This window comes from Saccostrea cucullata, unplaced genomic scaffold (genome assembly GCF_032062105.1).
Source record: "Saccostrea cucullata isolate Sc308-1 unplaced genomic scaffold, CSIRO_AGI_Scuc_v1 ctg4392, whole genome shotgun sequence".
NCBI lineage: Eukaryota > Metazoa > Mollusca > Bivalvia > Ostreida > Ostreidae > Saccostrea > Saccostrea cuccullata.
The window spans coordinates 1-51344 of record NW_026932201.1 but is presented as its reverse complement, the minus strand read 5'-3'; the positions used below and the strand labels follow the sequence as shown (position 1 = coordinate 51344).

At 32.8% G+C, this 51344-nt stretch overlaps 3 protein-coding genes, 1 long non-coding RNA gene and 1 pseudogene across 4 annotated transcripts; 4 read left to right on the top strand and 1 right to left on the bottom strand.

Moving 5' to 3' along the window:
* Positions 1 to 20079: 20079 nt before the first annotated feature.
* On the top strand, positions 20080 to 22228 carry LOC134234644 (uncharacterized). The gene is made up of 2 exons (XR_009985220.1): positions 20080 to 20153; positions 21367 to 22228. It is a non-coding gene; the product is annotated as an uncharacterized LOC134234644 (long non-coding RNA).
* A 6784-nt stretch (positions 22229 to 29012) lies between these two features.
* LOC134234643 (caspase-3-like) lies at positions 29013 to 33635 on the top strand (annotated as a pseudogene).
* A 956-nt stretch (positions 33636 to 34591) lies between these two features.
* Positions 34592 to 37423, top strand: LOC134234641 (uncharacterized). The gene is made up of 2 exons (XM_062716711.1): positions 34592 to 34847; positions 35653 to 37423. The coding sequence occupies exon 2, from the start codon at positions 35835 to 35837 to the stop codon at positions 36726 to 36728; it is 894 nt and encodes a 297-aa protein (XP_062572695.1). The 5' UTR covers positions 34592 to 34847; positions 35653 to 35834; the 3' UTR covers positions 36729 to 37423.
* A 520-nt stretch (positions 37424 to 37943) lies between these two features.
* LOC134234642 (uncharacterized) lies at positions 37944 to 39558 on the top strand. The gene is made up of 3 exons (XM_062716712.1): positions 37944 to 37962; positions 38234 to 39172; positions 39539 to 39558. Exons 1-3 carry the CDS (start codon positions 37944 to 37946, stop codon positions 39556 to 39558), a joined length of 978 nt encoding a protein of 325 aa, XP_062572696.1.
* Positions 39559 to 40673: 1115 nt separating this feature from the next.
* LOC134234640 (uncharacterized) lies at positions 40674 to 51338 on the bottom strand. The gene is made up of 10 exons (XM_062716710.1): positions 51315 to 51338; positions 50070 to 50220; positions 48373 to 48492; positions 45389 to 45516; positions 44746 to 44896; positions 42789 to 42968; positions 41945 to 42060; positions 41587 to 41623; positions 41299 to 41392; positions 40674 to 41153 (listed from the first exon to the last, which is right to left on the bottom strand). The coding sequence occupies exons 6-10, from the start codon at positions 42940 to 42942 to the stop codon at positions 40724 to 40726; spliced, it is 831 nt and encodes a 276-aa protein (XP_062572694.1). The 5' UTR covers positions 42943 to 42968; positions 44746 to 44896; positions 45389 to 45516; positions 48373 to 48492; positions 50070 to 50220; positions 51315 to 51338; the 3' UTR covers positions 40674 to 40723.
* Positions 51339 to 51344: the final 6 nt, after the last annotated feature.

Below are 51344 nucleotides of genomic sequence, written 5' to 3'. Positions count from 1 at the left end.
TTATAAATCTGAAACTTCTATATTCTTGCTGAACATCTTAAATGAAGGTTTATCAATTAGAATTAAAATCAGATATCGTTTTGTGTACCATATCTTACAAGGGAATGTTTCTCGGCAGGATATTACGTACATGGAGAACTTAAAACGCTTTGAAGATAAATATCAACATGGTTTAGTTTTTATTGACAAACAACTTGCAGCATTGACACATATAAAAAATTTAAAGGTGTAAATCTTCTTGCAGGCCTTTTTAAACAACATTTGAAAAAATGCACGTCCCTCCATGTCCGAACTCCTTTTTAGACGATGATAGAGGTATAAGTGGAACAATAATTCTGGGTAGATATTGAGTCGCTTGTTGTAAATTTATAAAGAGCGAAATTAAAAGTCTAAATTTATTTTTGATTGCTAGGGTTTATCAACCTTGCTACTCCTATACTACATTATACCTGTATTAATCAGCAAAACCACTCAAAGCCCACTGTCACCATGCATACCCATTGCGAGCTCAATTTTCAGAAATTTAAGGTATAAAAATCATAAACGTATTTTCATTTACAACTAAGACCATGTAAATTCCACTTTAATTTTGGTGCTGTTTTGTGAAATTTAATCATTGGTAGAGGGGATAATGTTACTCATAACCATTAGAACCCCTTCTGTTAAATATCATTGGCAAGGAGAAAAAAAAAAATGAAATGTACTTATTTCGACAATTAAGCCAGGCTTTCAATACTTTCAATACTTTGGTTGTAATAAAAACCGTAACTCAACGAACAAATGCTTTGGTCGACATTTATGTTATTGGATTCAATATGAATTCAATCCTTTTTTTATTCCTATTTTGCTATATTGATTGTTATTTACACTGTCTATCCCTTCACAGAATTTGCCCCTGTACATATTGGACTAGACAGCTATGTTAAGTACGGCTCCGTGTAAAAATCATGCAGACACTTACAGAAAAGGTGATTCATCGACCATCTTCAAATTCAATAAAATTGGGTTTAATATATTCATTTGGGTCTAAAATGAATATAAACAGTTGACTTTGTTATAATTCTTCTTTTTTTCATATAGCCAGGGATAAAGTACTTGAGGTGTAATTTTGTATAGATAGTGTGCAAATAATGCCTATTTCAGAGAAGAATATCTTTAAAACCCAAGAAGATGTACAAAAACTTAATACATAATTCAAGTGAACATGGAAGGCTCAATAAAAATTTACTTTAATATTTTTGTGCAAACGAAGTATTGAAAAGATGCAAGGTGTTTAAAATCGAGAATTTGTCAAGATTCTTCAAATGAGTTATCTCCCTTTGCAATTTTACATAGGTGGCGCTAGTAAAAAAAATGGCAGCCTCCATTGTTAGGTGTACGCTGCAAAGTTATTTTGATGCATCCTGTGATGTTTATTGCAAAAATATGTGTGAAGTGACATAAATTGGTTGAAAGGATTCTACAAGAACAGATTAGGCATAGTTTTCGGGCAAAAGTATTGCCAATAAGCCATGTGTCGTGTTGATTAGTATATTGACCTTGTTGACGTTCTCCCGAAATGGTACTCGCCTACTGACACCGATGTGATCTATCTCAGAAGTTTAAATTCAACGGTAATCCACCAGAGTCCTAGAGTAAACTCTCAGAGAGGGGTGGCAGTCCGATTTTGTCAGCTTACTCGACTTGGAGAGGGAAGATAATTTACATTTGGACAGTTACATTTGACCAGGTAAGATCAGGTCCAGAACAATGCAGAACAATTTCTTAATTAAGATAATTAATTTTGTAGCTTGAAATAGCTATGTAGCTTTAATATGTTGACGGTGCGACCGCTAGGATGAAAGCATATACTTATCCATTTTCATTTAGATTAGACATGTAAATCTGCACGTGACATTCGGTGCGTATTAGATTCTGACCTCATATGACGTCGTTTGTATGTTGCTTTAGCAAACCGAAGCCTGAACAAGGCTGATTTCAATCAGTTTATGACTATCTTTCTGCAATAAACAAATAAATTCATTAAATCAAGACAACTTTATTATTCGTTTAACTTTCGTTGTTATTCCCGCGAGAATGTTGCTTTAGAGTTTGTGTAAAGTGATGCATTGTGGGTCTAAATTACTGCGGTAAAAAATTCTTTGGAATGAATGTGCAGTAGTCTGAATTTTCTCTTTGCCCAGGCATTGTCATCAGAGCTCGCAGTTACGTGCATCGCTTTGCGACCCTTGCTGCACTTGCCTATTAATCTATTCAAAATAGCTTGGTAAAGCTTTTTATATGCAGTCAAAAGTATTTCACAAGTCCTATATGACAATGTATTATGAGTCTTTAATAAAAAGGAAAAATCATAGATACTTGTAGTATTGCAGCTGTTGAATACTTTTAATTAAGCAAAAGACGAATTTCCATTTTCTTAAGAGCTCAGGTACACTGCCGTTAATGGAAGGTAATTTTCAGCACAATGTTTTTGTCTCTACTCTAGCATTCTACAATTAATTGAATGAGTCCCCAAGCATGACAGTCTACTATTTGTTAACACAAATCAGAAACGACACACGGTTTTCGTCGATTTACTGCATACTTTATTTACTTCATCATAAAAAACAATAGAGTTTCTTTTTTACTTTATACAGCCAAAATTGAAAGATTAGTTTCCAAAGACACTGCTCGATGCTCACATTTAAAATTGTAGTTTTAGATGATAAATACAGTGAACTTTCAGATATCTGGATGCCAGATATCCGAATGCTTCAGTATTCAGACGATTTTTCATCGGAACGAAAATTTTTACGTTGTTTTGTCTTGTGTAACTGGTAATCCAGGTATCGGACGCTTCACATATCCGGACAAATTGATTAGGAACCAAAGCGTCCGGATAAATGAGGTACCACTGTAGTTGCTTCCAATACGTACCGAACAAACCTTGTGACGTCTGCATGTCTTTATACTTTTGATATTTGATTGAGGGGTTAAATGATAATTGTGCACCTTGTGCTGCTGTTTAAAACTATGTAAAGAAAACTGATAGCCAATTTACATGCAAATTTAAGCTGATGTGTCATCAGATAATCTTGTCGTCTAGACCTGTATAAGTTACTGTGCACTCCCCTATGTGCGATGAGGCATGAATAAGTATGATGGTATGATTAAGGCAGTGTTTGAAATAACTGTTGCTCAACCGCCTGAGATGCACAAATTTTGTCACAGGCAAACAGATTTGTAACAGATTACAGATTTGACACCCGACTGAAGATGAAAAACTTTTCAAAAACTTGACCTTGGTCATGACTTTTGAATGAAAAATAAAGGGCTTTCCTCATTGGGATTCAAAACCAAGGCACACATGGATCTTAAAAAATAGATAGAAAACTGGTTTAAGTAACAATCTTTTAAAATCTTCTCAAAAACAGCAGAGTGGTGATATGGAAGCATTCTCTGGTGATGTAGTGTATAAATAAATTGGTTAAGTTAAACCCCCCTTTGGGTAGGATGGGGCCACAATGGGGATCAAAGTTTCACATTGCAATATATAGGGGAGAATCGTCCCTAGAACAGCAAAGCCATGGTTAATATTGTACTGATATGGAAGTCATTGGAAGAAGCCTCAAGTAATGTAGATTCTGTTTAAATTTTACTATAGTTAAAACTGGAGACATATTGCAAATGATGAAAAATACACTAGTAGAAAAGATATTTCACAAACAGCAAAACTCGTTTACTACGAACACGGATATAGCGAATTCACGGATATAGCGAAGTTATTTTAGATCCCCAGCTATATGAATTTAACAAATTCCTTATATGGATATAACGAGTAATTGATGTAGCAAAGTAATTTCATAGGTCCCGGTGACTTTGTTATAACTTTGTTTTACTGTATTTTATTTCATAAATTAGTATTATTGTTTTTTAGATGAATTAACCCCATTTTATTTTCACAGAATGTATGCGATGGACTGCATCATGGTTTTGAAGGAAAAGGTTATACTATTTATTACAGACAGCAAGAAAACATCATTGAACACCACCAACTAATAAGACTCCAAAGGTGGGAGAATATATGTCATGCAACCATTTATAGATTTTTAATGAAATTACTGCATTATATAAACTTGATATTCCATGTAAAGTAATTTATAAAATCAAAATAACCATTTAGTACCTTAATAATAATGTAGCATAACCTAAAGAATTCTAAATTGATGAATGATAAGTACATACATGTATATTGTAATTATTATTTTAGGAATAATGGAAAATAAGATATTTAAAGCTGTCAAAAAGCAGAGATTAGAGTTCAGTGGATTCCATGATGGTACTTTGGATAATGTTAATCAGGCAGCAATTCTCTTCCCAAGGATCTTGAGTGCTTTTCGAAGAGGCTAATAAACAAAGGACAGTCACTTACTACAGAAGAGAAGCAGGGGAGATTAGTGATATTCTGAGTGGCATGACTGCACCTTACAAAGATGTAAAACTTTAAAAATTGTGTTTACATATACAATGATTATATGATGTGTATCTAGTAATCAATATTAATATGATTAATATTTTCAAATGTTTTTTTACATTTTACTGTTCATTAATGAAAAAAAATCTTGTGTTGTTTTTGAATTTGGAAATGTAAAGGAATTTATTTTAAACTGTAAACTGATATTCTTACATGTAAACATGTACTGGCGTGTGTACATGGTGTATATATTGGACTCTGACAAAAGATGATGCTACTTCTTTTTTGGTGAAATTATTAATCACAATGATTTTTATGCACATGATTTTTTTTAAATATTCCATAGGCCTATAGGGTATGGTATCTATGAAACCTATTCAGCCTTTTTGTTTGGCTATTTTTTTAAATCATAGATATATTTTATTTTCTTGATAACTGAATTCCTCAAAAAATGATATTTTGGTTTTTTTTGTCAACATGAATTATCTCCCCCTTTCAGCTTGAAATTAGAAATAATACTGTAGATATAGATATAATTTGATTAATGAAAATAAATAATTGTGTTGTATTTGGTTTTGGAACTATAAAGAAATTGTTTTGAAATGCTATTTATAATTTAACATGCATATAAAATATATACATGACATTTATTTGACCGTGAAGAAAAAGTGAATTTCCCATTTTTTGTATAAAACTCTTCAATGGCTTTTGGAAATTAATAATCAATTGCACAAAAATGTCTTTAATATTTTATTTGCCATAAGGTATGGTGTCTAGTAAATAAACACTGCCTTTCTGTTTGGCTGTAGTGTATTTTTTCTTTAAATTTTTTATCATATAGCTGAATTTAGCTGTAAATCCTTTAAAAAATTGAAAATTTCAGTTTTTCTCTAAATGGATTATCTCCCCTTTTCAGCTTAAAATTAAAAACTATTACTGGACGTGGTAATATTTGGATTAATTAAGAAAAGTAAATAATTTAATTGTATTTGAAAATGGAAATATAAAAAAATGGTTTTGAAATGCCATTTATTTTTTACATGCAAACATATATGGCATATATTGGACTGTGACAAAAAAAGTGAAATTACCATATTTGTACAAAATTCATCAGTTGTTTTGGGAAATTAATAATCACTTGCACAAAAATGTTTTAATAATTTTATTGAATTTAGACTATAGTCTCTATGAAACTAGTATGGCTTTTTAGTTTGGCTGTGGGGTTTTTAGAAATTTTTGATAGATATAAATCCTAAAAAATGGATATTTTACATTTTTGCCAATATGGATTATCTCCCCTTTTTAGCTTAAAATTAGAACACATTACTGGTCATAGAAATATTTTGACTAGATATGGATAGTAACTACTTATGCTGTATTTTAATAAGAAATAAACATAAATGAGTTTTATTGTTTAGTTTTCTTTTCATTTAATCTTCATTATTGGTATTTTTGCCTGTTTTTAGAGGAAATTTCAGCCATTTTTTGACTAAAACAGTTTATCGGTTGCCATGGATACCAATGGCAGAATTAAAAAAAAAATTATAATTTTTTTTTGGAGTATCTTAGCATACTCTACCAACATGCAAAGTTTGAAGAAATTCTGAAACCCCCCATGAATCACCCTCTGCATGATTTTTACACGGAGCCGTACTTAAAACGCGAAATGTAATAACAACGCGAAATGTAATAAACATGGATTATTACCTTTGCGTTATTACATTTTGCGTCGAGATAAACACAAAATGTAATAACGCAAAATGTAATAACATGATTTTTAGATTATTACATTATGCGTTATTACATTTTGGGTCGAGATCAACGCAAAAATTTAATAACGTGCTTTTTTTGGTTACATTTTGCGTTATTTTATTTTTGCTCAGAAGACAACGCAAAATGTAATGAAAAAATATGTAATAAAACATAATATAATTAATTTTTTGATTGCGTTTAACAATTTAAATATATATATGGGTAACCAACATGGGAAACACGCTGTAAAATATTTAGAACTAAAACAATGAGACCAACGTTAGGGCTTTTACGGACATAAATACATCTAAATGTATCGTTTTTCTGACTCTGATTTTAGTTATATTGAATACACTGTACTTGATTATACAGTATCAATTTAACTTTGATTGGCATATTTTTTGATAGTCTTATTAAATTTCTTACCAATAACACATATTTAATTACCAAAAATTGACCATAGGTTCATTAAAAGCTCTTGATATGCACGTTCGGCATGTAAACATTGGTTAACAAATTAGAAGTGTATGTGTGTATCAAGCGAGGCGGGGCAGGAATAGGTTGGGATGTTTACTTCGTATGTTTATTTTTGCATTGTTGTGGACATGCAGAAACAATCCATTTTATTATAGGATGGAAAGAAAGAGAGAGATAGAATTTTGCTTTTGCTTGTTTACAATGCTGGAGATTTGCATGGAACAGTATGGTATCATTATTGTCAATAAACCCAAATAAACGCAATTGTCAATAAACAAAACCAAAAGCACACTGATCATACCCACCCTCCACAACCCTACCCACAGATGCACGTTTCTTATTTGCAACACCTATAATTTGAATACATTTATTAAACTGATTTTAAATATATGTAGCTAATTAAATCAATATATGATAAAATTTATTAATGTAAGAAATTGCATATATCTATTTTTTCCTTTTGTTTTATTTTCTTTTCATTGGCCACTACACTATTGTAAAATGTACTCAATATGGCTGACGAAAAAAGTGTGTTATTGCATTTTGCGTTCCTGTCTTTTGCTTAATCTCGACGCAAAATGTAACAACGCAAAATGTAATAATCCAAAAATCGTGTTATAACATTTTACGTTATTACATTTTGCGTTGATCTCGACCCAAAATGTAATAATGCTCAAAAGTGTATTGTTACATTTAGCGTTATTGCATTCTGCGTCGAGATCAACGCAAAATGTAATAACGCAAAATGTAATAATCCAGGTTTATTACATTTCGCGTTGTTATTACATTTCGCGTTGTAACAAAGCTACATGTAGTGATCTCATGTACTGTTACAAAATTCATTTTTGAGAATTCAGGGAAAGTTGTACTGGACAACAGGCTTTATGAAAATGCATTGCTCTTGAATTATGCTAAAACAGGCTTCTTTGACAATAGCTAAAGCAGAAATTGAAATATGAGCATAGTCCTTGATCCAAAATTGAAACATGTTTGATAAGAAACAGATCTTTTATCATGTAATTGCATATTTTGGATCAGAGGGATGTACTCTAGATGAAAAGTTGTAAGAAATACTTCAACTTGCTCATTTGTAAAGAAATATACAGGATCTGGTAAAAAATATCGCATTTCATAACGTCATGATCCTTGACAAAAATGAAAATTACGTCATGTACAAAACATATACCTTCACTAAGCGTCCAAGAGATAAATGGTGCATTGTCAACAATTTTTTTTTTTAACATTTCTAAAAGAGGCAATTTTTTTTAACATTTCTAAAAGAGGCAATTGCTCTTTTCTCGGGTAATTAATATAATATGTTAGACGGCGTTACCATAAGTGAGGGCGGAGCCGTGAAGAGATAATTGCTAAATTTTATTGTATTATGATAAATCAGTTAAATTCTGAAATTGTACATCAGTGTCAGAAAATTAAAACAAAGAACTGAGTTCTTTTGAAAAAAAATCCTTTCGTTTACTTAATTACTTTTCTTTCAAATAATGCAATTTAAGGGTTTAATAAATCTGAGAACTATTAGATGTTTCATCATGATACGAAGGGTTGAGCGGAAGCCCATTGAGGAAATGTCAAAAATATTTATAAATTCGATTTAATAAATTACAAATTTTGTAATAACGAATTAAATTCGTTATAACAATTTTTTTGATAATATTTTTAATGAATTAAATCTGTTTCAACAAATCACGAATTCAAAAATTTGTTAATACGTATTAAACTCGTTTTAACAAATTCTAAAACTTGCTATAACAAATTGAATTCGTTTAAACGAATTCTTTTACTTGTTATAACGAAGTAAATTCGTTAAAACAAATTCGACAAATCGAATTCAAATAAAGGCCCTGATTGTTGAACTTTTATAAACGAATTTAATTTGTTATAACTAATTTCCGAATTCCTTTAAACGTATTTAATTCGTGACAACAAATTTAAGAAATTGTTATATTGATGTTAATCTGTTATAACAAATTTTGGAATTTTTTTTATAACGAATTCAACAAATTTGTTATAACAGATTAAAATTGTTATAACAAATTCAAAGAAATAATTATCTGAAGAAAAAACTTTGAAATTAAAAGTTTTTTTTCTGGTATCTTTGTCGTTCAAGCGTATTCAAGACTTAGTTAATTTATAATTTCAAAACCACAACTTGTGATTAATGGGGTACACTTCTGAGAAGTCATGAATAGAATATCAATTTTATCGATGTCAAGCAAGAATTATAAATATTTGCGTCATATTTTTTTTTATAATTAAGCACATCATACAGGATAGAAAACTATATTGATATGCTTGATGTGTATAAAATTTGAGTACTGTAGTGTACGTATAGGTATATATACATTGACAACATGCACTGTAACATTGAAGTCATATAACTTTATGCATATTTAAATGTATTTACTGATACATGTAGACTTAACAGCTATACTTCTTCAGACTGTACATCCTACATTGTTTAACTTAGTTTTTCCTGATATTATCAGTAAAATTTTTGAGGTCAGAAGATCATAATCAAGAAAAAATGTAAATATTCTTTTACAGTATCTTTTACAGCATTTTCTTTAAGTAAATAATATAAGGCTACTATAAGTTTTTTTGTCCCCCGCTTGAAAAGTGGGGGATATTAATTTGGGTTTGTCCGTCCGTCCGTCTGTCCGTCCGTCCGTCTTTCTGTCTGTCTGTAACGCTTTCGTTTCCACACGATATCTCGAGAACCCTTTGAGCTTTTGCAATGAAATTTAGCATAGCAACTCCCTATGGACTAAAGAAGACCCCTATTGATTTTGAGGTCAAGAGGTCAAAGGTCAAGGTCGTAAATAAGCAAATTCTGTCTGTTAAAACACCTTCGTTTCCACACGATATCTCTAGAACCATTTGAGCTATTGCAATGAAATTTTATATAGCAACTCCCTGTGGCCTAAGGAAGACCCCTATTGATTTTGAGGTCAAAAGGTCAACGTTCAAGGTCGAAAATTTATACATTCTGTCTGTGTGTAACACTATCATTTCCGGGCGATATTTCAGGAAGATTTTGAGCTTATGCAATGTAATTTTATACCAAAACTCCCTAGGACCTCTCTCGCCCCTCTCAAAGTGGCCCGCCCCGTTTGTTTTATTAGAATTTACATGTCGCTATTTTTATCGCAGGGGTATGAGGCGAGTTACTGCGTATAAAACAGGTTCTCGGCGGACTTTATGTTCTTGTTACATCTATTAGAACTGTTTAATAAAGGCTAAATAAATCAAACACCATGGATTGTGTAAAATTTTGAGAATACCGAACATGAATATATACATGTATGTGACTTCAGTTCTGCATATACTTCAAACTGAGTAAAGAGATTCCGTGGTCTAGTGGTTATGTCTCTCGCTTCACATGTGAGAGGTCCCGGGATCGAATCCCGGTCGCTCCTTCTTCCTTTTTTTTTTTACTAAATGATAGTATTCAGCATGTGAAATGAAAAATTTATGAGGTTATAAAATCATCATTACAGTGTGATAAATATTCCATATAAAAAGAATCTTCTATACACATAATAAAGAATAAGCAATCAAATCTTTATATGCATATTGACATACATGTATTTTATTTGCTTCAGTTTACATGTATACATTTAATAATTCTACAAATTCAGTCAGGGGGATCCGACTTTTTCCCTAAGCGGGGGACACGAATTCTCTGAATTAGCTTGTTTAAATCACTACCTAGTTTGTTTGGTATGCCAGGCCATGAATGACAGTTGGAAATGTGGGATAATTAAGAAAAATCGAGCAATACCTAGCAAAGTAGCCAGTCACCTAATTTGACTAATACCTTTATATTGTCCCCCGCTTGAAAAGTGGGGGATATTAATTTGGGTTTGTCCGTCCGTCCGTGTTTACGAGAGTGCATTTATTGGGTATTTTTCATGCCAAGATTGTACTTATTGGGTACTTTTTGCTTATTGGGTATACCCAATAAGAAGTGTCGCTGAATATGCTTAAAACACCCTAATTGGGTATTTGCAGGTTAGTACCCAAGAAAACTTGGACACGACGATTTGTCCAAAAAAGTGTCCAAAAAAGTTGCTTTCACGGACGCACCGTGTTTTGTTGTTTCAGTTTTACATTCGGAACTCTAAATTCCCGAGAGTTCCGAAAATCAACTTCCGTTGATCCTGATCATAACAACGTTTGTTTTCATGGAAAAAAAAATATGGCGACTAAGAAACACTTAATGTCAACAAGATTTTTTGATTGACAAGAGAAAAGGTAAGTTTATTCGATTAATATTTATCCATTGCTGGGTTCTTGTTTAAGGAAAATAGATTTTAATGTAATTTTGAAAACAATTGTGCACAAAATAAAAATAGATATATCGGAACAATTAATCCTAAGTTGCACTTGTTTCTATTTTGAATTTTCTCTGTCTTTTTAACTCTCTTGAGGGCGAGAAGTATTTAGTAAATGATCGTATATTGTTAGATAATCTTTAATAAATCGAAAGTGTTTATTATTTAATTTTATATCATAACCAACTAAGTATGTTCTGACAATGTATATTGGAAAGGGAAATGAAAATTTTAACAATCGTTTGTTCATAAATCAGCTGTAAATTATCGGTTCATGTAGACAGTATTACAATCGCAAAGTGAGCTGAGATGATGATAAATGGGATAATTGACACAACTAAATAATTGTATGTAAGTTTATCTCACCTGATATGTAACTTAAGAGATTCATTATATTACTGAAAAACTTTCAGTCAAAACTGTGAAAGTTCTGTCTTTGATTTTGACTGAGTGTCTGCTTTATTTTGATTTTTTTTTTAAATTATTGTTTTTGTCATTTGTTTTAATTAATTTAAAACAATACTGAAATTGATATAGGGCTACTATAACTATTTCACATGATGGGTCATGGTGTGTAATTAGCATCGCGCTACACCCGGGGTTTCCATTTTTTGAGGATGGGGGTAGTGGTTTTCTGCACTGAGGAATCCCCTTGGGCTATTAGGAATTTTAAAATACACATGTAATACATGAAAAGCACAACCGGTATTTTCACTTTTTTTTGCTATTAAATTCCCTAATACAGTGAGGTTGCCGTTATCGAATCACTTAGTAAATTTGCTTGGATATTTCCTACCTGAGTTTGAGTTAAATTCATTTTACAACATTGTTTGGTGGTACTATGTTTTACTTATAACATCATATATATTTCCCCAGTAACCACTGATTAAATAAAAAATTATCGCTGTACTTGTGTTAACGATGACAGTATGTTTTCTCCTTTACCGGTGTAAAGACGAATAATGACCCCCATCGAATAATGACCGGGGGTCATTTTTCGACAGCGAAAAATGACCCCCGGTCATTATTCGACGTAGAAAAATGACCCTTTTGCCCGTAGAAAAAGTGTCACTTCCTCAAAAATTTGCAGAACCCACGTGAAGAAAAATGACCCCCGTAGAAAAATGACCCCCTGTAGATTAAAGCTAAAATTTTTAGGGAGCAAAAAAAAAAAATTGGATAAAGAAGCATATTGGCCAAAATGCTCACCTGAGCTTATTGGGAATAAACTGATGATATGTTGATCTCATAACATTATACAATTATAGCTATATTTTAAGGTAAATGCAATGATTCAGAATCTAAAGGAGTAAAAGATTTATCAAGCCTTAAGGGTTAGGTGAACATTGTTTTTTGATGGTGGAAATCATCGAACTGACAGAAAAAATCAGCAGTATTGTATATTATTATATCCTCCGCTTGAAAAGCGGGAGGGTATATAGTGATTTGGATGTCCGTCCGTCCGTCTGTTACGCTTTGAGGTATCCATCTCTTATCCGCAAATCCTCATATATAAAAAGATGTTTTTGTGAAACAGGTATGCCCCTGTATGGCAACATAGCGAAGATTAAACTTTTCTTAAATGCAATTTAAATTCATTGTTATCCAAAGTAGGGTCTTCTCACATGAAATACAACTACAAAATAGGAAAGCCCTAGCACCACTTGTTCAAAAGTAATGGCTAAGGATAAGTTTTTGAAAGGTAGGTCAAACTCAAAGGTCAAAGTTGATGATTTCTTAAGAAAATGTTTAATGTAACAAGGATTACATATGTGAAGTATGAATACCCTAGCCCTTACCGTTCAAAAGTTATGGCCAAGGTAAAAAAAAATCATAAGTACGGAAAACTCCAAGGTCAAGGTCAAAAGGTCAAGGTTTTTGGTATCCAATGAGAGGTAATGCCAAAAAACTACATATTTTAAGTACGAGAGTACTAGTATCTACCGTTTAAAAGTTATGGCCAAAGTAAAAATTTGGCATTTTTGTGTAAAATGGGACAAACTCCAAGGTAAAGGTCAAAAGGTCAAATTTGGTGGTACCCAAAGTAAGGTCTTGTCACAAGGAATATACATATTAAATATGAAAGTCATAGCTCCAAAAAATGAAATTTATGGTAAAGGTTAAGGTATTTGCGGACAAAGAAACCGCCAGATAGATAGACGGACATACAGACGAACACGATAAAACTATATATCCCCAAATCTACGATTACGGGGACATAAAAAGAAATGGTCTTCAATAAACTTTTCATATTAATATGAATTATAAAGAAGACGTTACAACAATGAAAATGTTTGTACTGATTTTCATATTAAATTCTATGAAAAATATACTCAGAACTGAGTAAAAGGGTGGATAAAACAAGAATTGAGTACGTACTGTGTGCTAAATCAAAAGTTTATGTCTACATGTATAGTTTTTGCATTAGAATGACTGTGTATTTTACACTAGCTTTACAGAGCATATTTTTAGTTCTTAATACTTACCCCACCCCCTTTCTTATTTAGGAGGATTGTTGATTGATTGTATGTTGTTTAACGTCCCTCTCGAGAATCTTTCACTCCTATGGAGACGCCACCACTTGCCGGTGGAGGGCTACAAATTTTGTCCTATGCTCGGCACTCAGGGCCTTTGAGCAGTGAGGGATCTTTTTCGTGCCAGCACCTGCTGCGACACGGGGCCTCGGTTTATACGGTCTCATCCGAAGGACCGGTCTCCACGTCCCACAGTGGGATTCGAACCCGCGACGTAAGGATTGACTCCTTACTTCGCGACTCTAGAGCAGACGCTCTAACCACTGCGCCACGCGGGCTATTTAGAAGGAGGTATTTAGGAGGAAGTCGATATTGAACAAAAGCAAAATAAAAACCACCCTACCTTTATCTTTCTATAAGAAGGAATTAAAAATAAGCTAAAAATAATCTACTATTCTACTAATTTTTAACTGTTACTTTGCCACAATACTTTCAAGTATACCTCCACCAACATTTAAAGTATGCTTTAATCATGGCGAAGTAAATTATGATATGATAGTACTTGCTATGTGTGAAGGCTTAACTTCATTTCAATATTTTATCTAGAGCCTCTTTCAGAATTATTGAAAGGTATAGAGCTTTATTTATATTTTTGCTTTTCATTTATTATTATTTTTTTTTTGTTTTGATTTAACGTAATGTTTTTTTTTGGGGGGGGGGGATAAAAATTTCTTCCTCTTTCATTGTCAAACAGGATTTGCCAAACTTAAACAAACTAAAATTGGAAATGACGGAAAATTTAATTTTTCCTATTAAAAAGTATTTAAACCTGATTTTTGCATGCTTTTATTTCTAAAAACAAGTGGAATATCATTCTTTAAGCAAACATTATAAGGAGGAATATTAAAAAGAAATTTAATTTACTTGACAATTAAAGAATCTCTTTTCAAATGCAATTTTAGCATTGAAAGACCACGTGAACCTCTTAATTATTTCATACGACTTTATGTATTTTTCTGGTTACAGAAAATGTAAGAATTAGTTTCGCTGTAAAAAAGAGTGTATATTTTGTATCACTTTAAAGGGGGTCATTTTTCAATGGGGGTCATTATTTTATAGGACTAACATATAAAATAATGACCCCCTGGGACCCTTTTTCTACGAAAAATAATTTTTTTCTACGGGTGGGGGTCATTTTTTGTCGTTGAAAAATGACCCCCCGGTCATTATTCGATGGGGGTCATTATTCGTCTTTACACCGGATCATTTTCTCCATTACCGAATCACGTGACATAAAGCTGATTATTCTGGTTCGGGACCGTGTAAATTTAAAAATACCCTTATTACGTAACGTTTTACTATGCCTTAAAATATTTTAAACCCCACCCACCACCCAAAAAAGTAGAAAAGCTAGGAATTTTTTGAGTTGTTTGCATCCGACAATTACTGTAAAAACAACAGCAATGAAATCATAGGGAAAACAAATGACTAGTTGATATAAGAGGACGTAAAAACTTATATGTGCATGATGAACTGCAAACAGCCGAAGAATTAATTTTTGATTCAAAAATTGTACTCATTGAGCTACCACACCCTCTCCCCATAATTTTGTCGCTATTTAGAAAAAAAATATATCGCTAGATATATGATTGTGCCCCCTCAAAAAAACAAAACAACGTCAGATGACCTTTTTATGCTTGATTAATTAATTGTCAAGGAATTTTGGTGGTTGATAGTGCCTCCTCAACTGAAAATGTATGGCTCTGCACCCCCCCCCCTTCCTACCAACTGAAATTGCTTCCTACGAGCCTGGCTTCAGAGATACCTAAAACTGAAAGGAACAATTATATTTTCAAAATGTCGAGACCCAACACCTAAATTTCCTCCAATGAGCAGAGATAACTTTACAAATAATGATGTTGGGATTCATTTGCTGGATTTCTCCATTCCAATATCCACAGTAGACTAAATACCAGTATTCCGATTTATTAAATACTGGAGGTTGTCCTTTCACTTTATATGGGTGTACTTCAACTGTCCATCGTCTCTATAGAAATGAATAAGACAGCTCATTCTCCTCTAGCTGCTTTCACAGTGCTCTTTCTCCCTTTTACGTGAAGACAGTGGTGGCATATATTCCATATAGGCAAAAGGCTGCACTCTGCATATCATTTTCCCAATATGTATTTTAAATCATATGTTTACTAACTAGTATATGTTGAAAAAAGGGGGGTATCATAATACTCTGTTTATTATTTATTTAGCTTGATGTTGAATTGAAAAAGTATTGTTAGCAATATGCATTTTATATTATACGAGCTTGATCTTGATCATGACAAGAAATAAAAATTTATTATTGGAAATAATTTTTTAGGGAATAGGAAAACTGCAAACGGGGTATTGTTGGAAATAATGATTTAGTAGGGAAGTTTAAATTGCAAAGGGATAAATAAATAAAATTTCTAAATCTTAATTTGTTTGGTAATCATGACGATTTTTATTTGGCTATCGTCGGTGTCTTCACATTAGCTTACATGCACATATACCACCGGGAGACATTCTCGAATCCACATCCTCTGTACTTCTTACTGATTTTGACTGCTGATTTTGTTTATGTGTATTTTAACCACCTTTATTGTTTGTACGCTTTTGGTAGACATCTTCTGCTGTTTTGTTTTTTTTACTGTAACTGGTGTGCAAAAAACCGCATACGAAAAATTATAATTTGGACAGGATCCCTGCATCTCGTACTTCTTGAAACAGTGATTCGTTATTGGAAACCTAAATACCCCCAACTTTAAAGCGAATACTATTAATTTCTGATTTAGAAATTGTATGACGCTTTCAGTGCTTTTAGACACATAATTTGATTAAACATCTGCACCAAATTTGTTAACCTAGAATGTACGATTCACATTGGAGCGGTACCGAAAAGTGAAAGTAGTCTGCTTGCATGTACGCTTCTGGTCAGCGTCACAAAAAAGCTTGTTCATGTTTATTTAAAAATTAGGACATTAAACGAGTTGAATTTAATAATTTCATGATATATGATAAAAGCAAGAATAATTCAGCATGACAGGGTAGGTTAAGCTAAGTATTGGACTTTGATAAGAAAAATACAGAATCTTCATCTGAAAGTGATTCGTTAACGGGTGCGATTCGTTATTGGCAACCTCACTGTATGGAAATATTCCAGACAGCGTGCTCGTATTATCCATAAATCTAAACAACTGCATCCATTTTGCAGTACTTCAAGACTTATTTACTTAAAAACGATCTTTTATTTCCTAATTTGAATCCCCCTTCCTTTGTTTAATATAGCAATATTTGCATGTACATATTTTCTACACAGATATCTCATTATTAAATTATATATTTTTACTCAATCAGCTCAATGATATTGCGTAACTGATCAAAAAATATATTTTTGAAAAATACAAAATTAAGTAAAGAAATATAGTTAATACATTTGAATTAAAGCTTTTCATGCAATTCGGAGCACGGAGAACACCCCGTTTTATCTAATAATACGATTTTATCCTTTCTGTAATGTGTTATTTAAATCTTTTGTATTTTCTTCAAAGTCGGAGAAAATTCCGAGAATCCAAATTAAATTTTGATATCTTTATAACGCAATTGACTTAGATTTTCTAATTTACGGAAAATGTCTATCTTTATCATGTTTATATAAAGTAATGATACAAATAATAAGTTCTTATAATTTTAGTGTCATAATTTTCTTTGTACATACGCCATATATGGCTTTAAATGATTCAAGATGAAAACAAAATGATTTTTGTTTTAATTAGACGAACTAGTGAATGACCAGAAAAGGAATATTTAAATTTTTAAATCATTATTTTATATATGATTAAATTTTATTAGCGAAAATTAAATTAAACTTAAATTTTATAAAGAATCATCTGTAGTTAATACCCTGCGGGCCCGTTTCATCAAAGGTCGTACGCCCAGTCGTAGCGCTACGCCGGCGTAAAGTCGGGACTAGCACGAAGAGTTGCATTTCATTAAAGAGCGTATCGTTACGCCTGACTAAATTTAGGCCAAACTTTTACGTCTACTCATGGGTAGGCGTAAGTTAGGGCGTAAAGTTAAAATAAGGCCTTTTTATTAATTTTAGTGAGTTCTAAAGAAAAAGTAAGGTTCTAAGAAGAATTTAAAATACAAACAATACATTATTTAATTATACATATTATGAAGAGGGGGAGGGGGGGGGGGGTGTTGTAACAACTATTTGGGGACGTAGTTGATTTGAGTAATAACGTACTCAAATAATATTTTGACAAATTTCTGCTGAGAAGAAAAGATTGTCTTATTAGAGATTTCTTACGTTTTGACAATGCATTCATACGCATTTGATTGTGGTATTTACGTATATAACTGTATTTCTACACCCCGCTTGAAAAGCGGGACGGTACATGTATATGTACATGTATATACTATTTAGTAATCGGGATGTCCGTCCGTCCATCTGTTACGCTTTGGGGGTACCCATCTCTATCCGCAACTCCTTTCATATCACTGATTGAAATTTGGTGAAATTTTCACAGAATCTTTATTATATATTGCCATTGTGCCTTATTGTACTTTTTGATCCGACACATATTTTGGGTTTCCCACAGCAAAACATGGACACTGCCATTATATTTATATGGAAGGCGGGGGGATATCTTTTATTGAACTCATTGCGTACGATACCTTTAGTTTCTTTTTCATTTACTAAAAAGAGACCCATTAAAATTGTCTATTTTGAAAAATATTTTCTAACAGCATATTTTCTGAAAAACAAAAATTACAACAAAAAAAATCGGTTTCAAAAGCATAGTTATCATCTTTAATGTAATTTTCTACATTTAAGAAAAAAATTCAAAAAAATAACCCATCTTAAAACCAAATAGTTTTTGTCATGTTTGAAGAGTCCATTTCTTATTTCTCGTCCACATGCGTGGATCCAGAGGGGGTCGGAGAGAGGGTTCAGAATCTCCCGAATTTGCAGATTAATTAACATTGAATGTACAGATTACTTAGTTAAGGACGAAAGTAATTATTTTCCTAGGTATCTGGGACAAGTGATGTTCCCGGCGAATCATAGACCCCAACCCAGGGAGGGGGTTGGGGTCTCATAGACAATAAGAGATTTTTGAAAGTGGTAATAAATTATTGCGTTTATAATATCGATGAAAGACGGTGATAATTACAGAGTTAAGTTCAAGAATGAATTATTCCTAATTTTTTTTTCTCAGACAAACATTGATGCAGAAGACATCTTTAATTTTCATAATTTTGTTTAAAAGAGCAAATCTTACATAGTATAAGCTAATTTGAGCGCATATAACATGTATAAAGCACATATAAGATGAAAATATACATGTTTTTGATTTCCTGCATTACTTACATTTTAATGAAAACAAGAGTAGCTGTAACTAAATTTAAAAGACAGAGACCACACAAGCAGAGAATTTTTGTAAAAATATCTTTGTAATCATTTTTCCAAACCTCTCTCTCTCTCTCTCTCTCTCTCTCTCTCTCTCTCTCTCTCTCTCTCTCTCTCTCTCTCTCTGCGTACTTTTAAAACGGTACATCACATTTAATCCGCAGATAGTAAAGAATTTTTTTCTATAACTGAACAATTACGAATAAACTGAATTTACAAAAAAATAATAAATACAGAGAGGATTATCTTATCAATTTCGGGAAGAGAGGGTAATTAAATTTCCAAAATGAATAGTTTTGCTTAATTCCGAAATACAAGTACATGTACTGTCATTTTCATCCTTTCAATTTATTAGACTTCTATTATTGAAATATTGTAAAAAACTAAAATTGGTTTCTTAAAAGATGCATGTCTCTTACATAACACTATAAACCCATGCATGTTTCAATTAGTGCAAGTATCAATTAATCTATAACTTGTGTTATTCTGTACTTTGACGTGCTACAATTTATACATGTTTGTACTCTTTGAGCAATGCTTATGTTTTTGCGCCTGCGCAGTGCACCGTTGTCAAGGACTTAGTCCTGTGACTAAGCGTATCTTTTACGACTAGACTTACGCCACTTGGTGAAACGCAAATTACGCCCGACTAAATTTTGGCGTAATCCCCGGAAGTACGCCTAAGTTAAGGCTTAACTTTACGACTTTTGATGAAACGGGCCCCTGACTTTTTTCACGATGAACTTTTTTTCAATGTTACTTTTTAATTGTTGCCTCTATATTTGGGCTTGTCACTTTTTACTCGGGGATAGTAACTTTATTGCCACAAAGCTGTGGATTAGTACTTGATTTCCATTATTGCACAGCTATGACTATGATTTAATAGCACAAAAAGCTAATGGGTTTACGTATGTGAATTTATATGATTAATGCTTACTTGTGATTTTAGGATAACTAGAGATAATGATTCCTTTTTTCCATTGATATTACATAAATATTTTACTAAGTATTATGTTACAATAAATTGATTTAGATTTTTTTTTATAAAAGTAATCAATAATTACAATGGAAATTAAAACCATAATCATGTTCATTGAAGGTTTTCAATATGTAACAGGTCAAACAGGAACTTCAATTGTGAACATTACAGAGAACACACCCATCAGAAGATGACCCTCAGAAATAGGACAATTGTAAGTAATCAGTAAAATGAACAGGAATACTTCATGCCAACTGTAAGATTTTTAGAGACATTTTCTTAAATTAGAAGAGATAGAGGGAAAAACTTGTACATACTACATACTAGTAACTACTAGGCAACCAACCTTTAACTGCAGGAAAGCTTTTGGTTTGTGCAATACAGCTACATAAAACCTCTTTAGTATTTATGTTAAGTTTGAGAAAGTACCTTAGTATTTTTCTAGTGTTTGCCAACATTTTCATCCACACTGTTTGCTTGTTTGTACTATCATTTTATGTTATATTCTTTAGATGCCTTTTACCTTGGCCAGTTTAGAATCATTTGTTTTAAGGGCATCTGAGGGTTGGTTCCAGAACTTAATTAATTGTAAAGTAAATACTGGGGTACTATACGGTCATAGGTTATGTTAATACATGTATAACATTTTGTTCTGATAGAGGTGGCATACAGGAAAAGAAAAAATACTAGATATCACTTCAAAGAAATAAAACAGCTTCATCTTGTAGGTGTATTTTATTTAAGGATCACTACTTCATGTCTGATGTGCTGAAAGTTATTCATAATCTGTTTGACTGTAATTTTTCATATTTTCAACTTCTATCCAGCTTAGTCAATTTTAATTAAATTTTGTGCAAAGCATACCCCAGGAAGGGGGGATGGAGTGTCAAGTGTGTCTCTGTCCCTCTCAATATAATTTCAAAGCAGTAAGTAAGGTTTGGGTCAATTTTAAATCCTCTTTAGCAGAACCATTGGGCTAAAAACAATACTAATGTGAAAGCTTTATCATTAAGTGTAGAGATGTTTTTGAAGATTATGTACCCCTAATGTACTGATAGTGTTACATTAGAAGTCTAAAATTTGCAAGGAATAGGTGTAACATCTTTTTAAAATCTACTTCTTAACAATCAGAAACTAACATACTGTCTAATTAATATGCAACATCGTTTTGTGTGTTGAATGATGATTCCATTTTGATAAAATTATGGCGGATGGGGGGTAGGAGGATGAAGATGCAGTTAGACATAGAAGAAAAAAAAGAGTTGATAGAATTTAGTTTTTCTTCCATTTTACTTATCAATATATATTTGTGAATAAGAAATATACTTCTACTTCTTGGCTGGGTTTGATCAACATAAAGGGTGATCTTGCTGTAGTCAAGAAAAAAATGTTTTATACGGCAAAGAAATGCCTTTATCTAATTGCAGAATGAATAAAATGGACAGAGGCAGACCTGAAGGAGATGCATGAAATAAGGAATATTTCAAAGATTGCCTGAGCATAACCACTGCTACTGGATAAACATATGGCAATATAAAAGAGCAGGGTCAATGGAGGTATCATACAGTATAGGCCATGAGAGACCCTGAAGAAGAAAGTATTGAACAGAAACAAACATAAAACCATTTTGACATCTATTGAAATATAGGATCAAAGTCTTACATGTAAAATTTGGGCATGTAATGACTTTTCTCTAGCTCTAAGACTTATAACAGTGATGATTTGATTTAATATCTTTATCCCGATTTGTCGAAAAGATTTGGACATAGTGCATCAATTATTTTAAAGTTTTGATACAACGAATTCATTCATTGTACTTGTAACTGACTTTTCTGGTGCGACACTGTTTTATCGGCTTCAAAACTAAGTTTGTGATTTTCAAACCAGATTATTGAGATCATGTAATATCTTTTAACATCGGTGACTATTTAATCAATTCTTTTACATCTCAGAAGTATTTTTATTATTACAGGGAAAATATGCATTTTACATGTATCAGTAATAAGCATGATTATAGAAATTTTCCGTATAATACAACACAATCTTAGCAACTGAAGGCAAATATTTTATCAAGGGTGTGATATATTTATCAATATGGTTTTCATCATCTTTCTCTACCTGTAATGACTTGCTCCAAGTTCCAATATTTAAGTTTAAATTTTGCAAACATGGTTATAAAATTCTTTAAAAGCCAAATAGTTTAGGCACAAAATGCTTATATATTTCCTATCATTTGTAAAGTGTACACTGAATGAGATGTGGAATGTTAGAATTAAAGTATTAAATATGTTTTGGACTTATGTATGCTTATGCAGATAAATTTGAATTCATCTAGTGAAGGTACATGTCATACTTATTGGGTTTGCAATCTAATGCAAGAGTATAAATATCCAAGACAAATTTGACAATGTTAATGAAAGGTATAAGTAACCCAAGAAGAATTGGACAGGTAAACATCACCTGTTGGGTTTTATTCTAATGTTGGGATGTAATATCCAAGAAGAGTTGAACCAATGTCCAATACCTATTGGGTTTTCTTTCTTATGAAAAAAAATTTGAGTAACCCAAGAAGAATGTCCAATACCTTTTAGTTTATATACTATTGAAGGGATGAAGATATCCAAGAGGAATTGGACAGGTGTCCATTACATGTTGGGTAGTATTCTGATGAGGGGATTCTCAAGAAACCCAAGAATTAGACAAATGTCCATTGCCTGTTGGGTGGGATGTAGATATCCAAGAGGAGTTGGACGGATGTCCATTACCTGTTTGGTTGGTATTCTGATGAAACAATTCAAGAAACCCAAGAAGAATTGGACAAGTGTCCATTACCTGTTGGGTGGGATGTAGATATCCAAGAGGAGTTGGACAGGTGTCCATTACCTGTTGGGTTGTATTTTATGAGGAGATTCAAGAAACTCAAGAATTGGACAAATGTCCATTGCCTGTTGGGTGGGATGTAGATATCCAACAGGAGTTGGACGGATATCCATTACCTGTTGGGTGGTATTCTGATGAAACAATTCAAGAAACCCAAGAAGAATTGGACAAGTTTCCATTACCTGTTGGGTGGGATGTAGATATCCAAGAGGAGTTGGACAGGTGTCCATTACCTGTTGGGTTGTATTTTGATGATTTAATTCAAGAAACCCAAGAATTAGACAAGTGTCCATTGCCTGTTGGGTGGGATGTAAATATCCAAGAGGAGTTGGACAGATGTCCATTACCTGTTGGGTGGTATTCTGATGAAACAATTCAAGAAACCCAAGAAGAATTGGACAAGTATCCATTACCTGTTGGGTGGGATGTAGATATCCAAGAGGAGTTGGACAGGTGTTCATTACCTGTTGGGTTGTATTTTGATGAGGAGATTCAAGAAACCCAAATAGAATTGGACAATGTACACATGTTCAATTGTTCTTGGGTAGTTTAATCCCTTCATCAAAATACAACCCAACAGGTATAGGACACCTGTGCAATGCCTGTTGGATACCTTCATTCTGTCCCAACATGTAATGGGCATTTGCTTATTATTAATTGGTCAAGACTCAAAAAGGTTTCTCCTTAAATACTTAATTTTGTTATTCAAGAAAGGTTGAACAGAGTCTGAAATGTGTTGAGTTGTGTTTTCACAATTCAGTTTTTTTGCACTTAGGTATTCATATATTTTAATATTAGTTATTTTGAAACATACAGGTATATATCCTTATTGCTAAGAACAAATTAGTTAGGTGTTATAATAAAAGAGCTATATCACAGAAATTGACAAAAATATGGTTTCAAAACCAAAGTTTTTCAGTCTTGTCTGAATTTACAAGCAAATATTAAATATATAATAAATTTGAAATGAATAAAAAACAATAAAAAAAACCCCAATAAAATACGGACACGAGGATTAATATCCAATAAGATTTGAACAGTAACTACCCAAATAATGACCTCTCGTGTGTACACTTTTTTTGTATCCAATAAGCAGTATCCAATAGGACTTGGACTTGATGTACCCAATATATAACCAAATGTGTGTCTGTCCGTCCGTCCGTCCGTCCGTCCGTCCGTCTTTCTGTCTGTCTGTAACGCTTTCGTTTCCACACGATATCTCGAGAACCCTTTGAGCTTTTGCAATGAAATTTAGCATAGCAACTCCCTGTGGACTAAAGAAGACCCCTATTGATTTTGAGGTCAAAAGGTCAAAGGTCAAGGTCATAAATAAGCAAATTCTGTCTGTTAAAACACTTTCGTTTCCACACGATATCTCTAGAACCATTTGAGCTATTGCAATGAAATTTTATATAGCAACTCCCTGTGGCCTAAGGAAGACCCCTATTGATTTTGAGGTCAAAAGGTCAAAGTTCAAGGTCGTAAATTTATACATTCTCTCTGTTTGAAATACTATTATTTCCGGGCGATATTTCAAGAAGATTTTGAGCTTATGCAATGTAATTTTATATCAAAACTCCCTAGGACGTCTCTCGCCCCTCTCAAAGTGCCCCGCTTGAAAAGTGGGGGATATTAATTTGGGTTTGTCCGTCCGTCCGTCCGTCCGTCCGTCTTTCTGTCTGTCTGTAACGCTTTCGTTTCCACACGATATCTCGAGAACCCTTTGAGCTTTTGCAATGAAATTTAGCATAGCAACTCCCTGTGGACTAAAGAAGACCCCTATTGATTTTGAGGTCAAAAGGTCAAAGGTCAAGGTCATAAATAAGCAAATTCTGTCTGTTAAAACACTTTCGTTTCCACACGATATCTCTAGAACCATTTGAGCTATTGCAATGAAATTTTATATAGCAACTCCCTGTGGCCTAAGGAAGACCCCTATTGATTTTGAGGTCAAAAGGTCAAAGTTCAAGGTCGTAAATTTATACATTCTCTCTGTTTGAAATACTATTATTTCCGGGCGATATTTCAAGAAGATTTTGAGCTTATGCAATGTAATTTTATATCAAAACTCCCTAGGACGTCTCTCGCCCCTCTCAAAGTGCCCCGCCCCGTTTGTTTTATTAGTATTTATAGTATTACATGTCGCTATTTTTAGCGCAGGGGCATGAGGAGAGTTATTGCGTATAAAACAGGTTCTCGGCGGACTTTATGTTCTTATTACATCTATTAGAACTGTTTAATAAAGGCTAAATAAATCAAACACCATGGATTGTGTAAAATTTTGAGAATACCGAACATGAAAACATGAATATATACATGTATGTGACTTCACTTCTGCATATACGTCGCACTATTTAATGCGATTCCGTGGTCTAGTGGTTATGTCTCTCGCATCAAGTGTGAGAGATCCCGGGATCAAATCTCGGCCGAACTGTACTTTTTTTTTTTGTTTTTTTTTATACTTTTTTTTTTACTAAATGATAGTATTCAGAATGTGAAATGAAAAATTTATTAGGTTATAAAATCATCATTACAGTGTGATAAATATTCCATATAAAAAAAATCTTCTATACACATAATAAAGAATAAGCAATCAAATCTTTATATGCATATTGACATACATGTATTTTATTTTCTTCAGTATACATGTATACATTTAATAATTCTACAAATTCAGTCAGGGGGAGCCGACTTTTTCCCTAAGCGGGGGACACGAATTCTCTGAATTAGCTTGTTTGAAATTAAAATTGTAAATATATATAAATATTACATGTTCATTAGATCTATATGCTAAAAAAACATGAAACCCGCGATGTAATTTTGCAAAGCGCACGCATCCAGGCAAACAAACCCATCAACTGAATCAATCGTTTTCTTCCCTTATTTATGCAACAACAATTCTTTTTTTAAATTTTATTGGAATGAAAACATGAAAAATGAACATTTTATATAACCACTCTCATTTATTGTATGTTACGTTATCATGTTTCTTATTTACAGTAAATATAAGCATATATTGTTTATTGTTTTTTTTTCTTATCATCTCTTGTATTTAATTGATTATCTATAATCAAAGGTGTTAAAAAAGATGAAAAAATACATTAAACACTGTTTTCCATCTAATTTATGGCTGGCTTGGACTTCCATACACTGTATCTGTGTCATGATTGATGACAACTTTGTCTAGCAGAGTAAACGTTAACATGTTTATTCTTAGTCTGGATACGATAAAAAAAAGAAACAATCACAACAAGAAACATGTATTGACGCAAGCGTCAAACATCGGCCGCAAACCAATTTATTGTTCCTTTGATAAAGTAATAAGAAACTGAAATTTGCGTGATCTGTTTATAAAATTTCTTACATTTATCTGTTTAATATCCCCGTGACATGAAACACTTGCATGCGACATTGCCGATTTTCTGTATGCATAATGCATGTTAAGTAAAAGTATAAGTAAACTGTCCATAGACCTCTGCGTCTTTCACTCAGTTTGGTACTTGTAAACGAACTCTTGTAGAAGTTTGATGTTGGAGTAGTTTTTCCATAAAAGTACAAAACTAAAGTTTAAACTTAGCTATTGTTTTACCTTTAATTAATAAAACGCAATAAATATAAAATATGTTGGGATCCTCGCTCTCTCTAAGAGGATATTAATAACCCCCACCCTGCTCCCTCTAGATCCACCACTACATTTCTTCTCTATTTCGGTGTTGAGTTGTGGCGGGAAAATGCTTGGCACATTGTAAAACGCGCTTTATTCTAGTCTCCTGGACCAAAATGTTGTAAGATTCTGTGCTTTTAAAAAATCAATTGAAAATTTTCCATAGGAAATGTATAAATATGCACGTCATTTTAAAGTAAGTAGAACAATCCTGTTTAGGCTGTTTAAAAAGAGAAAGTAAAATTAATATTGATATACAACGCGGTCTTTGTTTTAGACTATGCCTACATATAAATCCGCCGCACTTCAGTCATGTCAGAGTTTGTCAGTCAGGATTGGATGAAATATTTACTCCCCATTATTTATAAAATTTGATTATATGATTATTGTGCTTTATGTTAAACATTTAAAATATCTTTGTTGAATATTCTATAATATAAATGTTAAATATTTTTATTTAAATTGTTCTAACTCCGCAGAAACGCACGGCGACTTCAAACTTTCATATCAACTAACCGACCGCCGCCTGGCAGCCGGTAATAATCCACCCAATGGAAAAGGATTGAACCTAATAAGGTATTTATCTGTAAAAGAGAAAAAGAGAGAATCTATGACGAAATTTTTCGTCATTTTCTAAAATTAGAAGGTGGAAATACCCTAAAACTATAAACAAACCTTGACATGTCACTGCTGAGTTTGCTATTTCAAATATCAAGAGAGAAGAAAACCGGTGCTAAGCATTCTTCCACAGGTAAGTAATTTTGAGAAATAATAAATATATAACCAATTACCGATATTTCTCCAGGGAAAACATAGAAAACAATGATTAATGAGAATGGCGATGAAACACTGTATTTTAATTGATCTTCTTTATGATATAAATTAAATCACTGCAAAAAAAAATAGGATCAAAGAATTGTATACTTGACTAGTACATTTTTGAAACTATCATTGATCTTAATATGATATGAATGAGTAGAAAATTAACATACTTTGTTTACTTTGGTTTTGAAAGAGAAAATGAAAGTGTGTGCATGTTTCTTCGGAATAGCATGTAGCTATGGAACATGGTTTTTAAAAGCACTTCTCAGATTAAAAAACAATGCTTTATATTAAAGAGCATTCAAAACCATTTCCAAAACAGTTTCTTTTTTCGAAATTGGTTGAAAAATAAAAAAAGTTATGATATTTTGTTGCTGTCATCTTTTCACATCTTGAAACAGAAAGTGTTGCCATTAAAAAAAAAAAATAAAGGGACAAAATCTACTAAGCTGCAATTCTTCATTTAATGAAAAGTACTTTACAATAATTATATAAACAAAAGATATGCACTTAAATATTGTTTTCTAGCATATATAATATATCATTAACAAGAAAATCAAATACTTTATGGTTGCCAGAAATTTGAAGTTCGAAGTGTCTGTTAACATTTTGAAGTTTTTCATCTTCTTTTTCATTCTTTGCAAGATAGAAACTTAATATCATGATCAGAAATACTGTAACTGCATGATTATAGTCATGTTCAAGAAGTTAAATGACTGAAATCTAGATCAAATAATGTCTTATTAACCTACTTATACAATACAGATATTGTTTTTTCAGTCAGATGTGATGTACAAAGTTCTGTTTGATTGTATTGAAATTTCTAAATTTTATTTGAAGTATTGTTGAGTGATTTCTTATTTTTATGAAGTAAAACAAATTGATCTGTAGTTTCATTTGGATAAACTAATGGCTTCAAAAAAAAAAGGGGGGGGTAATAATATTATAAATAGAATTATCAAGTAAAAGTACTGTTATCATTTCTTCAGAGTATTTTTTGCATTTAGAAAACCATCTTCAATATTGAATACAATTGATATGAAAAGTGAAAAGCTGACACTGTTATTTGCTGAATAACCCCCCCCCACCCCCCACCCCACCCGGTATGACCCTCATCATTGTTATGTCACCCCTACAATGTAAAAATAAACTAAATTGTTGAAAGCAAGATATTCACAAAGTGTTGTGACCATTTTGCACCTTGCAATTTACAAGGATTCTGACAGCAAAGGGCAAATAACGTTATCGGGCAAAAATAGTCCATGTGACCAAGCATGATTTGGCGTTGAATACAAGGTTTTAAAAAATATTTTAGATCAAATTCTCATAGAAATTACTTTACTGTTTTATAAAAATCAGGTCTTCTTGGTGTATATTCAGAAATTCAATTTTTTCTCTCCAAAGAAATATTTCATTTTTATTTTTTTTTTTCCATGAAAATGATGCAATTAATTTATTTTCATCGATATACACTTGCAGTAATACTTCAAAAAGGTTTTTGAAAAACTTTCAAGACTGTACATGTCGTCATCTCACTGTATCAGGCCGTAACACTCTACTACCTTTTGTTTTTTTTTTACACCATTTTTGACAACAAAATTTTAGCAAGTTTTAGAGTTACTGCCCTTTGCTTTTCCATTGCTATTAATAGCATGGTTATGATAGCAAATTAATACCAACGTGCTTAATATCTTTCCATGGCAGCTCTTGAAAATGGCCGAAAAGTCAGATTTTGTTCCCAAGACACCAAAAAGTAGCTACAAACAATGAGATGAATTAGCTCAGAAAAATCAAACAGCGGTAAGTGTAAATCCATATATCTATATATAGCCATTGTTTAAAAAAGCATACCCAGGAAAAACGTTTATGAACCGAGGCAAGTCTAGATCGTTATGTCCTTGTAGTATTGAAATATGTGCCACGCATTTAGTTAACTGGATTTCTCACTACAATGTGATCCTCTGTCAATTTGAATTATTGTAAAGATAACAAAAAGTGATCATGCTCAAATTTTAGTCAATTTAAAACGGAATTACGTTCCATGTGTTTTTTTTTCCTTTCTATTCCTTGTCTACAAATATCTGTAAACGTAACGAAAAAAAAATTTTCCCACCTAGATAACAATCCAAAAATTATGGCTGATCTTGGAGAGGGCATACAAAAATAATTTCAAAGATGGCCTTGTAAAATGTGTAAAATAAGAATATAAATTATATTGTTTTTGAGATTTCCGTGTTTTTATTTTCAAATTTTTAGTAAATTTGAACAACACCAAGAGGGATTTCTTGTTTCTTTAACGCTGGGAGAAGAGGTGTACACTGGGATTGGAAACAATAAAACGGCAGCAAAAGATAAAGCAGCGGAGGCCGCATTAGAAATCTGGATTACTAAAATTACTCCAGAGAAAAAGCTAAAAAGACACCTGTTACAAAACTAAATGAACTTTGTTAGCAAAATAGGAGGGTATGTTAAATACATGAACTGCTCTTTTGCTGGGAAGGTTACGTCATAAGTGATCGAGAAAAAATTCAAATGCCAAGTTTCAAAATTTTAAATGCATACATTGAGATAAATGTGTATAATAATGTTAAGGAATATCCGTTGCTAGAGACAAAATCATACCCTTCGAGATTTTCCAATCCGCGTATCGCTTCTTACAGGGATTGAGTCTGTATTTATAGAACGGTTTCCTTAATTATATACTACCAATTAATTGCAAGTTAAACAAAACAGCTATAATTAAGTTTTTCTTTTGGATTTTTTCTTCTCACAATAGTAAATGTTACTTTAATTAAATATCAATGATCATCATCAACTCATTGATAAGCTTTAATGAATATCTTTAATGTATCAAGTTTTTTTTTACGATGAAATTAAAACTAGCCTTATTGTAGATAAAACACAGATATGAGGAACTCGACAAAGATGCGGACGAATTCGTCTCCAGAGTGTTGATCATGCTTGAAAACGAAGAAGGAAAAATAGAAAAAGAGGAGGAACACAAAGGGAGAGGTAGATCTAAAAAGGACGCTAAACAAAACTCTGCTTCTACAGCTCTACAGAGAAGTTATATACTACATTCCTTGACAGGAGTTGTGCCAAATGTCAACAATGAATCTTGTAAGTTGAGAAGTAGAAACTCTTTTAGAATATTTTTCAGCTATTTGTTTCATTTAGTATGAAAATCAATGCTTTATATACTTGTGTTGTAATATTTTTTGATAAATCATATTTAGAATATTTTTCATATTTAAAACTATTCTTGTTTATTGATAATAGGTAAAACTCCTTTTAATCGAAAATATTCCTACAATATTTTCATTTTTCATGATGACACATACTATATAAATTATTTTTATTTTAATCTGTTACACAATTATGTATTTATCATTTCAATTATGTAATTATCCATATTTGCTTAAGTAACTAAGTATCTTCTATTTCTGATGCCGAATGCATGATTTTAACTGTAGGCACATACACTTTATTCTTAACTGTTTTTAAAGTTAATATTTATTTCCTTTTAATTTATTTTTAAAGATATTTCACCAGTTAGACGATCGTACGAATGCATACCAGGGCAGACTGGCTATGTCTTAATCGTGTATTTCAGCAGGGAAAGAGATTGTAAGAAAAAGACTATAGATATTTTAAACGTTTAAATTCTACATGAATGAAGCGGTACTTTTTTTGAATAATTTGTATGCCAATAGTCTAGTTGTCTCACATTTCAAACAATATTTCTGGAATGAATATCACATTTAAATTTAATTTGCATTTAGTTTTAAAGCATGAATTATTAATAATGGTCATGCATAAATGAGATCATTGAAACTACGCAGCACATCCTATGCAATCTGAATAATTTAAACATGACTGTAATTTTAAAGAACAATATATATATTTTCAACAGTATATTAAGCATAAAATAAACAAATCTCATATATACATGTACGATCAAATAATGTTTTATCGTTCAAAACAGGGGCTGATATAGACGTAGAAAACATTAAAAGATTTATGGAACATACATTAAGATTTAGATTAGACGTGGTGAAAGATCCAACAAAAGAAGAATTGATCAGTGTACTCGAAACCACTTACAGACATCTAAACGAGCACTCAAAAGCCTATTATTGTTTTACATTTTTTCTCATGGGCCATGGAAGTCAGGTTTGAAAGATCTTTCTAATTACCACTTTAAGAAAAATAATTATGAAAATTGATTAAATAAGAAAGGTAAAAAAAATTATATTGAAACAAATCTCTGTTAATTACATATTTTCAAGAAACGGAAAGGTTTCTCTTTATCTCCGATACTGTAAACGTGGTTACATTGGCGAGTTGAAAAATTGACGATTTTTTGTTTACGAAAATTGACGAGTGTTAATTTTGACGAAATATTTAATCTAGAGTTTCAAATCTTTGAATTCACAGGGATACAAAGGCAGCGTTGGAATCACTTAAAATTAATTTTTGTACAAACTATCTATGTGTGTAAGATTTGATTAAATAAATTGCCCTCTTGTAATTTGATTTCATTATACATGTAAGCGGTCAAATGCCTGAGGTGACAAACTAAGTCAAGCACGGCGTGATAATTACGATAAATTACGCTTGCAGTATTTGATACACTAATTTAGATTCAATGGTTTTTAAAAATGTGATTTTATATCACTATGTTTTCATAACTAATTACAAAAGAAATTAACAGTGACTTTGATCTCGTTGTCAAACGAAAAAGCCGTTAAAAATTTAGCGGTAAAGTTGTACAATGGTCAATGTCTGTGGTGTCTCTATGTATATGATAAGAAGTTTGACGAGTGTAAATTTTGACGAGAAAAGAAGAATCGTCAATAAAGTCAAAATTAGCACATCGTCAAAATTTCTACGTTTACAGTATTTTGGGTAAAAAAAGATTTAGTGAAAGATTAACATATTTTTTTGGTGAATGAGCGAGTACATGTATATATAAGAAACAAAATTCAAAATATTTACTATAGGTTTAACACCTGGTGGCATTAAATTAAAAACAATTTAATATGATATTTGAAATATGGATGATTTTTTCCCTTCAACACAGAAGTGACTTTTCTCTTTTAAACAAATATAGTTATAAAAAATGTGAAACTGATTATATTTAAATAATTAATTGGAGTATAAATTCATAAGTTTCGAAAGAAATCAGGAAGTTACACTTAAGTATACTTTCTGATATTATAGTTTGGAGTACGAACAGCCGATAAGGGGAAAAAGAAAATGACAATCAGCATTGAAGAAATTTTGGAGTACTTTAAAAATGACAAAGTACCGAATTTTACAGGTAAGATAACCAAAACACAATCTCTATCCAGATTTTTCTCATACACGGCAGATAACTCTAGATAAAGAATGTATCACATATTCAATTATGAAAATTTAACAGTAACGTCTTAAATTCTATTTTGGAATAAAGCCTTTTACAATTTTTGCAAAAATTTGATTTGATAATTGGACAAATTGAAATATTTTTTGTTTTGGTTTCAGGAAAACCTAAAATGTTTTACCTGGAGTGTTGTCGAGGTGGGTCACATCAGGAGACGTTGGTACAGCCCGATACTGATGAAGAGGATAGTGATAGAATCAGGGTACCGACTGATGGGGATATTCTTATTGCTCATGCAACAACCGAAGGTGAATACGTACATTATATGACATCATCATATTACATGTACTTATTGTTTTGCACTTCTGAAAATAATGGATGACATTTAAGACGAAAGTTCTTCGTTGAAAACACTTTTAAAATTTTGACAGAATTAACCATATTACAAAGATATAAAATATTTTGTCATGTCTAGTATAAGCACCTTTAATTTTTTTTTATACATACAAGATATGACCATTGATAATAATTTTTAGAAAACGTTTCTAAGAAAGTGATTGCTTCTTTCTCTTCATTTTTTAGTTGTTATATATATTACTTTCAGGTTATAAAGCTTATCGTTATAAAGACTTCGGATCTATTTTCATATTTAATTGTATAAAGACCTTTGAAACAAACTACACAGCAGTGCATCTCGAAGATATGATGGTAGATGTAAAGGCTATTATTGCTCTAGATCCAAGATGGCGCCGAACAAAAGAACACGCTCAGATGCCTTGTTCATGGAGCACTTTAACGAAACGGTTTTACTTCATACCTACTGATCGTTGAAACACAATGATATGTAAAATCATTGTTCTGTTTTAGAATTTCAAAAACTGGTTCTCGTCTGTGAACTTTTTAAGTTATTTTTAATAAAAATCCTATTGCATTTATTTATATTTATATTGAATATAAATCTTTTTAATACATTTGCATCTGAATGTTGAGTTGATCCTTTTTTCTGTATAAGTAAAGAAAAATTAAGTCATTTAGTTATCTTGGTTTTTTTTTTGTTACTATTTACTTTGTATGACTATAATAAATGCAAACCCGATGAGCTGCCTAAAGAATTAAATATATTTAAATATGCCCATCTTCATAGTTGAAGCTAAAATGTTAAAAACTTTTATTAATGTATACTAGTATTATGTTTGCTTGTTTTACTTTAAATTGAAATTTTAAAATATGTCATTGATGAAGAATGAATAGATATCTAGATATATTGGTTTGAAGGAAATCATGCTAAGATACAAACAAATCAAATGGCAAGTATGTGACAAATGTTGTCCTGACTTATATAGTATTTTCTTTTTAAAATTTGATATTACACCTATTGTATATGAATTTGATTACTTGTTTATCTTGAAACGATAACAATAACCGTCACGCAATGAAAATTAATGACAGATGCTTATATTGTACACATGTCATGATGGAATGTACCAGAGAATTGCTTTGGAATGGACTTGCTTCTAAGGTTTACCCAGGACGCCGCCGCTAACGCCCACACTGACGCCAACTTCGTCTATGTAAGCTAGAAAGGTAGACCATCATTGCCTTTAATTGATTAAATGCATGTAATTTTTTATGATCAAATGAAAAGATTAAATTTTGGAAAAATTAAATTTTATTCATGATTTATTTTTTCAGTCAAATATTCCTGAATAAAGCAATGGGTTTGTACCCATAGTATTGACCAATGTTTAATTCGAAAATGAGTATTTTTTTCACTGATATCACACAAGCATTCCCTTCTTATCCTTCTGTGTAAGAAAACAAATTTATGTAAATAAATAGTTTATGCATGATGACCAGGACACATGTATTTGTTTACATTGACTTTAGCATTGTATTGAAGTATTTTTAGTTCAGACATGCGCACTTTAACTTTATGCATATTAGCTAGTCAGCGCATGCGCAGTCATTCTACCTTATGTAAACATCCACAATATTTTTACTGTCTTTAAAGGGATGTTTTATATGCTTGTGCGTTATAAATAACGATCTATGAACGACTATACCAACATTATAGCAGCACCAAGGATATACAGCGTAGGATTCCATAGTTAAAGGTGTATATTTTGAGCAACAGACAAGACTGTTCCAAACATTTGTATATATTTGTCCGAACACAGGTAACTGCTTTGTTCCTAATTTTCATTTCAAATTTCAGCACATACAGTTATACGCTAAGCTTTAGTGCTATGCAATTCCAAGTATATTCGCATTATGTGCAATGTATTTCATAACGCCTGAGTGCTATGTTATATTCTCAGTATACTTGCATTATGTGCAATGTTTACATTAAGCCTCAGTGCTATGTAATGTTATTCTCAGTATACTTGCATTATGTGCAATGTTCATATGAAGCACTAATGCTATGTTTTTTAGTACCTTAGCCTCAATTAGTCAGTGCTATGTTATTCTCGGTATACTTGCAAGTGCAAAGTTTACAAAAAGCCTAAGTGCTACGTAATTGCCATTCATATTATGTTGACATAAAGCCTAAGTGCTATACTGGCCACAATATTCTAGCATTGTGTGCAAGGTTAACATGAAGCCAATGTGCTATGTTATTCTGGTATAATTTGCTGGTTATAGGTGCATTGCTCACATGAACCTAAGCTAACTGCTATGGGTAATTTGCATTTATGTGCAATGTGGAAAATACATAAGGTAAGCCTTAGGGCTATGATATTCTCACTTTATTTGCATAATTTTCTTAGTTTATGCAATGCCTCTGTGCTATGTTATGCCCAGTATATTTGCAAGGTAGTTTAAGCCTGAGTGATATATATCGTACACTAGTACGATTATATATAAAGCTCAATGTCATGTAATTAATGGTTGAACTGACTAAGCGTTAAAAGCTACTTATGAGGTTAAGAATTCAACCAGTCAACATTTAATCTGATTTTTCTTATTGTACTTTATATTCAGCTTCTAACACATGGCGTCAACACCTAAGAGGAGAAGGAGGAGCAAAGGAGCATCGGCCCAGAACAGCGATGGTAATCAGATTCCGCCCACTGCAGGAATGCCGCAGAGGGACCAAGATGACATGATTAAATCATGCATGGCTGCCATTCTGCCAACCATTGAGGACACCTTTTAAATGATGTATGGCGGATTACCACAACAGGAGCAGTCAAACAACTGGACAAACATCTGCCACAGAAACGCAGCCTGAGCAGCCATCACAACCGAAACCCTCGGAACCAGTCTCGTCAGAGTCAGTCTCTTTGGAGTCAGTATCGCCCAACCCTCCACTCTTTGAGGAAATCACGACGCAAGATACAAACACATTAACCCAACCTACTAAAGAGGGGGACCCACACCCAGCAACCGGCCTGACATTGGGGGTTGAAGTAAAGATAAGGGCAAAAATTCATGCCAACGAGTTTGTAAAATTTTCTACTCTATTGCCGAAAGACCTCGATTATAAGGAAACTGAAAAGTTTAAGTCAGTAGACAAAGATGGGCAGTTAATCTTCGTTAAATCAAATGACAAAGGCCCGCTGAAAACAATTCACAAATGGGTGGAGGCTTTCCACATATTCGTCGCGATCTATGCAGAAAAATCCCCCCTGGAAATCAGCAAACTGATGACATATGCACAAACAGTGCAAAAAATTGCGGATTCTTGCGGGGACCAAGCGGCCTTACTCTATGACGAAAAATTTCGGCGTTGGCGTGAAAAGGAACCCTCCTCATGTGACTGGGACAAGAAAAATATAGAGTTGTATCAGGAGGCATTAGTTTCTGGGTTAGACTTTAAACTAAAAAACAAAAAGCAGCCCTTTCGTGCCCAACCTAAGCAGCGTAACTACTGCTATTCCTACAACAATCTCGGCTCGTGCAACAAAATCAACTGCCCCCACCAGCACATCTGTCAGTACTATTCGGGAAAGCACCCTCGCCAACAGTGCTACAATCGTTCAAAACTAGGTTTTTCAAAACAAAATGCTAAAAAACCTACAAGCACATCCAACAAACCAGCACCCTTGTCTAAGTAAAAAGGATAAAACCATCATAACACCGATTAGAGTTGATAAACTGTCTAGTTATCTTGAGGGCTACGATTCAGCTTTGACTTCATTTCTAATACAAGGGTTTACTTTCGGTTTTAAAATTCCATATCAGGGTCAGCGTGCATTTCGGATATCGAAAAACCTCTCGTCTCTTAAGGGTAATGATGAAATTCTTCATAGTAAGCTCATAAGTGAACTGAGCGCAAACCGTATCGCTGGACCTTATCTGAGCCCTCCATTTCCAAATATTCAGATATCACCTTTAGGATTGGTGCCCAAAAAAGCAGCTGGGGAATTTCGATTGATCCATCATTTATCTTACCCTGAAGGAGATTCGATTAACCATAACATTCCTAAAGAGTACTGTACAGTTCAATACCAGTCAGTAGACACCGCCGTCACAATAATCAAGCAATTGGGAAGGGGTGCTTTGTTAGCCAAAACAGACCTTGAAAATGCTTATAAACAGATCCCTATTCACCCGGATGACTTTGAACTGTTAGGTTTCATGGTGGACAACAAGTATTATTTCGACAAAACCTTACCCTTTGGCCTAAGTTATTCTTGTAACCTTTTTGAGAAATTCAGCTCAGCCCTTCAATGGATCCTTGAATCAAAATTTTCGGTTTTGCATTGTGTACACATCTTGGACGATTTTCTTTTCATAAGTCCATCTAACTCCTCAAAGTGTTACAGTGCTCTACTAGCTTAATTTTTACCAACTAGCTAAAGACATTGGCCTGCCTATCAAATCGGCTAAAACTGTTTACCCAACAACTACCCCCACATTCTTGGGTCTAGAGTTAGATACACTGAAGATAAAAATCAGATTACCTTTGGATAAATTAACACAATTAAAGGCAGAAATCAAAAAATTTCAGACAAAGCATTCTGCAACGTTGAAAGAATTGCAGTCCTTGATTGGTATGCTGAATTTTGCGTGTAACGTCGTACCACCCGGTCGCACTTTCTTGAGACGTCTCATCGACCTAACGATTGGCCTTAAGAAACCATACCATCATCGTCGTCTTAACTTACAGGCACAGGCCGACTTGCGTGCCTGGGGTGTGTTTTTAGAACATTTTAACGACAGGGCCTTTTTTCCATCCGGTATAACTCATTCTTCCTCTTCACTGCATTTCTTCACCGATGCAAGTAACATAGGATTCGGATGCACTTTTCGTACAAAGTGGTTTTACCATGAGTTCACTGCAGAGTGGTTAGAATACCATATTTCAATACGAGAATTCCTACCTATTGTCATCGCATTAGAAATTTGGGCCCTTTCTTTGGAAAACTGTACGGTTGTTCTACATTCAGACAACATGGCTGTTGTGCACGTTATAAACAAAAATACCTCAAAAGACCCCCATCTTATGCAACTGATGCGGCGTCTTATGGTTCTTTCACTTAAACACAATATCCATTTCCAGGCCAAACATATACAAGGAATATCTAATACAGCTGCTGACTTACTTTCTCGTTTGCAGGTGAAGGAATTTCTGGCACGCTTCCCTCATATGGACAGCGGACCAACACCAGTCCCCTCAAGTTTAGTGAAGATCTGACCTGTACAGCTGACCTATTGGTTCGAAATTCTTTATCGCCGTGGACTCTATTGGCTTACAAATCAGCCTTTTCATCATACAAATGCTTTATTGAACAGACTTTTGGGAATCAAGCATCCCCACTACCACCTTGTGTTCAACACCTATCACTTTTTGTTGCTCATTGCTACCAGAAAGGTTTTGCCGCATCTACCACTTCCACAGTAGTATCCTCATTGAGTTTCATCTTCCAACATGGAAACTATTCAGATATAACACAGCATTTCATCATCCGCAAAATGCTACAGGGATACCGTAAATCCAAACCAACATCTGACCCAAGGCTTCCAATAACCCCAGTTGTGTTGAGGAAACTCATTCAGGCTTTGGATTTCACCACTTCATCGGATTTCATGAAATCACTTTTACGTGCCATGTTTACCCTTCCATTTTGTGCCTTCTTACGAGTCGGAGAAATAACGAAAACAAACACTACAACTCAACATTTTCTACTCTTTGGAAACGTGACGGTAGGGAGCGACAGTCCACAGAACAGGTTCATCGACATAAATATACCCCACTTCAAACACTCAAAGGCAAACAATACAACACTTCGCTTGAAACAAAATACTAAGGACCCTTTAGTGTGCCCATACAAAGCTCTGCTGCATTACCTGAACCTCAGAAAGCATTCTTCCCATGCAGAACCTTTGTTTTCTTTTATGGACGGTTTGCCTATCTCTCGCCAGTACTTTACCCAGCAGTTGCGATCGGCTTTAGCTTTCTGTAACCTAGACTTACAAAGTTACAACACACATAGTTTCCGCATTGGTGCTGCCACTACAGCTGCCTCACTTGGATTCTCCGAACTACAAATTCAATGTATGGGCAGATGGAATTCGTCTGCTTTTAAAAAGTATATTAGAATCCCAACTCTAAAATTTTAAGAAACTCAAGTGTTTCCATTAGGATTGTGAAGACAGGGGCTTCATATCCAATACAAACACAACCATGTAGACAGGGGCTACATGTTGTCAATTGGACTGCATCATACTTGGAGACAGGGGCTCTGAGTTCATATCATTTTTAAGGGGAGTACACTGCACCCTTCCATTATTGTTTTTATGCTTAGTACGTTATATCCGGTGCAAGTCTTTTTCCTATGTACATATGCATTGCTAATGGAAGTTAGATATGGGGCGTTAACAAGGCAGCCTATGTATGAAATGTATATGTATGACATGACAGATGTTAGTGAACTGAAATAGCCTACCTTGTTAAGGTGGCAGATGAACACCCCATATCACTGCTTTGTTTAGATCATACTGTATATCTAGTCCTTTCAATGGCCAAAATTTTGTTGCATAATAATTTTACTACTCAGTCCATTTCTCAGGATACAAATGCGTGATAGTTTTGTAGTATTTTGTGTACATATATGTCTTTTGATTTATTGTCATTTATTGAAGGAGTGTTAGATTTTTTGTACCTGTCACATCATTTTTTGTGCAATGTCTTTTTATGACTTTTTATATGCTATTATGTATTGTGAAGTTCTTATGATTTGTCCTCCTTAATAAATGACCATTTTTATTCTTTATATGGTAGTTGATTCTTCTTCTTATACGGAAGTTGGGCAGGCAGGCATAAAATATTTATACATTATAATTCTCTTAAACTTATTAGCAACTTTGGTTATCTAAACATATCTATTAAAGATACAAAAAAAAAGACAAGGAATTATGAATAGTTACCAAAACATTCGCCCACATATGATCTAAAAGAAACCTCTAATTCTTATAAATAAATTGTTCCCAGAAATAAGATTCTTATACGTCATTGAAAGCCAGATTAAGTCAATATGTGAGCCATTGGGCATATGAAAAACCATTGAGAGTTAAACGGACGCTACGTGGGTTTACGTAAATACTGTGACTTTAAAATAATTTATTTTTTTTTATAAAGTTTTATTTGAATCATCATATATTTATAATAGAACTTTCTCAAAGAAATCAATGTAATATGTGATAAACGTAATACACAGATCTTATTCAAATGAGTACGATATTTTTAATAATATATTGAAATTGAATTTGTTTAACGTCCCTTTTTTTTCATATGGAGAAGTCACCGTAGGCCGGTTTCAAATTTATATCACTCATAGCAGTATTTAGCGTCTACCGCGACACGGGACCTACGTTTTTTAGGTCATATCCGAAAGACCCTGACTTTCACTTCTAGTGCCGAGCGCTTGGCGAAGGAACAGTCACTACCTTTGTTTCCGTCTTAGGTATGACGCGGCGCCGCGAACGAGAATCTAATTCCCGATCACGAAGCGAACGCTCTACCACTAGGCTACCGTGACCGGTCTTTTAATAATATATATGTATACAAAGAAACTGAACTAACTTTTTTATTCTATGCAGAGTACGTTTAAGTCACTTTATGGACTTGAGAACAATTGTCGTATATTGTATGCGGTCCTTCATTACTTTGCCCATAATCAGAAAAAGACGAAGTGTGGTCATAAGTATTTTCTAACTGTTGTTGGTCTCCTGCAATACTGACGTTATATCCTCCGTAAGCGTATTCTTGCTCAGTTACAACTGGAGCATGGTCATATACGTCCTCAGGCTTGTGTCTCCTTGCCTCAATACCTCTCAGATGGTCATATTCACCGTCCATAGATTCTTTATAAATGTCATCATTGACTTGTTCAGAATTTTCTGATTTCGGATTCCGTTCAGAATTAGTATCATGATACATGTACATGTTCCTCGCATGAGTTTCATTTGCATAGAAATTTTCATTGGGATTTTCAAGATGATGTGCGGTCTTCTTGTTCTTTTGATTCGACTTCCGGCTATTAAACACACAAAAGAATTGACGACAGATAATAAAGAGAGTTTTAATGGCGAACATTTGTGCAGCAATTTTTAATAAATGAAGCGTGTATTCTGAGCAAAAAGAAATGTATTTTGTTTTGCAAAATTAAAATTGGTACAAACCGTTTGTAGCAAACAATTCCTATTACTAAACAACCAAAACCAATGATGGTAATTAAGGATAAAGGAATGATGATGCGGAAGTTTATGATTGAATCTGCAATTGAAAACAAAAGACAAATGGATTTAATTTCATTTTCATTCTACAAAATGTTGTATCGGACTCTTGAAGACTAAATATATAATTTTTTTTAAAAGGAAGTAATGAATTTTTGAAAAGCATATCTCTGATTTGAACGTCTTTTAAAGATAGTCAAACAAACAGATCAGAAACTTAATTTGGCAGCTTACCTGTTGCTCTCCTTTGACGTATTACCATGCCCGAATCCTGACAAAAAATTATCGGATAATAAAGTATATTAATAAAATCTTGACAAATATTGTTCAAGCGAAACGTTGCACAGAACATACTTATGGTTTTCATTTGCAAATTTAATAATAGTTATTTTATTTATAAAAAAAATGTCAATGTATCTGTAAAGAAAAGAAAAGGAAATGGACATAAAAGAAGTATAAAAATTTCTATCAACGTTTTGATTTTATGTGTCTGCAATGAAATGTGAATAGAATTAAGGTAAATTATAACTTGTTATTTATGGGAAAAGGATGAAATAAAATAAAATGTTTGAAACGCAATTTTAATCAATACCTTTCCACAAATTAAATTATCCAGCTTTTTTAAACAATCAACAAATTCACAGGCAGTCCGGTTGCATTTTTGGCATTGATGAAACGTTTCTCTTTCATGGATATAAACTGCAACACCTGTAAGAAATAATTGAATCTGTCTCTATAGAACAGTGTAATAGAATGCATGCTTTAAATATTATTAATGATGAACATATTTAATCCATAATTGTTTGCTCAATAACTATTTAGACAATGGTGCATTTTTGTTATATTTCCCCTTAAATATCACAAAGACGTCGAACAAAAGTCAAAGTATAATTAAACATATTTGTCAAGTTTCATTTGTATTCTACCGTTCACGGTAGCTTAGTCGGTAGAGCGCTCGCTTCGTGATCGGGAGGTCGTGAGTTAGTATCTCGGCCGCGACTGACCTAGTCATTGAAGTGGGTAGCAACTGTTCCTTCGCCATGCGCTCTGCACTTTGAAGTGAAAGTTGCGGGTCCTTCGGATGAGACCTTAAAAACCGAGACCCCGTGTCAGCGGCAGGCTTGGCACGATAAAGATCCCTCACTGCTCAATGGCCCTGAGTGCCGAATAAAGGTCAAAATTTGAAGCCCTTCACCGGCATACGGTGACGTCTCCATATGAGTGGAAAATTCTCGAGTGGGACGTAAAACAATATACAATCAATCAATCAATCATTTCTATGCTTGAACAACAGATGCATTTTGTAGTTGAACGCGATTTTCATTGGGAATGAGAAAGATGAATAATGTTACATTCAAAAGATAACAAATCCAAGTAGGAGTGGTGTAGTGCTAAAAAGAAAAATAAAGAGAGAAAAGTTATAATGGCTTCCTTACCTCGATCATATCCAGTGTACACTTCTTTTGCGATGCTTAGCCAGGTAAAACCTCTCTGTTTCCTTTGTAATTGTTTACATGCCAAAGTAGCGCCAGTCAAGGAGACGTTTCCAATTAAGTACGACGAGGGATACCGTGTTTTGCAAATCTGCATTGATGATGTCCAGTTTCTTTTTATCTCTGATTGATTAATATTTACGTGTTAGTATTTCACAAAATAAAGTTCAAATTAAAAAATGGAGGGAATAATGAAAACTTGGAAATTCATGTAAATTTTAATTGACCCTAAAAATACGCAACAAAAAAATTTCGTACCTTGAATTTTTAAGAAAGTCGAGATTTTTCTCAATTTTTAAACAATTGAAATGCTGTAAATGCTTTTTATTCGCGAGAACTTTATTTCCGCGTAATTACAAAAGACGCAAAAATTTCATTCTTGCGTATAATAGAATTCCTTCAAATTTATTACATTTATTATTCTTAATTACATGTAAAGCAATGACAAATATTGTAAATGTCAATGTCTATCTCGCGAAAATAAGATGTTGCTAAAATTAAGTGATCTACAGTAGTTTGTTCAGCACAAAAATTGTCTTGAATGTATTCCTTTTCACTTACATTCAGGTTTCCAATGACGGGAATATATGTTAATTTGTTACCTGTTGTGCATTACTATTGAAATGCCCTGAAATCGTATTTGTTGTAACATCTTTAAGCAAAATAAAACCAATAAGCTACATATCGATAAACTCAAATAAAATGATCATCCAGTATTTTCACACACCCTCCCCCCTCTATAAAATAATTGAAGTCTTATTTCCTTTTCTATTAATCTAATGTTAATGCGTTGAGTGACTTGCCTATGTAGAATTTACTAACGAAAATACAGAAACTCATAATTTAAAAAGATTTTATCACTTTTTACAATAATTCCCAACGCTGAATTAAAAGCCGGGATTTCTGATAACATAGCCATTGCTTTTTCAAGAAAAAAATAACTCCTAAATTTGTTTACCTTGTCATAGGTCATCTGAAAAGTTACAATAATCTTTTATGTTACTTTTTTTGAAGTTGATACTCCAAAGTTGATATCAAAAATATGCTTGATTTTTGGTTAGATTTTGTCTATGTATGTTTTTGATATCAAGTCTTCAAACAATCTGTTAGAATCCCTTTTTGATTAACTGCGTCGCGTTATAACAGTACAGAGCTATTTTGTATTAATAGGTAGCATAATGTATTCTAAAAACCTCTTCATGGGAAAAAATCAATTGTCTGTATGCGGCCTTTAAGTCAACATTTAGATTCATCCACAATTCCACATTAAGATGATTCCACGATGTTTTATCAACAAAAAGTTCATTTTAATACATCTCTTTGATCTAAAAAAATGATACTACAGAGCCTGGCACATATTTTTCATATTTGGATATTTTACAAAAAATAAACCTTAATGGCAGCCTACATTTAAACATGCTATACTTGATCAAGTGAATTTTTTTATGGTCATCTTCCCTTATTTGAATAGCAATATTCTATTGTTACCAGCATATGTCTCACTTGATTCGATACGCAAAAGCATTCAAAATTTTGTACTTTTTCAATTGACTTTTGAAATTAAGTACTGAATTATAAGAAAAATCCGTAAAAACTATAATATCATTCTTCAGAACGGATCTTAAGAAAAATAAATACAGGAATAATACAGGGAAAATGAGACAAAGTACATGTAAGGTAGAAAACATTCCTCTCTGATAAAATATTTCATTTTTCAATCTTTTTGTCAGTTAATGAATTAAAAGAAGAATGCATCAACGAAGGGGATAGGAAGATGAAAAGGAGTATGATGATATTACTTTATCTAATGAAACAATGTTATATATTGCCTACTACTTCAGTTAAGCTGGAAAGTGGGATAGATGCAAAGAAAATGCTTTCATATTTTCTTGAAAAATACCTGTCTTGTAGTTTAGATTACTGTAAATGTTGATCCTATCGGCACTACCACAAGTTTGGGTTGTGTCACCAGTACATTTCTTGTTACATTCTCTTTCAGGCTTTTTGATAAATGAAGTAAAAAAATTCCCGCAAAAGCATTCTCCACCAAACTGTAAATAAAAGAAACTTCATAGTTCTTAGTGGGATTAGGTATTTCTCCTCAGTGAAAAATGTATCATTACCCAATTGTAACTCAATTGAAGAAACAAGCAAGTTAAAAGAATTGTAGTCCCCAAACCGTCGGTGTCTTAAAGGATCGGATGCCCTCATTTATGGCATATCATGTAAAAAAAAATGAATGACTTCTCAAATATCATGCAAAAGTTATCATCAAAGTTTAAATGTTTGAAACGTGGAGGTCAAACATGGAGGTCAAGGTCAAGGAGTAGAAATGATAGTATTCAAGTAATGCTAATTTAAAAAAACTTCTATGTCAAGGTCTAAAGCTTGTCACGGGTAATGCTTATGTGAAATAAGAAAGTCATATCCTTATATTCAATAGTTACAACCAAGGTTAAAGTTTGTGTGAGAGACGGAATGGCTGACAGACGGATTTGCAGAGAAATGCGATTAAATTTCCCCCGTAAAAGCAAAATGCGAACCTCAACTCCGTAGAATTGGTAATCTGTACAGAAGTTCCTACAGCTTTCTACAGTCAAGTCAAAGTCATCTTTACGGTTGATTCCAGATAAGATTCTATTTGGTTGGTCTTCAAAACATCCTAGATACTCTATTAAATACAGGAACGAAATCGATGAAAAGATCATATTGATATTGCTCTTCAATTCTTTAACTGCTCTCGAACATAAGAACCCTCTCCACATTAATGAAAAAAGTTTTGGACGTTGCGAAAAATACATATTGAATATAGGAGTAAACATTGAGCTTATCTCTTCAATTTTCAACATATGGTACCTGGCATTTACACCAAGGAAAACTGTTCAAAACAACAATGTATTAATGAACAAAAATCACTGTTGTATACTTCCATTGAGAAAATACATGTAATTAATATGTTCAATGAATTACTTAATGACTTCTGAAATGTTAAGAAGACTTAAATTGATTACAAATTCAGTAATATTTTGAAAATTTCTATGTATTTAAACTTACACCAAAGGGCAGATCACTCTTACTGTAGAAAAAAATTACGGAGAGGGTTTAACACTTTATATTTTCTTGAAAACCAGAATTCAATTGAAATCCATATTTTTTTTTTATAGAATTGTCATTTATTTATTCGGTATTGTGGCATGACCATCCACATATTTTTTGTCAACATCAGATGCCACCATAGATAGTTGAGATTAGCATTTTTTTTATTTTTAGGTTTACCAATCCGCCCCTCAAATTTTTGAATTTTTTGAAACAAACCAAAAAAAAAAAAAAAAAAAAAAAGAAAAAGAAAAACAGATTTTTTTTTCTATCTGATGTCAAATTTGAGTCGGGCATTGAGATTTCAAATTTTACGAGCTCGTACGTCCGGTTTTAAGATGAATTTGGCGGAAAATAAAGGTAAATCTGCAACTTAAATAGATGCACCATAACATTTATTATTGGTTTATGTGAAATTTATCGGTAGGAGTCCATTCAAAACGTTTCATCCGCTCAAGACCAAATAAAATGTTGACGACTTTGTTGCACAATGGCATCTTGATGAGATAATTACATGTATGTATTCGTATCCAAAAGTATCTGTCAGTAAATTATTTTCCTCCCACAAGTTTAAATTGCCAATGGTAGATTTTGTTTAGGTCTCTGTGATAGCTTACAGTCTACGCATCACTCTTTACAACAGGATCGTTTGTACATCAGATATAATTAATAAAACTATATCTATTGGGGAAGTTAAGTCCATTTAAGGAAGAAATAAATAATAGCCTAATGAAATGAAATATTTCAACTTTTAAAAACCAAGTATGTACAACTATATACAGGCACGTAGAATTTTTTTCGAATGCGGCAGCCAGAAAAAGTATATCAACTCTTAAAAAATCACCTTACTCCCCAATACTCCCGGTCTGTTTTATGATGGAAATTATTAATTAAGGTCTCACGTACATATCAGAACAATTTCTACACGTTCACCTTCATGTAACACATATTGAAATAATGAAGATGTATTTTAATTATGGTTCTTTTACCAACATAAAAAAAATTCTATCGCTGCATGGCCCCAACATGCAGACGATGAAATAAACAATTAAAAGCTCCATTTTCCTATTTTGAAGCACTTTGAGTCCAGTAGAAGTCTATCAGCAGAGCAACAAAAAAGAAGTGTAAATGAATGTACAAAATACAATTAATTACCCCTTTTGAGGTAAATATGGTGAAATAAGGACCCCAAGAGGTGACCTGGCCTGACCGAGGCCGCCTAGCGGACAAGGCCAGGGCAGATCACTGAGTGGGCCAGGTCCTTATTTCATCATGTTCAACTCACAAGGAGTAATCAATTGTTTTATTATACCGATATATATATTGAAAAGTATGAATCTCTAACCGTTATCAATATCTTTCTTTGATCGGGATCGGGATTCGCTACACTCCATATAGTGATTGCTTGACGTCTGCAATCGTGTAAGTTTTTGTATCATGATTTACTGATTAAAACAATATTTGATTGCTAGCGACATACATTGTTAAAACTAGCGATTACTTTTCCTCTACAGTTAAAATCTAACACAGAATTCAACTCTTTAAAAAGTCGCTTCTACATTCCATTGAATTGTAACGATATTTTGAAATGAGTAAACCGTTTAAGTTTACGATAAAATTTTACTGTATTCTGTATGGTAATACAAAACAGACCATTCACAATTTTAAAATTTTGTTTTCTTGTATACTTATCATTTTATACAATAACTTCACTAAAAAGAAATTTTTGATAAAGAGGTCATTATGAAGCGGTCATTAATAATAATAATGACCGGGTAATATATCCCCGTGCAGTGATTCCTAGATCATTATTGCTGTAAACAGTACAACTTGGAGTCATTGTTGTGTTTTAAAGCTTTCTTTCCAGCCAATTAAATTCGGATATTATCAATATAGGTAGAATAATAGTCTATTATTTATCAAAAAAAAAAAAAATTATAATTTTATTTCTTTTATTTCCTTCTCCTAGGGGAGTTTTCATTTTGATGTTTGTAAACTTGAAAATTCAAAAATAATGCTGGCCTGAGAGATATTTGTTCTAGATTAGAAGTGAAGGCAAAATTGATATATGAAGAAAGCTGAAAATATTTTGTTGATTTTGATGATTTCCCTCTCCGTTTAATGGAATATATGGCAGATATATGCTAACATGCGGTTTTTATTTTAATACCAGGTATAGGAAACTCAGAGGAATTCTGTAAACCTTACTCACAGGTAAGTCCCAGTGGTGTAAATTTTTATTTTTTATGACCGAATCGGTCATATTTATTTGAAAAGTCGCTTCGCTATGAAAGATTGAGAAATGATGGACTATTTTATGAGATTTCTAAATATTCGAGTACCTTACAAGCTAAATATACTGGTGTTTAAGGAGAACGGTGTATGCAAAGATATCTCTTATTTTAATCCTGAACGTGTACTTGCACATTACCTTTATGGACGCATGCTCCAAAATATGACTCAGAGCAATTTGAAGAATATGAAAACTCCTGCACAGAACCACCACAGTTTACTGCAACACATGTCGACCCTTGTTTAACTTTGTCGGCTTCTATAAATTTTAAAAGAAATATTTTTTGTTACATTTATAAAATTGTTATTTGAAACAACACTGTTCAGCTCACCTAAGCAGGAAACTCAAGTGAACCCTTTTTTGGAACAAAGATTGCCCGTCGTCTGTCGATCAGTCGTTTGTGAATTATTCACGTATTCAACTTCCCAAGAACAATTATCATTCCGAACTTGCTCCAAAGCACCCTTGTGTGAAGGAATTCAAGTTTGTTCAAATGGAGAATCACATCTCCTTATGCGGGTTATGTAATACGTTTTGATAAATTTTAATATCACCTTTAAAAATCTTCTCACTAAACTATAATTATTCTCAAAAAAGCAAAATATTATTATAGTCATATTTACATAAAAGCATCCCCAGTTTGTGTAACTTGAAAATTTTTAAATCATAACTACTGGGGGAAGAGTAAACACTATAATGAACAAAGAACGTTTCATACTGGAAGACAGCGTATATTTTAATAAGCTATAAAAATTTCTTTCCAAGAACAGCTAATTATTATGGTAGTTGTACTATCATGGATGAAATTTAATATAGTTTAGATTCAAGCTTTTTTTCAACTCATGATTTTGATAGACTGTTGCAAAATATGAGAACAAAATCGACATAAGAATATAGAGGATTTTAAAATAACACTTTCCCTCATAAACAATGAACTAACGTATCGTCATATTTTTATGGAAACACTCTCATATATTACGGTTTTAAAATTGTTCAATTAATGACTCCCAATAAAAATAAATTATGTAGTAATTTTTAAAAAAGGAATATGCAGCGTTAATATATACAGAGGGAGAACAGTGGAGTCATGGTAACTCAAGTAGATCTGACCCATTGGATTCTTGTCTGTTTGTTTGTTTGTTTGTTAAACGTTCCTTCGAGACTTTTTACCGACACTTAGACGCTACCATTTATTGCTGGCCCTGGATAACCATTGCCCCATGCGGGTAATTCTTATGTCTGTAATCTCTTTACATGTACTAGGATGCTAAACATATAGAAATCCACGACATGTCTGAATTAAGTCGAGATTAATTGAAAATGGAAATAGTTACATATATATCTCATATGCTATATTGTTTCAATGATTTCTCAACCTTATTACCACTAGTTATAGTTACCATAACTTTACAAATCTTTGTTAACTCCCTTCGCCGCAGTCTCGCATTTTAACGCATAAGACCATTTCCTATTTCTAACGCAAAATCACACATATACCGTTTCCCCGCAAACACACATTTTTAAGTTCATTTAATGTTCAATTCAATGCCAGTCTCCTTCCACTTTAAACTTGCTAAAATCTCATTAAATAAAAAAGGTTATTTATTTAATTGTAAAGTCATATTTCTTTAAAGTGGACATTAAGTTCAATCGAACAAAAGAGGTTTCGCATTAACGAAAATGTTTCTACAATTAAAAATGGACCATAATATCTTTCATTTAAATTAAAGAAGATGATGGATTTTAGAAGAATGTTTATGAATAGAATGAAAAAAAACATAAAGTAAATATTTTTTGATTATGAAACTGAAATGCTGGAAGTGAATTTAAAATACCTGAAGTATATAAAGTATATGCATTCGGTCCTCCACATTCTAAAAATTTAATTTCTTCTTCATCTCGGACATCATAACATGAGCTATTGCACTGATCTGATGAGATGGTCTCTGCAAAAACGGGGCCTTCAAAGCAGACACATTCTCCTGACTAAAACATTTTGGAAAAAAAAGGATTTATTGAAGTAAGACAATGACACTTCATCTTATATATAAATTAAACTATCTGTAAAATACTAAATTACATGTGAATTGCAAAAAGGACTGTTCTAGCTATACATTTCTTCGCGAAAAAAATAACCATGATATCAGATGTAACTTAGAAAATTGACCCGAGTTTAGAGTTCGCAATTCTTTAATTTTTCTACGGCTAATAATTGAGACAAATATTCGTAAAATTTAAACCTGGGGTCATTTTTCAACAGCTTTGTAATTATGAGTTTGAACTATATTTTTGAAAGGGAAGTTGTGTTAAATGATTTATATTTATCCGCTTAAGCGTCAGTTTCAAAGATTCTATTTTACCAGAATTAAAAAAAATAGGACTGGCATCATTCCGAATTTACATAGGTGTGATTGATCGGTATACAAATTAATTTTTGTTTGTTTGAGGCCGCGACACCCTTACTAAAGACGTCACTTACTTAACTGCACAGTATTTTGGAGCGATTCTTGAATCATACCTGGTAGTTAGTGCTTTAAATAAATAAATAAATAAATATCAAAGATCACGTAAAAGAATGGTGATTTCCAGAACCCCTCTACACTTCTTCTTAGAGTTGTATATCTGTTGTTATTTACAGCATCCTTACCGTAAAACTATGACAGTTCTGTATGAATTAAGTTTGCCCAAATTTCATTGCTGCATATTATTGGAGTCCTCTATTTTTTGTACAGATTGTCCATTCAAAATAGAAGATACTAACATGTTAATATACACACTGAAAATGGAATACATCTATGTGTTTAATTAAGTGTTAATTTAATAAATTATAGTTATGAATTCATTACTATGTATTGCTTAAAATAGAACTGGTTTCATGATCAAAATTCCACGACGTGTCCCGGTTTACAACAGACTAGGTTTTCAATTCAACGTCTTTGGTCTCGATGTTCGAAATTGAAAAAAATGACATCCCCCAGGTCAATTCTTAACCAGGACAAAAATTCTACTTTACAAGGGGTCACATGCAGTGTGATTGAAAAATGTTAATCTATCCATGACATAACATATACAAAGGATACCTTCAATCCAAAATGAGTTGAATTTACAGT

What these genes read in the sequence shown, in the direction of transcription:
- LOC134234641 (XM_062716711.1), top strand. Translation starts at nt 35,835, where the DNA reads ATGGCGGATTACCACAACAGGAGCAGTCAAACAACTGGACAAACATCT.
- LOC134234642 (XM_062716712.1), top strand. An exon ending in CTCCGAACTACAAATTCAAT is followed by an intron (nt 39,173 to 39,538) that starts GTATGGGCAGAT and finishes ATGACATGACAG; the next exon opens with ATGTTAGTGAACTGAAATAG.
- LOC134234640 (XM_062716710.1), bottom strand. Translation starts at nt 42,942, where the DNA reads ATGCAGATTTGCAAAACACGGTATCCCTCGTCGTACTTAATTGGAAAC. An exon ending in ATAATTTAATTTGTGGAAAG is followed by an intron (nt 41,624 to 41,944) that starts GTATTGATTAAA and finishes ATTTTTTGTCAG; the next exon opens with GATTCGGGCATGGTAATACG. An exon ending in ACGTCAAAGGAGAGCAACAG is followed by an intron (nt 41,393 to 41,586) that starts GTAAGCTGCCAA and finishes TTTCAATTGCAG; the next exon opens with ATTCAATCATAAACTTCCGC.